The sequence below is a fragment of the Schistocerca gregaria genome, chromosome 11, assembly GCF_023897955.1.
Source record: "Schistocerca gregaria isolate iqSchGreg1 chromosome 11, iqSchGreg1.2, whole genome shotgun sequence".
Lineage (NCBI taxonomy): Eukaryota > Metazoa > Arthropoda > Insecta > Orthoptera > Acrididae > Schistocerca > Schistocerca gregaria.
In genome coordinates this window covers 38,338,224-38,410,312 of record NC_064930.1, presented here as the reverse complement: position 1 = coordinate 38,410,312, position 72,089 = coordinate 38,338,224, and the positions used below count along the sequence as shown (strand labels likewise).

Here is a 72,089-nt window from a genome sequence, read left to right as displayed (position 1 = left end):
GGAACAGAGGGGAGAACTGATAGAGGTACTCAAAGTACCCCCTGCCACACACCGTCAGGGGGCTTGCGGAGTATGGATGTAGATGTAGATTACCTCCACACAAACAGTCGAGACCCAGTGTATCAGAGGATACTGAAGACAGCATACTAGAGAATATTCATGGAGACTATCACAATCGTGGTTTCAATTCCTATAGCAAATTAATGAGGCAATAAGTGTATTAAAGGTAGGTCAGATTCTAAATTTTGTGTCTAGCAAAAAGCAAGCAGCAGTTCGTTTCAAAGGAAACAGAGTGCCGCAATTACAAATTGTAAAAGAGCCGGCCGGAGTGGCCGTGCAGTTCTAGGCGCTACAGTCTGGAACCGAGCGACCGCTACGGTCGGAGGTTGGAATCCTGCCTCGGGCATGAGTGTATGTGATCTCATTAGGTTAGATAGGTTTAAGTATTTCTGAGTTCTAGGGGACTGATGACCACAGAAATTAAGTCCCATAGTGCTCAGAGCCATTTGAACAAATTGTAAAAGAGCATCCAATATTGCAGTTTGATAGAGCAAGGTCGTATGGCTCTACAGTTCACATTGGCATCTGGAAATTTGGGCACTAACAATGTCTAAAATATGTTGACTTCGACAGTTTCAAAGCTTCGATTTCTTTGACCGACGATCTTAAGTCTAAATATGGCGTTTCATGCACGATTTTCATGCAGGCATATTACATAGAATACGATAGATACGATAAAAGTCAGAAGGCACAAAAGTTTGTGGAGGAAGCCAACATGTTTGCGGCAAAGCAGGATACGTAAAAAGGAAATGTTTTAAACAGTGATCAGCGCCAATTTCAGAATGAAATGTCTACATCATCAGCACTGTCTCACAGAGGAGAGAAAATTACAGCTAGTGTGTTGCGGTCTGTTCATATCTCAACCCACAGCTAAACAAATGACGTGTTTTTGTCAATGACAGGCAGACTAGCAAACTACTTGTACATCTCCTTTCAAGAGGCACAAGGCCCTTCCGGCCCAAATATTTTAAGGGAACTTTAAACAATCTGTCCCAAAACATTCATGTGGAGGCAAGAAAAAGTGGGTAAGTGACCAAATAACCCATGAAAGTAGCTTCAATCATTGCCAAGCATGCAACGAGTGAAAACAGGTTACTGCTGTGTGATTCCTTGTCAGGACATAGAGATCATACCCTTGTAGATGCAAGTTTTCCAAAGATGTTATGCTGAAGATGCTGCCACCAAAAACCCCTTCATGTTTACTTCTTTTAGCAATATAAGCTCTACATAAGGACTGCTGATTCTTAAGACTAAAATGTGCCAAATGACAAGTGACGGTATATGATCGTTATTTCATCATCAAACTTCAATCTGTGGTTTACAATCAATTTTCTGCACCAAATTATACGCCTACGTGAAAGGCAGGTTATGACATTGACATACTCATATCATCATTTGAAAATGTAGTTAGTGTGGTTTTTGATTGATATACAGGGTGGTCCATTGATCGTGGGCGGGCCAAACATCTCACGAAATAAGCGTCAAACGAAGACACTACAAAGAACAAAACTCGTCTAGCTTGAAGGGGGAAACCAGATGGCGCTATGGTTGGCCCGCTAGATGGCGCTGCCGCTGCCATAGGTCAAAAGGATATCAACTGCGTTTTTTAAAAATAGGTACCCCCATTTTTATTACATATTCGTGTAGTGCAAAAAGAAATATGAAAGTTTTAGTTGGACCACTGTCTTCGCTTTGTGATAGATGGCGCTGTAATAGTCACAAAGATATGGCTCACAATTTTAGACGAACATTTGGTAACAGGTAGGTTTTTTAAATTAAAATACAGGACGTAGGTACGTTTGAACATTTTATTTCGGTTGTTCCAATGTGATACATGTACCTTTGTGAACTTATAATTTCTGAGAACGCATCCTGTTACCTGTAAATACCATATTAATGCAATAAATGCTCAAAATCATATCCGTCAACCTGAATGCATTTGGCAATACGTGTAACGACATGCCTCTCAACAGCTAGTAGTTCGCCTTCCGTAATGTTCGCACATGCATTGATAATGCGCTGACTCACGTTGTCAGGCATTGTCGGTGGAACACGATAGCAAATATCGTTCAACTTTCCCCACAGAAAAAAGTCCGGGGACGTCAGATTCGGTGAAGGTGCACGGCATGGTATGGTGCTTCGATGACCAATCCACCTGTCATGAAATATGCTATTCAGCACCGCTTCAACCGCACGCGAGCTATGTGACAGACATCCATCATGTTGGAAGTACATCGCCATTCTGCCATGCAGTGAAACATCTTGTAGTAACATCGGTAGAACATTACGCAGGAAATCAGAGTACGTTGCACCATTTAGATAGCCATCGATAAAATGGGAGCCAATTATCCTTCGTCCCATAATACCGCAACATACATTAACCCACCAAGGTCGCTGATGTTCCACTTGTCGCAGCCATCGTGTATTTTCCGTTGCCCAATAGTGCATATTATGCCGGTTTACGTTACCGCTGTTGGTGAATGACGCTTCGTCGCTAAATAGAAATCTGTCATCGTCCCATAATTTCTCTTGTGCCCAGTGGCAGAACTGTACACGACGTTCAAAGTCGTCGCCATGCAATTCCTGGTGGACAAAAATATAATACCGGGGCAATCGATGTTGATGTAGCATTCTCAACACCGACGTTTTTGAGATATAGAAATATAATACAGGTGCAATCGATGTTGATGTAGCATTCTCAACACCGACGTTTTTGAGATTCCCGATTCCCGCGCAATTTATCTGTTACTGATGTGCGAATTAGCCGCGACAGCAGCTAAAACACCTACTTGGGCGTTATAATTTGTTGGAGGTCGTGGTTGACGTTTCACATGTGGCTGAACACTTCCTGTTTCCTTAAATAACGTAACTATCCGGCGAACGGTCCGGACATTTGGATGATGCCGTCCAGGATACCGAGCAGCATACATAGCTCACGCCCGTTGTTCATTTTGATCACAATAGCCATACATCAACACGATATCGACCTTTTCCGCCATTGGTGAACGGTCCATTTTAACACGGGTGATGTATCACGAAGCAAATACCGTCCGCACTGGCGGAATGTTACGTGATACCACGTACTTACGCGCTTGTGACTATTGCTGCGCCATCTATCACAAAGCGAAATAAGTGTTCCAACTAAAACATTCATATTTCTTTACGTACTACGCTAATACGTAATAAAAAATGGGGGTTCCTATTTAAAAAAAAAAAAGCGCCGTTGATATCCGTTTGACCTGTGGCAGCGCCATCTAGCGGGCCAACCATAGCGGCATCTGGTTTCCCCCTTCAATGTAGACGAGTTTCGTCCTTTGTAGTGTTTTCGTTTGACGCTTATTTCGTGAGATATTTGGCCCGGCCACGATCAGTGGACCACCCTGTATACATATATCAGCTACTGCCGCCCAGCTGTGCAGCCCACCTGCCACCGCGCCTCCCCACGTTCTCCGCCGGTCAGCTCGCTGCTGCCATCTGCGTTAAGGCCGGTTCCCACTAGAGCGCGGCGTGCGGCAGCGGCAAGTGTTTTCCGCTTTGACGCGGCGGCTCGCGGAATTGGCGTTCACATCTGGAATCGGCAGACGCTAGTGGTAGCCAATGACGGACAGCCACTGAGGTACGGGGAGGGACCCACTGAAACGCCCGATGTGTTTGAATAACTATATCTTACACCTGCATGAAGGAAAGACGAAGTTGGGTGAAGACACACCAATTTTTCATTTTCTGTACAATGTACTCTTTCACATATTTCACTATTCATGTTTTCTCATTTCAACATAAACAGATTTCATGACCACCGTTTATGATTGTTCACTATCTCCTAACACACTGAAACAATGTACGATAAAAGAGATTATTCAGATAGTTAAGCGAGACAAAAATTTAAAATGTGATACGGTAGCAGGTACACGAAAACAGCAAGAACGCAAAGGGTAGGTGGAAAGTGGAAGCCACCTGATAGAATTTCCCACAGAGCATAATGTAGTCATCGCCAGCACCTTGCTTAAGAATCACGAAAGAATAGTACATATTTGGAACAGAGTTTTCGTAACCAGGTTTTAAATTTTAAGGCATTTCCTAGTGCAGACACAAACCTGACTGAAGACTGTCAATACCAAGCAAAGCGTTCTGAAAACGAAAATTTGTTCACACCGAATATAAATTCTAATGCTTGGATACTATTTTACAAAGGTATTTGTGTGGAGTGAAGCCTTGTATGTAAGTGAAACGTGGACGATGAACAGTTGTGTCAAGAATACAATGGACGCTTTCAAAACGTGGTGATCAATAAGAATGCTGAAGATTAGATACGAGGATCGTGTGACTAAAGAAGAGGTACGGAATGAAATAGAGGAGGAAGAGGAAATTTTGGCACAACTTTGACAACAATAGGGGTCAGTTGACAGGACGTATTATGGGGCGCCAAAGAGTGAGGATAAAGGGGTTTGGTGATAGTATTCTGATAATAAACATCTGTTGAAATACTATTCTACTATTTTATCTATTAATGTAAGCAGTGAATTTACTCTTCCATGCACTCCTCCACAAAACATTTAAACCAAAACTGAAATCAGCTGAACACCAAATCTTTCAACCACTGTCTGACAACTACTGGATTCACTTAAAACTTTCTATAACTATCACTGGCTAGCCACACACACATGCAGATACAAGGAGAGCAAAAATAAACAAACATTAGTTTTCAGCATATAATTCTGCAGGTTGGCAACATGTAAATAAACAAACCAGACAGTAAGGGACAGGAGGTAAACACACTGTAGTTACGACTTCAAATCAGAGTTTTCGGTCTGTGTACCAACAGTGCATGTTCTTCTGTCCTGCAGAACCACATTCTAGCTGTCAGTCTTTTTGTATTTTATGAACTGATTATAAACTCACTGCATTATTTCCCTTCCTTTATATGAAGATTTATGAACAGGGAGGGGGTATAGTTAGCTGTTTAGTCACTGTGGACACACATTTTAACTATTTTTTTCTAGAGTTTTGCCTTTTTTCTCCATGCCCACAACCTTGTTTTACAAGCTTATGTTATGCCGATGAAGGTCTCCTGATAATGTGGAAACTGTAAACTCTTTAACTTTGCCGTTTTCGAGGAAAATATAAGGTTGTAACAATTCCTAATTTTCAATTGATAATCCATCAAGTGCTGTCTCTGGTCTTGTCCTTATGAATTTTTAGTTGTAATTTCAGTTATAGATGACAGTTTGTTTTTAATTATAGTACCATGTTTGCAGACCATAATGATTAAGTGACGCTATTTGGAAACAGTGTGTGTTTTCCTGAGCACCCGGTCTTGTACGAATACACAGTGCACTGAGGTGAGATCTTAAACTCTTGGCATATTTTCACGTTGTACTTCCTTAGATTAATGTGATTTTTTTTTCTGATAAAGAGACTTAAGAGTGGTACCATGGTTTGGATGAGTTAATGAGCAATATTCTTGCGTAAGATAATGGATATTAACGAGTTCGCATAGACCTGTTCCCTCAAGTACTTTTGCTTCATGTTCTTTTGATAGCTGTGATGAAATAAGCATATTCAGGTAGATTATTTTATTTTGTGGTTCTGGGAATTGGGTAAGCATTAAATGGTATGTGTTTTCTACAATTGATGAGTGTTAAGTCAAAACTTTATTCTGACTGGGAACCCCTGCACTAGTTGCATTCACCCTACAAATATTTGAGGTCATGCCAGATACTCATTTGGCAACTGGACGGTATTGTGTTGGATCTGGAGCACTAAATCACCAGAAATATCGATTATAGCTACTCAGTTCCGACTGAAACTACTGAGTTATTTTCAACTAGGTGCAATATTAAAAATTCCAGGCAGATTGAAACTGTGTGCCAGACAGACTCGAACTCTGGACCATTGCCTTTCGCAGGCCAGTGCTTGGGTAGCTCAGCTGGTAGAGCACTTGCCCGTGAAAGGCAAAGGTACCGAGTTCGAGTTTCGGGCTGGCACACAGTTTTAATCTGCCAGCAATGTTTCATAACAGAGCACACTCAGCTGCAGAGTGAAAATCTGATTCTAGGTGTAATATTCCACTCTCTCTTTCTCTTACTGTATGCTCTTAAGTGTGCCATAGTGCACAATGTTTTGAAGGACTGTTTCTCTACAAGACAATATATGGTATTTTAAATTGACTAGGTAAAATGTTAATACTAGGAATTCAAGGGTTTTGATGTGTAGCCTTTGCTATCCCCTGATTTGATCCATAATTTCAGTATTTTATCGGCATAAGAAAAGGTTTTGTACTTAGTATTTTAACATGACTTAATGTGGGTAAAAGTTTTCATGTGGTTTATGGAATATCATCTCTTCCACTTGCTAACTGCATTCTACATTTTACTGAAATTGCCTTAACGTGTTGTAGCCTGAGGAACTTCATATAACCATTACCATAACTAATACTCAGCGGATGTACTAAGATTTTACATTTGTTATCACTCTTTTTAAATGTACTTAATCCAGTTCTTACACACGTAAGGGGTTAACGATTGCAACGAGTTGGTTTATTATGTTTATTTATCCAAATACTGTGATTATCACAGGATTAAGTAATCTGTGAAGTTGTTGATGCATTTTATATTTTGGTATTAGTGCCACCAGGCAGCAACAAGATTAATATTTGGCAGACAATACAAACAACGCCTGTAAACCATTAAAAGATCAGTGCTGATTCAGTTTGGCCACCATCTACTTTCTATGGCAATGAGTTCAGTACTCCAACAACAGATTAATAACACATTTCTTCCCCTGAACCTAAGAGCAATCGTAATAGTTCATTCCTCTTTTGTGTTGCTTTCTAGCGTGATTTTAATTTTGTTTCGTTTAAGAACTGTCTATCTGGACGTTGGTTTCAATTATTACAGGAGCTATTGTATTTCTGCACAAAATCTGAACAATTCATATTTTAGTATTTTCTTAACTTGTGAAATCTGATAGACTTGATTATATGTAAGTCGCTTCCCATTTACAGTAAATGAAATATTGTAACAGATCCCTCCCATTGCATTAAGGCCCCTGCTCGGGCAAACCATCTTTCCCCAGAGTGCCTGACACCCTTTTGTAAACAATGTGAGTCACCACACCTCTGGAAAGGGAAGGAATGTACAGGGTGGCAGCTAGTTGAGGAATAATTTAGGGGATACAGGTTATTGGATACGGGTTACATGTGTGGATGCTGGAGTGTTCTGAAGTGCAGAACACAGTTGGTTCTCTCTCTTATTATCGAGACCTCGAGCAGAACACATGTCTTTCTTAGCAGGCAGTGCCTCTGGCTCAACACTCCTTGACTGGCCACCAGCTTAAGTTAACATGAACCACATCCCAATCCACTGCCCATTTAGTTGTTCATCCTCCTAGACTGGCCTACACCTGGTAACTTCCAACCCTGGGCGCGCCCTTTCTATTCCCTATATTGAAATATATTCTCTTTATTTTACCTAATTACCTAATCACTTAACGGCAGTCGTGGATGCTCACTCACAAGTCCTCACTGATCTATTTCCTGTGCATTGTCGTCGCAAGCGTAATCCAACCACCTTCTTCCCTCTCGCTGCCCATGTACAGCAGGAAACTGGTACCGAGCCTAAAACCTACAGTGGTTTTGCTGACTGTTTCGATCATCTGCACAGAGGCTTTAGAATAGTAAGAGGGACATTATGTCACATGGGGAGTCAATGCAGACAATACTTTTCCCTGATCCAGTATGAAAGGAATATATCAGTACTGGTATAGAAAACGCTCTGCCATTTGCTCTACATTACACAGGTCGGTTTCTGAAGATTTCTGCGTCAACCCCCATACTCTGCAGGCGACTGAAGTGCATAGCACAGGGTGCTTTCCATGGAAACACACAGTAAGCTCTCTCCCCATTCCATTAATGTATGGAGTGAGGGAAAACTGACTGCATTATTGGCTCTGTAAGTGCTGTTATTAGTCTGATATTGTTTTCGCTGTTACTTACATAGAGGGTTGTGGTATATTCCTGTATTCCTCAAGTAGTACCAGTTTTCGAAGCTTTTAACAGTTATGCAAAGGATGAGCCAGACTGTAGGGGATTTTACTTTATTATATCAGCTTTCAAACGGTAACTTCATTTTTCCATTACGGCCAAGCCACGGACGAAAGTGTTAGCTGCCTGTAAATTCCCACAGTTCAGCAACAGGAAGTCAACACTGAGGCAGGGCACCTTGATCACACATCTCTCTCATGTGCTTATAAGGTAATGTAGCCTCAGGCGTCGCTTAGCAGGCAACGCTCTGGAATGTTCTATGCCACCGTCACGGTTTGCTTGGTCCTGACCAATCAGGGAGGAGAAAGCCACGTGGTGCGTCGAATATACCCGGCCGCCCGTCGCCGGGCCCGCTCTCTGGTATTCTTGCTCACCCGCGAGTCGGACGCGCGTCCTGTGGCAGTGAACATCTCCCGCTTCTCCCGGTGCTGCGGCACTGTGGACTTAGTTTTGGCCGACAACAACTTTCGGTAGCTTCGCGAACTGCGTTTCGCCAAACTCTACGCTCTGGCTCACCCTCACCTGCCTAGGCCCATGTGACCCCTTTTTAACATGCTTTCGCCAATAAATGGCCTCTGTCTAAATTTTCTCCTATTCATTTCATAACGCCCACCATCTGCCCGTATGCCCATCCTGTACAGTTATTTCGCAGGACAGTTGGCATGTGTCTTAAGACATCTGACTCTTCAGGTTGTTCAGAATTTCTGTGAAGTTCTCTCGTGGATGAAACAAACCTGTCCTCCTTACTATACATTTAATATTTCGTTTTAGTTTGTGTTTGGTATGTAACACACTGGAGAAATGTTGAAAAAATATACAAAATAGCTGTTTCGTAAGTATTTACACGTCCAGTGAAGAGAAGTCTGCTACCTGCTTTTGCTTTAGCAACAACTGAGTCCATGTCATCAATTCTTTTCATATGTCAACAGACTGTTACATCCAGCTACTTGTGTGCGTTGAGTAATTCCAGCTGTGACTTGCTGATATGGAATTCATATGATAGTATGTTTTAGCGTTTTGTGAAGCACGCAGTATTATATTTCTGAGAATTTAAAGCAGGCTGCCATCTCGTCCCATTTTCAAACCTTATAAAGGGATGAGCAACACATTTACAAGCGTACACCTGAAGTTCATCATGCATCTGTTAATGACTCTCCACCCCACATGAGGTGATGCTTTATCCTTGTGGAACAGGCTCAGTTGTGACAATCCTGTTACCACATATGATCAGACTTCCGTTAATAAACATTGCTGTGTGCTATGGCAACGAGACACAAGAAATACCACGTCCACTTGACTGCCTTGATCCACGGATTTCACGTCTCATGGATTTCACTTGAGCGGAGTTTTCAAAATTCCCACTGGTTGGCACGGAGGAGTTCATTCGGCTAAGGATCCTCATCCAGCGGTTGCATTAAAGTATGTCAGATCTACGTTTGCTATCCTGCTTTATTTATTTGTAGGGCCTGTATGAAATAAAGCAACCAAGCCCGTAAGTGCCCAATGCCATCCTAATGACACACCAGCTCCATATTGTAGATACGAAATCCGAGTTACCTGCTCCTGAAATAAACAAGAACCAACAGACACTACTAACTCCACACAAGCCACACAATACTGCAGATATGCAATGAATAGGTAGTATCTGATGATGAATCACTATAGTCTGATTAAAATTACTTGATTGTTGACATCTGTCACTTGACGCTAGAGTGTTGCCACATTGGCTGCCAGCTGCCACCCAGCTGTAGCCTACATACTAACATCGTGTGTCTCTTCAGAAATACTATTAATTTGTAACACACAGCAATGTTGGAAGTAGCCATCGCGAGATATAACAGACATGTGAGATTCTCTTTCGACAGCTGATTTTAAGTGACCAACGACTGAACTGCAGCATATGATGGGTTTTTTAGGCCTGAATTTAAACTCTTGTCATAATCACAACCTCGTTATGTGCATTGTATCTGAGATAACGGCAATCAGCAATCTCCAGGAGACAGTTTTTCCCCGCAACAAAGACCAATACATTGATTCACGCACCATATTCCCCATATTTAGCACCCTCTGACTTCTCTCTGTTCCCAAGGATAATTAGACTTGAAAGAGAAGCGTTTCTTCCATGAAGAAGACGTAAAACACAGTGTCATGAAGGTGCTAGCTGGTATCAAAGAGGACGAATTTAGAGAATACTTCCAACATTGGAATTAACATTTGGACAAGTGTATTAAAGTCAACGCAGAATACTTTGAAGCAGATTAAATCCATATTTGAAAAGTAATAAAGCAAATGCTTTCTGCAAAGAAATTCCAATCATTTTTGGGATCCTCCTCATATTACACCATCTGTACCGCAAAGATAAAAGTCAGTTCAGCCTGGGATCAGAACTGAAGATGAATTATACCGTTTACACGGCATAATCTAGATATGGGTGTAGTTTACAGGACTTGAACATAGCATCATACTTGTTTGTACAAAGTACTTTAAAGTAACAAAGTAACGTAGAGGTTGACTAAAACAGTTTACAAGGACCAAAGACAAGCGTTGTCTTCGACAACCACTAATATTTCTCTGTTTGTACCTTGAAAATGATCAGGAGTTCACCTGTTGAAGTATTTGTGGTTGTTGAAGGCGCCACCCGGCTGCTTTCCCTTACGTTATTCGAAATTTTTTTACGCTGAGAAAATCTCACTTTCAGACAGAACTGTTGTGTAATGGCGACGAAGGAAGTATTTTTCAACTGTTGTTGATTTTTAACCCTCAAGCGGCTGCCTTGGTTTACTAAGTCAACCTGAATTTACTGTTTTGCTGTAAATTCTAATTACTCATTGCTGAACTGCTGGCAGTTCCACGTATCTTCGAGCTGATCCTCATTTAGTCATCTACATTATTGCTGGAGTTGTAATTGCAGATTATTTTTGTCCATGCTGTGTTTGGTGTGCAGTGAACCACATAATGGGTAATGTAAGGAACATTTTTATATTAATTATTTGTACCATCGCTTTAATAAGTTAAAATATTTCATTATCAAATAAGTTTCATTTCTGTTTGTATCTTTAGGGCTCGTTTCAAACAAGGGTTGTCAGAAGAAAATTTGAAAAGCTTTCAATTCAAATTCAGAGTCATGAATAAGATGCTGGTGATGACAATATTGATTTTATTTGTGAGTCTTTTGTTGGTAAAAATGATAAAACCACGTGGTCTAAGCAAAGCTTTGCAGTCAAAACAGCAAAGACGCCCTCAAAAAACATAATAAAACGTTTCCTGTTCCAGACAGGCCTACTAAAGGTATTACAGATTACTGGATGACTGGTGAGGAAATGACTGAGTCACTGGTGCAAATACACCAACTTAAATATTATAAACCCGATGTCACAAAACAACTATTCTAGAGTGAGAGTGTAAAGAAGACTTCAAGGTAAGAGTTCTGTGCTCTTACTGGAACACTTATTTTGATCAGCTTCAAGGGCAGAAATAAAAGTTGAGGAACTTTCAAGTAATGATGGCACTGGTATCACACACTGAACCGCCAAAGGGACTTGTATGGGGAGGGAGGGGGCATATTCAAATAATGAGACATGTAAACAGACAGAATACACCACTGCAGTTGGCAACGCCTATATAAGTATATTTCATAGTTGTTAGATCGGTTATTGTTGCTACAATGGCAGGTTATCAAGATTTAAGTGAGTTTGAATTTGGCGTTGTAAACAGCCCACGAGCAATTGGATGCAGCATCCCCGAGGCACCAATGAAGTGGCGATTTTCCTGTAGGATCATTTCCTGAGTGTACTGTGAATGTCAGGAATATGATAAAGCATCAAATGTCCGACATCGCTTTGACCAGAAAAATATGCTGCAAGAACAGGACCATAAATGACTGAAGAGAATCGTTGAACGTGGCAGAGATGCAATTCTTCCGCAAATTGCTGCAGATTTCAGTGCTGGGGCATCAACAAGTGTCAGTGAGCGAAAACTTCAACGAAACATCATTGATATGGGTTTTTGGAATGAAAATCCCACTCATGTGCCCTTGACACTGCACTACGAAAAGCTTTACGCCTCACCAGGGCCCAATAACACCGACATAAAAATGTTTATGACTGGAAAGAAGTTGCCTGGTCAAACGAGCCTCGCTTCAAATTGTATCAAGTGGATGGATGTGTACAGGTATGGAAACAATCTCATGAATCCATGGATCCTGAATGTCAGCAGGGAACCGTTCAAGCTGGTGGAGGCCTGTAATGGTGTGGGGCATGTGCAGTTGGAGTGATATGGGTCCCTTGGTGCATCTACATACTACTCTGACAGGTGATATGTACGTAAATATCCTACCTAAGCACTTGCATCCATACATGTCCTTTGCCCATTCCGACAGACTTGGGAAATTCGAGCAGGGCAATGCGACATCCCACACGTCCAGAATTGTTACACAGTGGTTCCAGGAACACTCTTCTGAGTTTAAATACTTCTGGTGGCCACCCAACTCCCTAGAGATAAACATTATTGAGCAAATCTGGGGTGTATGTCTTGCAACATGCTGTTCAGATGAGATCTCCACCCCCCCCCCCCCCAATAGTCTTACGGATTTATGGACAGACCTAGAGGATTCTTGGTGTCAGTTCCCTCCAGCACTACTTCAGACATTAGTCGAGTCCATGCCACGTCATGTTGCGGCACTTCTGTGTGCTTGCAGGGTCTCTGCACGATATTAGGCAGGTGTACGAGTTTCTTTGGCTCTTCAGTGTAGTTCTCAGAGCATGTAGATCATACAGATGGTTCTCATTTCTCCGCAGAAGAATGAGGTTTGATTATGAAGTGACAAGAACACAAAGGCATGAGAAAGATAAAGCAGCAGTGATCAGGTCATATTAGGATAAATTTGTTACAAACTGTAAGGAAAGCAACAATTTTGGTGAGTGTGCAATCATATACGAGATGCTGACAGCTTTTAGAGAGAGATTACACAGGCCAATGATGGAAAAACATTTTTGCTGTAAATACCTTATTCTTATGTCTTTTAGAGGGGAAATTCAAATATGAGAATTAAAAATCTGTAACACCCACCATTTCTTCATTTTATTAAATTATGTGACTTCTTAAAGAATGTAACAGCTTTTATATAGGTCAAATTATTTTAAAAGCAGGTGTAATGAATGTAGATGATGTTGGTAGCAGTTCTGAAAAACATTTGCTGGCAAGAAAATGTCGTTTCTATTTTTGTGATAATAGATCGTGTTTTGTTTACTGTCAACCTAACCTCACTTTCCCATTTCCTGTACATGGTGCTCAGTACAATGTCTAATAGTGGTTGTAAAAACTCTGCTTACAGTTTTTGTTACATCTGTGGTGCATTGTGATTAAAAAACACCAAAGAAACATTACTGACTTTGTGAAAAAGGTTTATCTATCATACTTTGGATCTAAACTTGGTTATCAACATTAATCTTGGGCGCTGCATAAGGTATGTTATTTGAGTTAACGATCTGAGAAAATGGTCCTAATGATATGGAGGGAGACAAGAAATCATTCCAATGATTGCTACTTTTGTAGTGTTGATATTACTTACTAAATTACGTGACTTCTTAAAGAATGTAACAGCTTTTATATAGGTCAAATTATTTTAAAAGCAGGTGTAATGAACGTAGATGATGTTGGTAGCAGTTCTGAAAAACATTTGCTGGCAAGAAAATGTCGTTTCTATTTTTGTGATAATAGATCGTGTTTTGTTTACTGTCAACCTAACCTCACTTTCCCATTTCCTGTACATGGTGCTCAGTACAATGTCTAATAGTGGTTGTAAAAACTCTGCTTACAGTTTTTGTTACATCTGTGGTGCATTGTGATTAAAAAACACCAAAGAAACATTACTGACTTTGTGAAAAAGGTTTATCTATCATACTTTGGATCTAAACTTGGTTATCAACATTAATCTTGGGCGCTGCATAAGGTATGTTATTTGAGTTAACGATCTGAGAAAATGGTCCTAATGATATGGAGGGAGACAAGAAATCATTCCAATGATTGCTACTTTTGTAGTGTTGATATTACTGGTCATAATTAGAAAAACAAGAAGGTAATAAGCTACCCTAACCTTCTGTCCACCATCCGACTTGTAGGGCATGGTGTAGAATTGCTGGCTCCTGAACTACCAGATGATTTAAATTCTATCCAACAGAAATATTTTCTGATGTGCAATCTGATTTACATGAACCAAATATTGATGAATTCCATTGTAGTACAGAAAGTCTAGAGCCCAAATTGTTTACTCAGATTGAACTTAACAATTTCGTTATGGATCTGGGCTTAACGAAAGAAAAAGCTAAATTGTTTGGCTCTAGATTAAAATAAAACTTATTAGCAGTTGGAACCAGCATATATATGTATAGAAAGAGAGAGGAGCAATTTTCCAAGCTTTTTCAACAAGAAGGTGATTTAGTGTACTGCTCAGACATTCCCAATCTTATGAATGAGTTTGGTACTGAATACAAAAAGGACGACTGGAGGCTGTTTATTGATTCATCCAAAACTAGTTTAAAGGCTGTTTTATTACAAAATGGTAACATGTATGAATCTATACCTGTTGGACATTCTGTACAAATGAAAGAAATCTATGAAAACCTGGAAATAGTGTTAAATGAAATAGGCTATTCTGCTCATGGTTAGATGTTATGTGGCGATCTAAAAGTAACATGAATGGTGCTTGGTCGGCAAGGTGGCTGTACCAAATTTCCATGATTCTTACATGAATGGGACAGTAGTGCTAGGGATCAACACTGGTGCAGAAAGAGCTGCCCTGTGAGGAAGTCTTTAAAACCTGATGAGAACATTCTATGCAGAAACCTTGTAGATCCAATAAAACATACTCCTACCACCTCTACATATAAAGTTAGGCCTAATGAAACAGTTTGTAAAGACTTTGCCTAAACATGGACCATGTTTTAAGTATCTCTGCCAAAAGTTTCCATACCTTTCAGAAGCTAAACTAAAAGAAAGCATCTTTGTCAGACCTGAATCCACAATGACCTTAAATGAGAAAGAATGATGGTTACCATTCAAGCAACTCATTAGAAAGTTCTTAGGACATGAAAAAGACCCAGAATATGTTTCTATTAAAGCTACAGTGTTAAAGAAGTTTAAAACTTTAGGATGTTTAATGAGCCTGAAAGTTCACTTTTTGAACAAGCGCCTTGATTACTTCCCTCACAATATGGGAGATGTTAGTGGGGAGCATGGAGAATGATTTCACCAGGACATTAAAGTGATGGAAAAACGCTACCAAGGCCGCTGGTACACCAACATGATGGGAGACCACTGTTGGTCACTTTACCAATAAGTTGAGCAAGAAACTCATCATAGAAAAAGCTACTCAAGAAGCTTGAAGGAAAAAGAGAAAGAAAATAAAAACCTATTCCAGCTGAAAAGTGAAAATTCTATTAAGTAAAAACAACTGTAAATACAAACCATGCTTATTTTGTAACAAAGCATTTCATTAATATCTCCATTTATCATATAGCATAGGATTTTTATACTGTATAATTTTTATACTGTAAGCATAATGCTCGAAAACCATGGACAATAGAAAAAAACTTGGGCTAGATTTGGATTCAGCTCATAAAAATATATAAATATCAGCTATCAAAGTAAAAAATGTTTTTTTCAAAAAACATTTTTCGTTGGCCTGTGTTATTGTTCATTCAGTACATAACAAACAAACCAGCCAAGTATGGCTTGAAATTTTTTGCTATTTGCAAGGCCACATCATTCTACACATCATCAGTTGGTGGAACAGAATCAGATGCCCTTACAAGGTGCCAAATAAAGTATATAACATTATGCTTTGACTGGTAGAAAATGTGGATGGATCCAAATGAAATAATACTTTTGGTAATTGGTGTACTAGTTTTGAAATAGGAGTTTCACTTTTGCAGAAACACATCACTTACATTGGCACTTTGAAAATAAAAAGGCTCAAACATTGTTGCAGTCCAATGTAGGAAACCCAAGAAAACCAACAAGGATATGTTTGAAACAGTTGTCTCAACAACTTACAGGAAGCTCATTAGTTACAGCATTCCACATTTTTACCCTTACAAATGATCCCAAAATGTTTTTCGCACCTTATAAATAGGAATAACCTTGACAACTGGAAGAGCCTGCAAACACAGTGAAGAGTCGCTGCTTTATGTATGCAGGAAAAAGGAATGTTATTACCAAAATGTGTTGTAGTCAGTCTAAGATGTTTATGTGCAAAAATCATTCTTCCATTGTCTGTGGAAACTGTACACGTGGCACTTTGGATGAAGTGGTGGAACAGGAAGAGTATATTTTTGTGTATAAGTAACAACACGATTAATAGATAACCTGAGTATGATACAATTAGTGGTATAGAAGTAATATACACTGTAAAATACATGTCGACCAAATGTGATGTGAGATTAGTCTGTGCGTTAGAAATTTGTGGTTAAATCAAAGAGTGGGGTACTTCTGAGATTTTGCAACTACCTATGAAGATTAAATAAAATTCAAACACTGAAATATATGTTTATTTATGTAAAAAGCAAAGTAAAGTTTTCTATCAATACCAAACATATTGAGGCACTATTTTTCGTGCCCCTAAAGAACATGAAGGCTGGTTGGCGACTACAGATGTTACAAAACTGACATGACCGCTCGAGAATTAAAATGGTTGCTCAACTAACGTTTTTCAGATCTTTTCCTAATGAGAAAGAATAGTTATATTACTTATGTTACTATCCATGTTGTACCTATTGCTGAGTTGTTACTGGAGTAGAACATGCACTACACAGTGAAGGGTGCAAACATTGGACACAGGATTAATACTTTATTTAAAGATAATGTTAAGTCATGACGTGATGCTTTGTTTGTTTTCCTCCTGATTTTTGTTGCCTTGTAAACTTCACGTTAGAATCCTTACGACTGGCTGGTGATTGTTATTTCTAGCAAGGCCCAGTGGTGTGGCCCCTCTGTCACTCCTTGCGCCCCTGTCAGATCCCGCCTCCAGCAGCGCAGCTACCACTTCTGTGTGACCATAGCATGCCGCAAAGTGCAGTGGCGTCCACCCACAGTCACCCTTGGAGTTGGGGTCCGCAGAATAAGCCAACAGCAGCCGCACGACAGCTGCGTCGCCTTTCCATGCAGCTAAGTGCAGAGGTGTGCTCTGCTTCCTGTTCCTGTCTTCCAGGCTTGCACCACACTCCACCAGATACTTCACTGCATCCACGTGTGCCTCCCTCGCTGCACAATGTAGGGCGGTCCCCATGTACTTGTCCCTCATTCCTAAGTTAGCACCTGCGGCAAGCAGAGTCCGTATCTCCTCCACTGCCCCCTCCTCAGCTGCCTGGATCAGCCTCCTGCCTTTCTCCTCGCCCGAAAGACTCCTGTAGAGAAAATTGAAGTTCTTACACTCTACTATAAACACATAAATCAAATGAAGGTAATTCTCATAGCAATGAAACTGCGCGAATATGCATCTGTCCAGTGAAAAATTAAAAAAGTAGCAGCATCCAATCTGCAATGTGGAATAGTCTGAAAGTCAATGTAAAAGATATGTATGTATATCAGCATGCTCTCATCAAAGTTGTCATTCATGTACCATTACAACTTACTACAATTCAACTCATGAGTGAGTCATTACATTTTACAATAATTCATTCTAGACACAAAGTTCCCTTGAAATCAGGATGTTACTGTTAACCACTTTTTGACCTCTGTAGAAACATATACTTACTACAGCTAACACTGGATCTCTGGACAGCAATATATTCTGATACTTTAAGGGGAAAACACAAAACTAATCACATCTCTAGGAATTGGATCTCTGAACAGCAATATCTTCTGACACTTTAAAGAGAAAACACAAAACTAATCACATCTCTAGGAATTTGATGGCAATGTCTTCAAATGGCAGCATAAAATATCACTCCAGTTAGCCAAATTCTGTCCATGCCATCACCAATTAGAGAAAATTACAGCTTTGCAGAAAACAGTTTGTTGACATATTACAGATATGTAATTCTTTTATGCTTTCCTGGCGATCTGTTGACATCTTGGATGTTCGGGAATCCAGCCGGATGTTCGCATCGTTCTCGGACAATATTTCAACAGCGTGCCTCGCTGTCTTCTTCAGGGAGGGCGGGCTATTCTCGTGCTTGCATTGCACTTTTTAGCCATAGGCGTGATTTACAATTTTATTTTCTTTTAATTACAACTGAAGTGCTTGCAGAAAGGTGCTTTACAGGTTTTTTTTGCACTTTGTTGTGGTCATTATGAGTATACATTTTGAATAACAATACATCATTAACAAGTATATATATTTAACAAGGTTATATTTCAGTTTAACAAAGTATATAGTGCTAGGTTTTAACAATGAGACATAATTAAGAGTTATATTTTAGTTTCTCAATGTATATTTTACTAGAGTTAACAATGTTTATAATAATAGAATAGTAATAGAATTTAGAAGGGGAGATGGTAAGGGAGAGGTTTGGGGGGATGGCAGTAGATAAAGATGTAAGTATTGTCATAAGGTAATATAAGACTATGATTGTTCACATTGTTGTGTATTGTGTTGCTGTGCGGAATTTACATGGGATATGTCTTATTTTATTGATATATGTACAGTAGAGTGTGTGGATGTATAGTGTTTCTGCGTGTGATTTGTGTGTAATATTTCTTGATTTAAGTCTGTGTTCGGTTATGGAGCAGAGCAAATGAGAAGAGGTTTTTGAAGTTAGTCTATGGGTAACGTATAATGATGTTACTATTGTTACTAGTTTTTGTTGTACGATTGTGGCTATTTTCTATTTTCATATTTGTCGTATTTGTCAGTGGCAGATCAGGAAGTTAGTCTATGGGTAATGTATAATGATGTTACTATTGTTACTAGTTTTTGTTGTACGATTATGGCTATTTTCTATTTTCACATTTGTCATATTTGTCAGTGGCAGATCAGGATTGAGTAGTTGAAGAGTGTGCCAGCTTGTTTAAATGTGCGAGTGTAGTCGTCTTGTTGTTTTGTGTGTGTGTGTGTGTATGTGTGTTGTGTGTGGGAATGTGTGAGTGTGTGTGTGTGTGTGTGTGTCTGTGTGTGTGTGAGAGAGAGAGAGAGAGAGAGAGAGAGAGAGAGAGAGAGAGTGATGTGATGTGATTGGTGGTTGGGTATTGGTTTCCGTGTTATGTGTCTGTCCATGTTTTATTGTCTGACGTCTAGGTGGGGAGGGGTAGTGGTATGAGTTACCAGCGGTTTCATAGTAGGGGCTAAATCTGGGAAGTGGGTTGATATGATTTGTGCTACTGTACGCGCTGGGCAGATATATTTGTGTTTGGGGAGTCGTTGAGTATGAGGTCTTCTTGTAATTACGTTTTCCATGTCAGGTCTTTGCGTTAGTATTCGTTGTCCGTAGTTCACGCGCAGTTTTGTCAGTCATGTCTGGAGTGGTTCCATATTAACTATTTCGTATACGTCATTGCTGGGCGTCCTTGCCGGGAGTCTCGCGAGGTTGCGGAGCAGTCGTCGTTCTGTGCTGTATAGTCTGTCTGCTACCGTGTGTGGGATGGCGTATTCAAGGACAGGTCTGATACAGGTTTTGTATGTGTGTACAGCTGTTTCCATGCTGCAGTCACGGAGGCGTCCTTGTACTTGTCGTATCAGTCTTTGGCGTTTTCTGGTCTTGTCGAGGAGGTAGTTCAGGTGAGTCAGCCAGTTCATGTGTTTGTCTAGGAACACGCCAAGGTACCTGGCCGTGTTGACAAGTCTGAGTGGCGTGTTCCAGAGTGTTAATTGTATGTCGTTGTCGTTTTGTTGTCTCTTTTTGGTCAAGTTTCTGTGTCGAAAGAGTACAGTTTGTGTCTTTGCTGGGTTTGGTCTGATTCTCCACTTTTTCATCCAGTCTTCGAGTCGTTTTAGGTATACGTCCGTCTTTCTTTGTATAGTTGACGTCCTGAGTGATGCACACCAATAAGCTGTGTCGTCTGCGTTAAGGGCTAACGTTTCATCTGGGGCTTGGGTGGTCGGTATATCTGCTGTGTACAGCAGTGGGGACAGGATGCCGCCCTGTGGCACTCCTGCTTGTGGGGTGAAAGGTTGGGAGGAGGCGTTGTATACAAGTATGTTGCATACTCGGTCGGTGAGGTATGCTTCTACGAGCCGGACCATTTTGATAGAGATCCCTATCTCGCACAGCTTGTACAGGAGTCCGTCATGCCATAGCTTGTCAAACGCCCTCTCAATATGCACGAATACTGCGAGGGTGTACCGTCCATTGTTAAAGCCCTGTGTGATTCCGTTCACAAGTTTGAACAGTGGATCATTCGTGGAGTGGCTACTGCGGAAGCCAGCTTGGATCATGGGAAGGAGTTCTTTCTGTTCTACGTATGTCTTGAGTCTGTCTGTGATGATTCTTTCATAGGTTTTTCCCAGTACGTCTAAAAGAGAGATGGTTCTGTAGGATCGTGGGTCTGTTCTTAGATTGTCTGGTTTAGGGATCATGATTGTCTTGCTTGTTTTCCAGGCAGTTGGGATGGTCTCTGTGCTGATGCAATAGTTGAATATGAGAGAGAGGATAGGGATGAGTGTAAGGAGGGGGGCCTTTTGTAGGTGAATTCGTCGTATGTCGTTTAGGCCCGGCGCTGAGTTCCATCCCGTCAGTATTGCGTCCATTATTTCCTTGTCAGTTATAGGTTTAGTTAGGGAGTTTTCGTTTTCTGTCTCTACTGTGTGTGTGTTAAGTAGTCGTGAGAGTTGGAGCTCTACTGTTCGTCTGAAGACTTCGTCGAAGTTGTTGTCATGTGGCAAGGAGTATACTTCTAACACGTCTTTATAGATGTCGGCTTGTTGTTGTGGGTCTGTCGTGGGCTCGTTGTTTGTAATTAGTGTGTTCGTAGTTGTTGCTCTTTGTCCAGTCAGTGTTTTAAATCGTTTCCAAAATTGTCTTCCGTTTCTGTAGTTAAGTCTCTCGCATGTTTCTTCCCATTGCCTTTGTCGATGTGTCGAGATGATTTGTTTGACGCGATTGTTCAGTCTGTACCAGGTTTGTCGTAAGTTCGGGTTGTTGGTTCGTCTGATCTCTCTTTGTAGTCGTTTTATCCTTTGTATTAGGTCGAGAGCCTCTCGGGGGATAGTAGGTTTCCAGTTGTCTATGGTAATTTGCCGTATGGCTTCCTCTATTGCGCGTTTAAAGGCTGATTCTATTTTCGCCGTAGCGAGTTCAAGGTCGTGGGGGTGTGTCACGGTCATGGGGGTGGATAGTTTTTGTCCGAGTATGTCTTTGTACTTGTTCCAGTCGACGTTTGAGTGCTGCCGTTTAGTTCGTCTGATTGGTGGAGGATTCGGTGGGGCTATGGCGTTTGTGGAGAAGAGGATGGGAAGGTGGTCACTCGTTATGGAGTTGCCGACTTCCGCATTGGCTATTGTGTCGCTCATGGTAGGGCTGTACAGGATGTGATCGGGCGCTGATGTTCCTCGGTGGCCTATAAAAGTGGGTTGGTAGATGGGGAGACGGTCTACAGGTTCGGTCGTCAGAAGATCGAAGAGGATTTGTCCGTTGAGATTTGTGCTGTGGTCACTAAGTCTCTCGTGTCGCGCATTTAGGTCAGCTAGTAATATGAATCTCTCTTTCGTCATAAGGTGTCGTATCGTGTGGATCGGGAGAGGGTTATTTGGAGGATTGTATAAACACGCAATTGTCACAGTCCTTGCGTTGTGGCCCTTTAGTTTGACCATGACGATTTCTACGTCCCCAAGCTGTGTGGGGGCAGGGATTTCCATTGCCGCAATTGTATTGCGCACGTATAGCGCGACGCCGCCTCTGCCGTCTCTGACCTTGCGGAAGTAGTTGAACTTCGGTATATTACACTGCTTCCCGTCACACAGCCACGTTTCGGCGATGCCGGTCACGTGTATGTTGTTGCGCAATAGTGTATGCATAAGCAAGGTCCTCCTGTCTGTAACTCCTCTCGCATTGGCGAAGAGGAGATTTAGCTGATGGTGGTCGGCCATGTTCGTACCGCGACTTGGGTTTTTAATAGGTCTTGTTTCTTAGGTCGATCGAGTCCAGTATTTATGTATGGGAGGAGCTGGGCGCTCCTTAATCGGTCCGCGCCGAGTCGAGTGTTCCATCTGTGGTCCGCGCCCGCCAGACGCGGCTACATTGTCCGTCTCTGGTCGCCGGTGTTCCCTCCGCCGTCCGCGCCCGGCCTGGCCGTCTTCTGAAGTCGAGTACATGATCTGGGGTGTGTCAGATCTGGTCTTTAATGTCCAACACCTTGTCTCGCGGCTGTTCTCTCGGTCCCCACTTCTATTGCTTGTAGAATCCCGGAAAGCGCTGGATTCCAGGCAGTGCTGATTTGGTATCCTGAGTCACGGTTGATTAGATTGTCTGTGACCTATGCCACATGCCATATGCCATATGCCGGACCTATCTCTGCCAAGATCAGCAGGATTCTCCAGAAATATGACATCAAGGGCATATTTTGTCCACCCACCAAAATTGGGGCTATGCTGGGGAATGTAAAAGATGACCTGGGGCTACGCAAGCCAGGTATTTACAATATACCATGCCAGTGTGGGATGTCATACATTGGCCAGACCACCAGAACTGTGGACATCAGGTGTAAAGAACACCAGAGACATACCAGACTCAGGCAGGCAACTAAATCAGCCATAGCAGAGCATTGTCTGGAACTTGGTCATTGAATGGATTAGAATGACACCAAGATTTTGACACAGACCTCAAGATTTTGGGACAGTGTCATTAAAGAAGCCATTGAGATTAAGGTCACAGACAATCTAATCAACCGTGACTCAGGATACCAAATCAGCACTACCTCGAATCCAGCGCTTGAGCTTGTGAAAACTCAACGCAAGACACTCCAGGATTCTACAAGAAATAGATGTGGAGACCGAGACAGCAGCCGCGAGACAAGGTGTCGGACATTAGAGACCAGATCTGACACACCCCAGATCATGTACTCGACTTCAGAAGACGGCCAGGCCGGGCGCGGACGGTGGAGGGAACACCAGCGACCAGACTCACTCACTCACTGTTCTACCTTACAGGTCTGCCCTGACCCGTGCAGGAGCAGGCTAAGCAGTCGACTGCTATTCCTGTGTAAGCCTTACATTTCGGAGGGACTACCTCTCTTCGTGGATTGGCCTCTGGTTTGTTTCTTTCTGGATGAGGATGTCCTGTCTCTATTGCGGAAGTTTTCACTCCCGCAGCAGGTCAGGCCAGCGTGTTGTTGGCCTGTGGTGTGCAGGATGGCCCAGATCCCTGATGAGCCGGTTGTCGGACCGTTCGGCCCGCTCATAGAAGGCTGCGCCGATTGCTTGAAGCGGTCGCGGAAGAGGGGTATTCCGGTCTGCTCGTGTAGCCGAGCGGTCGAGTATAGCCTCGGCAGGCGCAGAGCGAGCTTGAGCGCCCTGTTCTGCACCCTCTGCAGCTTGCTGATGTGTGTTTCGGCCGCGTTGCCCCACACCACAGCCGCGTATTCCAGCACTGGACGTACCAGCGCCAGTTAGAGCGTGATGCCGTGGTGAGGCGGCAGCGCAGACGAGGGATTGAGCAGAGGGTACAGGACGCGTAGGCGCCCTGTTGCTCTGCCCCTGACGTCCTCGATGTGCGGCTTCCATGTCAGTTTGTGGTCCAATGTGACACCCAGGTAGCGGCCAGTCTTGCTCCATGGGACGGGGCTGCCCATGACGCTGACTGGCGGAAGATCGGGCGGCAGTGGTCGTCGCCGGCGACCAGAGACGGACAATGTAGCCGCGTCTGGCGGGCGCGGACCACAGATGGAACACTCGACGCGGCGCGGACCGATTAGGGAACGCCCAGCTCCTCCCAGGCATAAATACTGGACTCGATCGACGCAAGGACCAGTCTCAGGTAGCACCTGAAGAAGACAGCGAGGCACGCTGATGAAATACCGTGCGAGAACGACGCGAACATCCGGCTGGATTCCCGAATATCCAAGATATTACAGATATGACAATGATATTAAGTCCATTACACACACACTCACACACAACCATGTGCACATGCACTCACACTATTTGAAATAGATTATTGTGGGGGCCATGTCTAAATATTACATAAGAAAGACCTATAGCCTCACAGTAAATTAACAATTCAAGCACTTGTGTACATATTACATGTATTCATATAACCGAAATGTGTGGCCCACACAAAGTTGCTGTGTTACTGTTGTGCGGGCTGTTCTGATGTCTTATGTGTACACAAGGAATAAACTGCTACACCCTACTGCCTCTGTGCTTGCAGCACCTTCTGTACTAGATGGCTTGCACACACAACCAGACTGGGAACCATACCATTTTCCTTAGTGCCTGATCTATTTCATTTGATGTGCATTAAAAGTTATATTGCTGGCAGTTAATACAATAATTTGCTACCAAAACTGTTGGCATATTGCGTACATGTACTAAGGAAGTGGAAGCGAATAACGCAACACACACACCTATGGTATTGCCCTCTACTGTGGCAGACACATGCCGTGGTAGTGTGAGAGGAGCACCAGTGTAAGAACTACTCCATCATCACCACCAGGGAGGACTGTGGTGGAGAATACAATCGTAAGTTTGAGTTTTATTCGAATCTGATGTGGCAACCGAGAACTTTTCATGCAAAGACTGTCATGAAAAACTTCATAGCCAATGCCAGCCGTTGATTACACTGACTGGTATGTAACACTATTTAGTCTACTTGTCAGCTCTAAGGTGTCGTCTTCGTCGCTGAATGCATTGTGAGAGACGTTTATTTAGGACTGAGGTAACAGTGGTATACTTCCCTGCACCAAAAAGCTTCGACAGGTAAGCGCTTACAGCATGGTAACACAAGAAATGCAAACTGTCAATATGTTACTGCCCTCGTTGATTCAAGTTCAACATACTAACATGTTCTTGGTGCTGGTATAGATTGACTTACTTTCTATCTTCAACTTCCCTTTATCCAGCAGTATGTCATTTATAGCGATCTTATTGCCTCTATCACCAGCAGCTACAGTTACACGAAACACCTGAAGTATTCTCACTGTAAACAGGTTATGGTGACCTGTAGGTCATGCAAAACAAATTCCAAACACGCTCCTGCCTAACACAGTCATGTCTGTTACTGTAGTGAGCAGCACATCCTTGTGACCACAGCAAGAATGTCACCTGTTGGGTGCAAGGTTAACATAATCTTTGTTTGGAAACCAGATGCCACCATCTAACAAACTATGTGTTGTACATACACAATGTAACAAAATAAGTACTGCAAAAAATGGAACATGTTAAAGATGGAAACAATTTTTGAAGCTATCAAAAATTTGGCTCATCCCTGATTTTTGGTAGCTAACTTATCTACTAATAAACACAGTTCCATCCAGAGATCCGGTGAACCAGTCATGAGAATACAATGAATGCTTTGTGAGCTATCAGCCAGTGGCTTTTGTAGCTGTCAACAGAGATGTATTTCACAGTGTGGACACATGTAAGGAAATTCAATGGCAAACATTGTAAACTTGAAAACACACACACACACACACACACACACAGAGAGAGAGAGAGAGAGAGAGAGAGAGAGAGAGAGAGAGAGAGAGAGAGAGAGCACTGGGCAACACAGATAAGCACATATTCTCATATTTACCTGATTTCTTCTGGTGGGTCAGCAAGCAGGCGACTCACTTCAATCAAATCGTCAGTGTAGCTACGCATCATGTCTGCCCAGCCCTGTGTAGCCATTACCCGGAAGTTGTGGTCTTTTATGAAGGCGACTGAAGCCGGAGTCAGGCTTGGGCAGCAATGCCTCACTGCCAGGACAGCTGTGGCTGCCGCGTTCTCCACAGTCAGCTGAGTGGCCAGCTGCTGCTCACACGCAGCCTTCAGGGCCGACAAGCCGTACTTATCAGCAGCTGCCAGCATTTGTGGGGCCATGCTGGACACCTGGGGGGCCTGGAGGGTGTACATGTATGACAGCAGATGGCGCAAAACTGGGCCCTCCATATCCGTGATGCTGACTTCAGCTGTTCTGGCCTCCAGTGTGTCGTGCTGGAACATGGCCGCGAACACGGGGCTCCTGGCGGCCAGGACTGCCCTGTGTGCCACCAGACGCGTCTGCCCTGCCACCAGACTCACTATGGCGCCGTCACTCTCATCGAGAAGAGCACCCAGATCCACAGCTGCGGTCTCCTGAACTTTCTTGGTGGCCAACATGGTGGTTGGTTCTGAAACACGTCGCCACTGAACAGCTCTTTGTCCTTACAACAGAACCCTCAGCACATGTATAGGGTACAGAGGCCTGTGTCAAGAAACAGTTCGTAAAAGCTACCCATAACAGATGAATTACAGCACCGAGTTAACATTGGTATGTCAAACTACACAGGTGAACAGCTGCAAATATTCACACCAATTTAGAAGATTTTCCACAATGTGTTCTCAGATAGACTGGAGATGTAGCTTCATAAATTTGTAGCTACCGCATAGTCACCAAAATCGATGTCTAGCAAACTACTAAGAACGTCATAAATAGCTACAGTAAACGATGTATCTTACTAATCGCTCCTCGTATTAAGGAATCTGTTTACACTGCTCTTACGTTCTCTTGCATGACTTGGATCACACAGTCACTTAACCAGTCCGACTGTGACTCATCAACGCACTTGACACATTCCAAGAGGACGACACCCAACCACGAATAGGAAAAGATGTTGAGCCAGAAATATAGAACACATCAGCGATCCAACTATCGTATGTGTTATCGTTTTGGAATTGATCTCTCCTTATCACAGCACTGGAGATAGTACTGATAAAAGGATAGTTTTCATTGACGTTACTCCTCCATTATGAATTTATTTTGTTTCAAACATCCAAAGCTTTTCTTTGCTCATGCTCACGTTCAATGCAATTAGTGTCAGCATAAACTTTGTGGTGAACTACCCAGTGAGTGATATACCAACATTTAATCTATATGACCCACTACTAATTGATCTGGACAGTCACTGGCGATTGCTGAGAACTGATTCATGCTCCCCCACTCCAAACAAACGACCAAATACACGGAATTCTTAAACAAAAATTTCTATCACAATCATGTCATAGAAAATGAATATAAGGTCAAGCATAACAGATTAACAGATCTAATATTCAGTTGCAACTCCGCAGCTGTATATGAGAAACGCTAAACATAATCTCTTGATCTCTCTGAATTTTATTTTAAAACAAACTTTTGGGAATTAGGATCTTCAGTTCTTACCTATCAGACGACAGAAGGCGTGTTTAATTGGGATCTGTGAACTATCTCATTTTCCGAATAATCATCACAACTTTTCTGGTAAACTTGTTTGCATTCAATATAGGATCCTCTTAGTGAGAACGCATTGATTCCATTATTCGAGTTTTCTTAAACACTACCCTTTTCTCGCGAACATAGAGGTAATGAAAACACACATACGCAAGTGTAGAGTTATCCCCTTCCCTATATCTTGTCGTTACCCTGAAGACGCAGATATATTCCGATTACTCCCTCGTTACAAAGCATTCTCCAGCGCGCGCGCGCGCGCGCGTGTGTGTGTGTGTGTGTGTGTGTGTGTGTGTGTGTGTGTGTGTGTGTGTGTGTGATGCTCCTCCCATATAGAGGATGTCCATGATTAAATTTCTAGAATGGCGTCAGATTTGAACATCATATTACTGACACAGGGGAACACATGATGGAACAAAAAAAAAGGCTAAAGAACATTTTGCCAATAGATGATGGTGTAAAGCTCTTAAATTAAAATGGGTTCGGTTTCAAAACACAGGTCAACTGCAATACGAAGGCTGCGGTTTAGGTTGCACATTACACCAGCTGTACTGTTCAATGTGCGCAACTGCATAAGTTTGGCAGTCTTAACAGATGTGGCAGTGTTACTTAGGCAAGCCCATCCACCGCGCCGAGATCATAGCACATTGGAGGGGAAAAATCGGTTTTTAATTGTGGTGGGGCCGAAACCCACATAAAACGCAACGTGACATCTGTTTCTAACTGTCGTGAGACTGCCGCGAGGCCACAAGTTGAAACTGAGAAACAGAGTGTTCCATGACAGATGGAAGTGTCTCGGGGGTCACGCTGACATTACGTCGTGCATGTGTGCCTGTAGAGTAACTGAAGCACTGAGCGTGTCATCTTTCAGATAACCTCACAGCCAGAAGTCACACGGATCAAGATCACGTGATCTGGATGACCAGGATGATAATTCAGCCATTTCCGAACTGGCTCTGAGCAACTGCTTCACTCGCTGTGCTATGTGTGAAAGAATGCCATCTTGCACAAAAATGATCCTATCCACAGACACGTGCTATTGAAGGGTTGGAATGGCGTTGGTGCGCGAAAGACTCTCACATCATCAACCTCGGGAATATACGGCCTTGTGATAAACGATGCCGTCTACCGATTCCACACAGTCACCTTTGCAGAATGAAGAGATATCGTTTGACGGCCGTCCAGATTTTCTGTTGCCCATATTCTGCGTATTCATATGTTCTTGGAGATGGAAATGGGCTTCGTCTGTCCACAGACTGTTCCATAGCCACTCATTTTCCACATCCATGTGAGCAAGAAATTCCAGAGCGAAAATTAGTCTTGCTGGCAAGTCAGCAAGAAGCAGCTGCTGAACATAGGTAATTTTGTACGACTAGCAGTGCAGGATGTTTCGCAGGATTTTGAGCATTGCGTCGCAGGCGTGGCCAACGTTGGGGCAACTCCCCGTATACTGCATTTTTGTGCACCACTCATCGACCGCTCGTGCAATGCTGTGTTCTCATCTGACAGAGATCGAATCAACTGCATCAGATTGGATGCAGGATGTACATACGAGTTATGTCTGCACTAGTGACCAGAAATGTTTCCACCCAGTGTTGGTCTGGGGATGTTGGGAGCAGAAGCCGAGAGCGAGAAACCGCGATGCACGAAAATAGCAAAAGAGAGCTCTGTATATGTGTTTATAACAGTATTAACTCAGTTCCTCGAACATTATTTCCATATGTTGCTTACATACGTACACCCATCTCGGATCTAAGCTGTGACAGCTGCAGTTGATCAGAATTTCGAAGACTATTTCCATCTTGTATCATTAGAGTGTATATTATTTTAAATTCTGTCAGTCCTAGTTGGATTGTATTTGGAGTTATTAACTTACAAGAAAATATAAACAAATGTTATCGTTATGTGGTCATGGAGTAATACACTACTGGCCATTAAAATTGCTACACCACGAATATGACATGCTACAGACGCGAAATTTAACCGACAGGAAGAAGATGCTGTGATATGCAAATGATTAGCTTTTTAGAGAATTCACACGAGGGTGGCGCCGGTGGTCACACCTACAACGTGCTGATATGAGTAAATTTTCCAATCGATTTCTCATACACAAACAGCAGTTGACCGGCGTTGCCAGTGAAACGATGTTGTGATGCCTCGTGTAAGGAGGACAAATGCGTACCATCAAGTTTCCGACTTTGATAAAGATCGGATTGTAGCCTATCGCGACTGCGATTTATCGTATGCCGACATTGCTGCTCCCGTTGGTCGAGATCCAATGACTGTTAGCAAAATATGGAATCGGTGGGTTCAGGGGGAGGGGGGGGGGGGGAATACGCAACGCCGTGCTGGATCTCAATGGCCTCGTATCACTAGCAGCCAAGATGACAGCCGGCCGTGGTGGCCGAGCGGTTCTAGGCGCTACAGTCTGGAGCCGAGCGACTGCTACGGTCTCAGGTTCGAATTCCGCCTCGGGCATGGATGTGTGCGATGTCCTCAGGTTAGTTAGGTTTAATTAGTTCTAAGTTCTAGGCGACTGATGACCTCAGAAGTTAAGTCGCATAGTGCTCAGAGCCATTTGAACCATTTTTCGAGATGACAGACGTCTTATCCACATGGCTGTAACAGATCGTGCATCCACGTCTCGACCCCTGAGTCAACAGATGGGGACGTTTGCAAGACAACAACCATCTGCACGATCAGTTCGACGACGTTCGCAGCAGCATGGACTATCACCTCGGAGACCATGGCTGCGGTTACCCTTGACGCTGCATCACAGACAGGAGTGCCTGCGATGGTGTACTCAACGACGAACCTGGGTGCACGAATAGCAAACGTCATTTTTCCGAATGAATCCAGGTTTTGTTTACAGCATCATGATGGTCGCATCCGTGTTTGGCGACATCGCGGTGAACGCACATTGGAAGCTTCTATTCGTCATCGCCATACTGGCGTATTATCCGGCGTGATGGTATGGGGCTCCATTGGTTACACGTCTCGCTCACCTCTTGTTCGCGTTGATGGCACTTTGAACAGTGAACGTTACATTTCAGATGTGTTACGACCTGTGGCTCTACCCTTCGTTCGATCCCTGCGAAATCCGACATTTCAGCAGGATAATGCACGAGCGCGTGTTGCAGGTCCTGTACGGACCTTTCTGTACATAGAAAATGTCGACTGCTGCCCTGGCCAGATCTCGCACCAATTGAAAACGTCTGTTCAATGGTGGCCGAGCAACTGGCTCGTCACAATATGACAGTCACTAATCTTGATGAACTATGGTATTGTGTTGAAGCTGCATGGGCAGCTGCACCGGTACACGCCATGCAAGCTCTGTTTGACTCAATGCCCAGGCGTATCGCCGTTATAACGGCCAGAGGTGGTTGTTCTGGGTACTGATTTACCAGGATCTATGAACCCAAATTGTGTGAAAATGTATTCACATGTCAGTTCTAGTATAATATATTTGTCCAATGAATACCCATTTATCATCTGCATTTCTTCTTGCTGTAGCAATTTTAGTGGCCAGTAGTGTATTTTGTAATAATCTGTGGACAGATAGCTGTACTCAAGATAAGGCTAAACTCTGCACTCAAGCACCCACTCTGGCTGGGTTTGGAAACCTAGGGAGGTAAGCAATAAGAACATACACTGATCAGCCAGAACATTATGACCATCGACCTACTATCGATATAAACCGGTCCAGGATATACCAGCGTCACCTGGCGAGAAACGATTGATAGTCAGATACACACATGGTGCATGTAGTATGAGTGAATGCGTTGTCTATGTATAGAATGAAGAATGTGCACCATCTATCTGAGTTAGACCAAGGGTTCACTGCGATGGCTTGGTGGCTCAATGCGAGTATTTCGAAAACTGCACGACTTGTATTCTACGAGTGCTGTGATGAGTGTCTTCAGCACATGGCGAAACCAAGGCGAAACCAAGTCCAGACGTCGTGCGTTGGTTGGCCATTCCTCATTCGATGTGTTGTACGTCGTAGGCTTTGCAGACTGGTAAAATAGATCAGTCAGCGAACTGTGGCAGAACTAACACCAGACTTTACCCCTGGGCAGAGTACAAAGTGTGTCAGAGAACACAGTGCACTGAACACTCCTAACGATTGTCCTCCGCAGCCGATGACCGATGCACGTGCCAATGTTAACACCAACGACTTCAGCACCTACAACTGAAATGGGCATGTAACCACTGGCACTGGACATGGCACAGTGGCAGAGCACAGCACAGTCTGATGAATTCCTACACCTTCTTCATCATGCTGACGGGAGGGTGCGAATCTGTCATCTTCCAGGGGAACCACTCCTCGACACCTGTACTGCGGGACAGAGACAAGCTGGGGGCGGATCCATTATGCTCTGCAGAAAATTCACATGGGCATCCGTGTATCCAGTGGAGCCTGTGCAAAGCACCCCGACTGCCGAAGAGTATCATACACTGGTTGCAGACCACATACACCCCATCATAACAATCATGTTTCTGTCGGATGAGACATTTTTCAACAAGATAATGTGACACATCACAAGGCCGAGAGTGCTATGGAGTGGTTCGAGGAACACAGTGGCGAGTGCTAATTGATGTGACGGCCTCCAGCTCGCCAGATCTGAAGCTGATCGAACACATCTGGGATGTTGTTCTATGTAACGTCCCCGGAATTCACAGGAATTGGGTGACTTGTGTACAGATGTGGTGCCAACTCCCTCCAGAGACCTACCAAGACCTCATTACTTCCATGCCATGACACATCATGACTGTTATCTGTGGTAATGTTGGACATACCAGCTGTTAGGTAGGTGGTCGTAATGTTCTGGCTGATAAGTATATACATTTTCATACGTTTACATAGACTGGAGAAATACTTAAAAGACTAAAAATTTGGAAAATATAGAAAAATTCAGACCCTAAATGGTAATACAGGATACCTTTATTCATACAGAGGGAGTATTCGACATTCGAGGCATAAGCACTATATGCTAATAACAGAGGCATTACGTCACACATAAACTTAGGAAGAAAGACTGCATTCTAGAGAGATATTGTGTCAACTACCACATCCCACTAGTTCTGCGTCCGCGAGGAAGCGGTATGTTATTCCCAGTTCACATTATAAGTCTAAAACAGAATGAGATGTTTAGGCAATACATAAATTTGCCCACGTATCACTTCAGATCCATGAACACAGAAATAAGAAAAGTTTATGCTTTAACTAATACACATACAACTACAAGACAAGCTATGATTTCTCATATAACGTTGCTCCGTTTTAGCGTGTCTTGCCCTTTACGATATATCAAACACAAATGTGTCAGCAAAAGTTTAAATAATGGTATAAATGACTGGTCTTCGGGCTCCGTAAGTTTTCGAAATGGTTGCTTCTCAAACCCTAGTTTTGAATGAGAATCAAACGCTTCGAAATTTTACAAATTCATCACACGTTCTCACATATAACATAATCCATCTTGCGTGAAAGGAAACATACTTTGAAAGTAACGCTTCTCAAACCACCATTCACAATATTTTCCCGCAATCTGTTACAAACGTGAAGAGTTGTGACGTCACGCTCGTCGAAGGCGAAAGCAGTTTGTTGTTACGAAATAATGCAGTCTTCGCACTAAATCTTCGACACGTTTTGCTGTAGGCAGATGCTTGTGTGTGTACTTTGTTTTGTTGTTGTAAACGGCGCATTTTGTTTGCAAATTGAGAGTTATTTGGGTCTTCCTGTGTTGTTTATGGTTTATTGCTACAGTATTATTCTGTGCTAGCGGTATAAAGCCAATTTACAAAAATTTAATTGAAAACTGCAACATCAAAAATTACAAAAATTTAATTGAAAACTGCAACATCCTAAATTATGATAATTTTAAAAATTCCCGCGTTTCCCAGTTGTCCTGGATGCAACACTGTGCTCTGTAGGCGCATTATTTAACATAGAAATGAGCGTACGGCATTGTGGGCCGGGAGTACCCCATTCGGGGAAGTTCGGCCGCCGAGCACAAGTACTACATTGGGCGACTTGTGCGTCGGAGAAGGGGATGACAACACAACACCCAGTCCGTGAGCGGAGAAAAATCTCCTGACGCAGCCGGGAATCGAACCCGGGCAACTTGGTGTGGCATTCAGTCACGCTGAGCACTCAGATAACGGGAGTGGATAGATATTTAACATGAAAATCAGTCACACAAAGTACCAAACAACGATACCGACTGTTGTATTCCAGACTGTATCTTGGTGAAATTCTATGTTGCTAGGCTACGTACATCTCGCGAAGAGACCATGAGGATAAAATCAGAGAGATTAGAGACCACACAGAAGCATACCGACAATCCTTTTCACGAACAATACGAGACTGGAATAGAAGGGAGAACCGATAGAGGTACTCAGTGTACCCTCCGCCACACACCGTCAGGTGGCTTGCGGAGTATAGATGTAGATGTAGATGTAGATGGATGGCTGTCTAGTCTTCGTAAGAAAATTACATTTAAAATGCAGTACGGAATGCATCTGCTGTAGTTTCAACGGAACATTTGTCGATGGTAGGACGGAATGGGTGACTGGCTATTTGCTACACGGAAATCTATTCGTCAGCGAAGTTACTTAGGTCTGACAATTGCTATGGAACAAAGTTGATGATAATGATACTAGGGAATATGTTATCGTTTGAAGTTACGCACTCGCAAGTATGGCGAGCAAAAGCACCACCGTCCCAGAGGATTTTGCTAGTGTTAAGAACATTAAAAACTCTGTGAGACTCATTGTCTCAATGAGGCTAAATCTGAAAATGCAAAGAACAGCTACACGTCTCTTCTAAGCAAGGAGTTACCTGACCGTCTTGCTGGCATAAATGTAGATACCTAAAGGATTCAATCTGTCAGTGACACTTAAGCCATTACTTGTTAAATTATACACTGCAGCGACAAAGTAACTGGTACAGGCATGTGTATTCAAATACAGAGATACGTAAACTGACAGAATATGGCGCAGCAGTCGGCAACGCCTGTATAAGACAACAAGTGTCTGGCGCTTTTGTTCGATCGGCTACTGCTGCTACAACAACAGGTTATCAAGATTTAAGCGAGTTTGAACGTGGAGTTATAGACGGCGCACGAGTCATCGGCCACAGCGTCTCCGAGGTAGCGATGAAGTGGGGATTTGCCCGGACGACCATTTCACGAGGGTACCGTGAGTAATAGGAATCCGGCAAAACATCAGATCTCCAACATCGCTGCGGCCGGAAAAAGACCTGCAAGATCGGGACCAACGACGACTGAAGAGAATCGTCCAACGTGACGGAAGTGCAACTCTGCCGGAGATTGCTGCAGATTTCAATGCTGGGCCATGAACAAGTGTCAGCGTACGAACTGTTCAGCGAAACGTTACCGATACGGGCTTTCGGAATCGAGGGCCCACTACTGTACCCTTGATGACTGCACGACACAATGCTTTACACCTCGCCTGGGCCCGTCGACACCGGCATTGGCATGTTGATGGTTGGGAATATGTTGTCTGGGTGCACGGGTCTCGTCTGAAATTGTATCGAGCGAATTGACGTGCACGGGTGTGGAGACAACGTCATGATTCCATGGGCCCTGCATGTCAGCAGGGGAGTGTTCAAGGTGGTGGAGGATGTTTAATGGTGTTTTGCGTGTGCAGTTGGAGTGATATGGGAACCCTGATGCGTCTAGATACGACTCTGACAGGTGACATATACGTAAGTATCCTGAGTGATCAGGTGCATCCATTCAAGCCCATTGTGCATTCCTACGGACTTGGGCAATTCCAGCAGGACAATGCAACACCACCCACGCCCAGAATTGCTACAGAGTGGCTCCAGGAACACTCCTCTGAGACTAAACACTTCCGCCGGCTGAACGCTATTGTACGTATCGGGGATGCTTTGGAACGTGCCGTTGAGAAGAGGTCTTCAGCGTCTCGTACTCTTACGGATTTATGGACAGCCCTGCAGGATTCACCTTGTCAGTTCCCTCCAGCATTACTTCAGACATTAGCCGAGTCCATGCCACATCGTCCTGCGGCACTTCTGCGTGCTCGCGGGGGCCCTACACGATATTAGGCAGATGTACCAGTAACTTTGCCTCTTCAATGTCAATATGCAGTTCCGCCGGTTGTCTACTGCGAAGATATAAGACTCTTTAAGTTCTTCACGTGATCATGAGTTCCAAAATTAGAATAAATGTTGGCACTACTGTGACTAGTCGGTTAGTAATTTTCTCGATTTGTGTTAGGTGTCCTAACAGTACAACACAAAACATTTGAAGTGGCCATGTGTTACAGTTTCATCACGATATCCTGAAGAGGGGCAGCAGCCTTTTCAGTAGTTGCAAGGGCAAGAGCCTGGATGACTGACTGATTTGGCCTTGTAACAATAATCAAAACGGCCTTGCTATGCTGTGCTGGTAGTGCGAACGGCTGAAAGCAAGGGGAAACTACGTCCGTACTTTTTCCCGAGAGCATGCAGCTTTACTGTATGATTAAATGATGATCTCACTAGGGGTAAGATAGATACCGCCTACAGGAAAATTAAAGAGGCCTTTGGAGATAAGAGAACCACTTGTATGAACGCTCCGATGGAAATCCAGTTCCAAGCAAAGAAGGGAAAGCAGAAAGGTGGAAGGAGTACATGGAGGGTCTATACAAGGGCGATGTACTTGAGGACAATATTATGGAAATGGAAGAGGATGTAGATGAAGATGAAATGGGAGATACGATACTGGGTGAAGAGTTTGACAGAGCACTGAAAGACCTGAGTCGAAACAAGGCCCCCAGAGTAGACAAAATTCCATTGGAACTACTGACGGCCTTGGGAGAGCCAGTCCTGACAAAACTCTACCATCTGGTGAGCAAGTTGTATGAAACAGGCGAAATACCGACTTCAAGAAGAATATAATAATTCCAATCCCAAAGAAAGCAGGTGTTGACAGATGTGAAAATTACCGAACTATCAGTTTAATAAGCCACATCTGCAAAATACTAACACGAATTCATTACAGACGAATGGAAAAAATAGTAGAAGCCAACCGCAGGAAAGATCAGTTTGGATTCTGTAGAAATACTGGAACACGTGAGGTAATACTGACCTTACGAATTATCTTAGAACAAAGATTAAGGAAAGGCAAACCTACGTTTCTAGCATTTGTAGACTTAGAGAAAGCTTTTGACAATGTTGACTAGAATACTCTCAAATTCTAAAGGTGGCAGGGATAAAATACAGGGAGCGAAAGGCTATTTACGATTTGTACAGAAACCAGATGGCAGTTATAAGAGTCGACGGACATGAAAGGGAAACAGTGGTTGGGAAGGGAGTAAGACAGGGTTGTAGCCACTCACCGATGTTATTCAATCTGTATATTGAGTAAGCAGTAAAGGAAACAAAAGAAAAATTCTAAGTAGGTATTAAAATCCATGGAGAAGAAATAAAAACTTCGAGGTTTGCTGATGACATTGTAAATCTGTCAGAGACAGCAAAGGCCTTGGGAAGAGCAGTTGAACAGACAGGGCAGTGTCTTGAAAGGAGGATATAAGATGAACATCAACAAAAGCAAAACGAGGATAATGGAATGTAGTCGAATTAAGTCGGGTGATGCTGAGGAAATTACATTAGGAAATGGGACACTTGAAGCAGTGAAGGAGTTTTGCTATTTGAGGAGCAAAATAACTGATGATGGTCGAAGTAGAGAGGATATAAAATGTAGACGGGCAATGGCAAGGAAAGCGTTTCTGAAGAAGAGAAATTTGTTAACATCGAGTATAGATTTAAGTGTCAGGAAGTCATTTCTGAAAGTATTTGTATGGAGTGCAGTCATGTATGTATGTGAAACATGGACGATAAAATCGTGGAGGGTAAAAATCGTAGAGGGAGACCAAGAGATGAATACACCAAACAGATTCAAAAGGATGTAGGTTGCAGTAGGTACTGGGAGATGAAGAAGCTTGCACAGGATAGAGTAGCATGGGGAGCTGCATCAAACCAGTCTCAGGACTGAAGACCACAGCAACAACAACAACAACAGCAACATCCTAATATCAATATGCAGTCGTAAAATACTCACAACACACGTCATGATAGGTCTGATCTATAATTATTTATTATTTGCATTACATGTTTCTGGAAATGATTTCGATTTTTCTTAGTGTGTTACCTGAAAGAGTGAAAGGTCTCTGTCGGATTCCTTTCATGTTAATTTCTTAAATCTGTTGCCATTTACGGCATAAATTCCTCTTCTAAATTTACTGTGTTGTTTCTGACTATCTGGGAGGAGATTGAGCAGTGGAACGTGTAACTTTTACACATAAACAAGAACGATCTGTCACACTACCACACTTTAAAACACAGTTTATATGTAATTCATCTCACACAGTCTCATACGGAACCTACATCCGCTTTCTTTTATATACTGTATATGATAAGATACTGTCATCCGCCTTTCCTTCTGTGTGAGAGGATGAATGAGCAAATGTATTTCTAGTTGCAGGCTGGATGGTAGCAGACAAGCCTGTCTGCTAGAGAACAGTAGGACCAACGTCGGAACCGGTAGCTACGCTTTCTAAAAGCAAACAGGTTTCTATCCTTAGTATGGTTCTGTCCGTACCTTGTCATGTTGGTATAGGAAGCTGCCCCTCTGGTCACTTCCGTATTGTAAACGGAAGCACCCACTGTAGTAGCGCAGGTCAGTCTGTCCGTGGCGAGCGTCTGAAGTGGTAAGATCTCTGGCTAAGCGCGTGTCTGCTAAGTTCGTAGAACAACGGATTTCTTAAGTTCAGCCTAACTGAAAATTTAATCACCTTTATTTAAGGTTTAGCTCTACAATATCTAATGTTATTTTAAATTGCAACGCAGTGTATTTCGAGTGTGAACTTCAGAATATTTTCCAGTAGTTGCTTTGTCACTACTTTGTGAGTAAAGTGGAACCACGTGTTGATCAGTAACTCTAACTAAGATCATCAATCTTAAATGCGAATATGCGTGAGATTATAACGTCTCGCCTTAACAATATTTTTCAATATAGCAGCTTTTCTTTATGTATATGTATTTATGCTTATACAGTTGTTTGATCCATCAGGTTAATAGTAAGACGATAGTAAACAGTTCGAGGTTTTTCTTTTGTAAATTGCTTTTCGATCTAATTTATTTTAATTATCAAAATTATTGTGGAGTTACACTATTTGTGTAAACCAAGTTGACCACGTGAAACATGCGGTGTAATCATCAAAGTAGCCCAGAGCTATACTTTTCGGGAAGATTTCACAGAGAGTTAGTATGAATTTAGTATACCAGTGTGTGGTAATTACATGACGGACAGGATTGCGCTACGAACGTAACTTCTTTGGGTGAAAATTGAATCGGTTGGTTGTGGTTAATTTCCTCTCGCATACGTTTCAACGTTCTTCGTGTGTTAATTTATGAATGCAGTGTTGTATGCAGTCTCCCAATCTTGGCTCCATATTTGATGTGTTCCGTAAGATTACAAACTCACATTTTCACAATCCTAAATAAGGCAACAGCTTAGTTATGACTCAAGTTTAATATGCTGAAATTTCAATGATCAATGTTAAAATAAATTTCCAAATATAAACTGATTTATTTCTTTTTATTTAAATTCTCTTTTTTATATATATCACCGGTTCTCTTATGACTAGTAAAAGATTATAATTAATGTCAGTCTGGTTGCGAATTTGGTAAGCTAGACAGGGTACCTGGTGAGACAGTTGCGCAGTAATGCAAGGTTAACTTCCTCAGATAGCTCGCAGCTTTTAAACCGCTCTTATTGTATATCAGCACAGCATTCAGACTAAATTAATGCCACAATATTACAAGAGACATCACGATATGATACTTGTTCATCAGTATTATCAGGTTGTGTTAACAGATGTTAGGTATAACTTTTCGTGAGAAATTTCTTGCGACTATCACGGAAGTCTATTTTACTGCAGAGATGGGAAACCTGATCAGGGCTTACATATGCATATGTGCGAAGAACAATCACACTGAACCGAGGAGCAGACAAATGTTTGCTAATCCTGAACACGTCTTCGTGTTCCTTTTAATGCTGGTCCGAGCCCTGGGTCGCTGTATCGTTATTGATCCTGATCATTACGACTCTTCTAACCTTCTAGAACACATCTACTCCATAGGGCACTTTGTGCTGCATAGTAGATGGTATGTCATGACACTCAGAAATTGAGGGTCTATGTTGTATGTCACTTATGAGCCCTAGATTTTCTCTTGTCTTTATGGGACTTACACATAATTTACATCATCGACCTCTATATTGTCTCCAATGAAACGTCGCCTTCTCTCCAGGAATTCTAAGGAATCTTTATAATACGAGCAAGTTGATCTATTCTCCTGGTAAAAAAATGTCTGACGCAACGTTGTGTGGTTTCAAATCAAATGGTTGAAATGGCTCTGAGCACTATGGAACTTAACATCTGAGGTCACCAGTCCCCTAGAACTTAAAACTAATTAAACCTAACTAACCTAAGAACATCACACATATACATGCCCCAGGCAGGATTCAAACCTGCGACTGTAGCAGTCGCGCTGTGCCGGACTGAAGCGCCTAGAACCGCTCTGCCAGATGTGTGGCTTCATCTAGAGTACACCGTCTATAAAGTTAGCCATCAGTGCCCAATTTCACATTTTTGCAAGCGACACAGGATTTACTCCTACCAAAATGCATGTTACAGAGGGATGTCAGGAAGCTTACGGACCACAAATCAATTAAGTGTAAAGGGAGCTGGTGTCATGAGCGCCCAGAAAATTGATTTTTTATTTAATAAAATTATGCAATTCTTTCTTATTCTACAAAATTTATGCTTTGCGTATATTACTTCATTATTGAGGTCTTTAAATGTCATTGTAAAGCATATGTAGCTCGTGAATGCCTGTCACACTACCGTCAAACACAATATCTTGCCTAAAGTGTCTTGTTACTTAATTTTGGCGCCGCTATTTCCATAGCAAGTCCTTTGTCTAATATCATTAAAGAACATATCGACAGTAATATGAACAGGGATTTATTGCAATCGATCTTTCTGTTAATGCAAGTAGATTACTTGACTTACTTACGTTTTTCTTGTGCGTTCGTGTTGTAGTTGTGACAGCATATTTCAACGATTAGACATCATAAAGAACCAAAAACGAATACGTTTAATTACAGACGTAAGTTTTACTGTAATCAGTACAAACATTTTGATGGACACTGTAAAAATGAAGGAACTGTTACGCTACGGCAAAGTGAGTTTAGGCCTAAAAGTTCGGCAGGCGGTACTTCAAGAAACAAGTTGAAACATCTTATAGAGAATAAACAAGATGTTGATGTTTTCAAAAGTGAAAGCAACGGTTACTATTATATTAGTAAGTGCATGCATTCACAGTTGCATTTGTCTGTTGCTAATCAAAATACTGTACCAGTGAAAAATTCCTCACATTTAATGAAGACGTAAGTAAGCACGAGGTCTACCCAGCAGAACTGTAGTGGGATTTACAATGCGCGGAGGAGCGCCATCTTGCATAAAAATGATCCCATCCACACATCCAGGCTGTTGGAGTGTTGGAATGACGTTGTTGCGCCAAAGATACTCGTAGCGCTTACCAAGTATGGGCAACAGGGCCGAAAGCACATGTGTCTTCGAAAAAATTATGGCCCTACGATAAATGATGACAAAAACCCGACAGATGTGAAAATTACCGAACTATCAGTTTAATAAGCCACAGCTGCGAAATACTAACACGAATTCTTTACTGACGAATGGAAAAACTAGTAGAAGCCGACCTCGGGGAAGATCAGTTTGGATTCCGTAGAAATACTGGAACACGTGAGGCAATACTGACCTTACAAATTATCTTAGAAGAAAGATTAAGGAAAGGCAAACCTGCATTTCTAGAATTTGTAGACTTAGAGAAAGCTTTTGACAATGCTGATTGGAATACTCTCTTTCAAAGTCTAAAGGCGGCAGGGGTAAAATACAGGGAGCGAAAGGCTATTTACGATTTGTACAGAAACCAGATGGCAGTTATAAGAGTCGACGGACATGAAAGGGAAACAGTGGTTGGGAAGGGAGTAAGACAGGGTTGTAGCCACTCACCGATGTTATTCAATCTGTATATTGAGCAAGCAGTAAAGGAAACAAAAGAAAAATTCGGAGTAGGTATTAAAATTCATGGAGAAGAAATAAAAACTTTGAGGTTCGCCGATGACATTGTAATTCTGTCAGAGACAGCAAAGCACTTGGAAGAGTAGTTGAATGGAATGGACAGTGTCCTGAGAGGAGTATATAACACGAACATCAACAAAAGCAAAACGAGGATAATGGAATGTAGTCAAATTAAGTCGGGTGATGCTGAGGGAATTAGATTAGGAAATGAGACACTTAAAGTAGCAAAGGAGTTTTGCTATTTGGGGAGCAAAATAACTGATGATGGTCGAAGTAGAGAAGATATAAAATGTAGACTGGCAATGGCAAGGAAAGCGTATCTGAAGAAAAGATATTTGATAACATCGAGTATAGATTTAAGTGTCAGGAAGTATTTTCTGAAAGTATTTGTATGGAGTGTAGCCATGTATGGAAGTGAAACATGGACGATAAATAGTTTGTACAAGAAGAGAATAGAAGCTTTTGAAATGTGGTGCTACAGAAGAATGCTGAAGATTAGATGGGTAGATCGCATAACTAATGAGGAAGTATTGAATAGGATTGGGGAGAAGAGAAGTTTGTGGCACAACTTGACCAGAAGAAGGGATTGGTTGGTAGGACATGTTCTGAGGCATCAAGGGTTCACCAATTTAGTATTGGAGGGCAGCGTGGAGAGTAAAAATCGTAGAGGGAGACCAAGAGATGAATACACTAAGCAGATTCAGAAGGATGTAGGTTGCAGTAAGTACTGGGAGATGAAGAAGCTTGCACAGGATAGAGTAGCATGGAGAGCTGCATCAAACCAGTCTCAGGACTGAAAACCACAACAACAACCACAACCCGCACCAGACAGTGACCTTTTCAGCATGAATGGTACTGGTTAATTTGCGTGTGGAAACAACTACTGCTCATGGATAATTTTGAAGGGCTAGTAAAGAAGGATGTTTGGTAGGATTTTACCCGCCGTGATCACGGGCATGTCCAGTGTTCGGGCAATTCTCCGTGCACTACACGATTGCACACCACCACTCGTCGTCTCCTGCACTTCTGTGGCCACTGCTTGCACTGACGTCGAACCAATTCGTTTCCTCCCTCTACCGGGTTGAACACCAAAAGAACCCGACTTTTCGAAATTCAAAATTATTTTCTCCAGACCCACGGCAGTCATCGCACCAACGCCATTTTTCAAACCCTTAAGTGTCCGGAACTCCTGCAGAGCGACGTGTGCACAGTCATCATTCTTGTAATACAGGTTTACAAGCAGAGCGCGATTCTGCTTTGAGACAGTCATGGCGAACGTCGCAGACGCGAAAGGAGGAAAAGCCGTGTAACCGGCATGTTTATACCAACTTCAGTGGGTCGTGCACCATCTGTTTTTTTTTTTTTTATTCTGCCATACGTTTCCCCTCTCCCCGTTAATATTCCGGTGCAATTTGACGTCATTCTGACCAGTGGTGTTACTTCTACGGCGTTTTGAAAGTTTAAGTTTATAATTAAAGTTAACTTTAATTATAATCACCCTGTAGAATGGCATCTCCTGTAGCACGCATTAAATGTAGTGAAGTAAATATTAGTAAATATTCGCTTTGCACGTGACATGAGGTATATTCGGAAGGAAAGAAAGCAGCACAGATATTGTGTGCTATGATGGATCTCCCACTGCGACCTGTCAGGTCCGAGAGGTATTACAAGTGTTTGTACAATAGCCTAACAAAGTGAAGTTTCTGTGTGAGGACAGCGAAATAAACTGCTGGTATTAGTCAGTATACTGGACGGTTCCTGGCAGAAGTGATGGTTCAAATGCCTCTGAGCACTATGGGACTCAATTCCTGTGGTCATCAGACCCCTAGAACTTAGAACTACTTAAACCTAACTAACCTAAGGACATCACACACATCCATGCCCGAGGCAGGATTCGAACTTGCTACCGTAGCAGTAGCACGGTTCCGGACTGCGCGCCTAGAACCGCGAGACCGCCGCGGCCGGCGGCAGAAGTGACGCCACACATTGCTGACTGAAGTTATCACACTTATCTCTGTAGATATGAGCAACGTGCTGAACTACGAATGTCTGACAAAACATTGCCAAGATTCAGTCAGTAAGGCTAACTAACACAAATGTGACAGAAACTTTGAAGGTTTCAGTGATGGTATGAAATGTAGGGAGGTAGTCTCTATTTTTCGTAAGTCAGTTGCTAGATGCATTGTGCAATACATTCACTACTGTGGAAACTGTGACTTTGTTGTGACTGCTAACTCATATGCCGAAACTGAAATTTAAAAAATGGAATGTGTAGTGTATGTGCAAAAGAGAAGAACATGATAGAAAAAACTTTTCTATTGGCACAGCTGTTGGTGGACTAGGCTGACTCAACAAATCGGAGATAGAAAACCTTACACAATATTATGGCCTGTTCATCAGGAGAAACAGCGATAATGTCAGTGAGATGAGAAAAGCAACTTGAACAACTCCGTATCATGGAATATCCACTGATGAGCATCCAAAGCACGTCCTCTGCCCAAATGGAAACGCGTCATAGTGCAAGTACAACAGGTCGGAAGAAAATGAACAAAAACAGGCACATGCAAACCTCATGCCAGAAACTGTTACTGTGGAACTAATGCCAAAATACAGAGATCTTTCAGATTCTAAACTCCTGGAAAAATGTTTACATGGCAAAACACAGAAACTGAATGAAAGCTTCAATAGCTGCAATTTGGGAATGCTTTCCTATTTATTTTTTTTTTTTTTGGTTAGTCTGCTCTTCATGATAGTCTGATGTATGTTATAATTTTTTTTTTTAATAATGAGCTAACAAGCGGATTAAATAGCATGAATGGACTAGGCATCAAATAGTGAGTCGACTCAATGAACGGACAGGCAATTTGTCGCTGAAGCTGAAAAAACTCCCGAAACAATAACAAAGAAGGCCAGAATAATAAAGAAAAGGAACTAAGGAAGATGACTGCAGGACAAAAAGCTTTGCGACTCGCCTGGGCCCGTCAACACTGACATTGGTCTGTTGACGACTGGAAACATGTTGTTGCCAGCTTGGACGAGTCTCGTTTCAAATTGTATCCAGCGGATGGAAGTGTACGGGTATGCAGACAATGATCCATAGCTCCTGCATGTCAGCAGGGGACTGTTCAACCTGGTGGAGGCTCTGTGATGGTGTGAGGCATGTGGAGTTGGGAGTGATATGCGACCCCTGATACGTCTAGATACGACTGTGACATGTGTGCATAAGCATCCTGTCGGATCAACTGCATCCATTTACATCCTTTGAGCATTCCGACGGACTTGGGCAATTTCAGCACGACAATGCGACAAGCCACACGTCCAGAACTGCTACGAAGTGAATCCGGGAACACTCTTCTGAGTTTAAACACTTCCGCTGCCCACCAAATTCCCTAGACATGAACATTATTGAGCATATCTGGGATGTCTTGCAACGCTGTTCTCCACACCCTCCTCCTCTTACGGATTTATGGACAGCCCTGCAGGATTCATGGTGTCATTTGCCTCCACCACTACTTCAGACATTAGTCGGAGTCCATGCCACGTTGTGTTGCGGCACATTGCGTGCTCGTGGGGGCCCTATAGTATATTGGACAGGTGTACCAGTTTCTTTAGCTCTTCAAGAAAGAGTTCGTAGAGGTTATCAATAATTTTATGTGGAACGCGATGGAATAGTAACGATATAACATCGCAACTGATGTTACCTAGAAGTTATGCTTTTTCTTTACTGAAGGGTATGTTAAATTGGAAGTTACTTCGTTCATAAATGTGTAAGATTATGCATCCACGTAAACTGGACTGTGGGTAGGAGAGAGATTAAAGTGTGGTCAAGAATTAGCGCGGAACTTACTGAAAAACGTTGTACTATTTTTTTTCTATACGCCTTTGTCAACCCCGAAAATGAGAAGACTTACGGATTTACGAGCAAAAGAAAGTTGAAGCCGCCCCGCACTGAATCCATTAATGTGTGTATTCGACAGTGTTCACTAAAGAGTCTCAACAAAATATACTTATTTTAAAAAATTCTGAGAACTAGTGTCAAGAGTTGGTCTGGAGTCATACAGGGCGGGCAGCCATTCCAGCAGGCGAGAAAAAGCGACAGCTCATGTACCTGACGACCAGTGAGCAAACGTTGTCTCCAAACAATAAGACACTGAGGATGTCTCGAAAACGGTCGATAGAGGTAAAATTTATTGCAATAAAATGATGAAAAGCCTAATACTGAAGGTTAAAGATGTTCTTTAATTGAAGACGTCTGTTTCGGGGAAAAGTGATCCAAATTAACTAGCCCGTAAATTGTCTTTAATACACTTTACGTTTCTATAATTTTTTAAATTCAATGGTAATTTGGCTTACCAGAGGATTAACGAGTGAATATTTATTCGCATTTGCAATAAGTTTCAGGAGCAATTTGTAAAGTATTGACGACTCACACCTGAAACAGAAAGAGAGCGAGAGAGAGAGAGAACATTTATAGACGTACACAACATCGAACATTACAGAATGTACTTCTATCAGTCTAATGAAGAAGTCCCAGAATCTTTTCACAAAGGTGGGGACGAGTACAAAATTTTGGACATGGCAGGTCGCGAATCATTTCCACATTTACCCTCTGCTCTTTAACCCAACGCTTATAACCCCTACATCACAATGAACTACTGCAAGCGCAGCCTGTGTACCGTAACTTAAATGTAATGAAGACTTTACCTGCCCACACGTCATTACAACTCGTTTATTTATAACAAATCGTACCAAAAATGACTTTTTTTTTTACAAATCTTTGATGTGCTGTTGCCTTGAAACGGCATACTTTCATCATACGCAGGCGAGACTAACTTCCCACCACCATCTGTTGAGATTTCGCCCCTCCCCTTTCCCCCGCCGCCAACAGAGCTGACTGTCCATGACTTTTACTGGAAGTATACACGGACAAGAATTCACAAAATTATCTAGTCAAACTATTTCAAAATATAAGCAACCGTTTGTCAAAGATGAGGAAAACATTATTCTACCTGATAATTGCATGTAGCATACATCCTTACTACCCATGCCACAGTATTTTCCTACGAGGGACGGTCCGAAGAGTTTCTAGCCCGAGAAGGTTACCGTAATGTCTCGCACAAACAACATGACCTTCTTTTATGGTGACCTTTTGTGGATGTGCAAGTCAAATTTCGCGGCTCCGGCTTCGTTAGTTTTGCCGCTAGGATACGCTGTATACCGTATCGTAAGCTAAGTGGCAGATTACGAGACACTCAAGAAACGTGCTGTGTTTGAATATCTTCATTTGAAGCGAATGACGCACAAGAAAATTGAGCAGGGCATGCGGAATACACTTAAGGAGAGAGCTCTGTTTTATGCGACAGTGAAAAACTGGGTGTCCGACTTCAGACGTGGATGAACGAGTGTGGAAGACGCGCCGAGGAGCGGGAGGCGTGTTAGCGTCGCCACTGATGAAACAGTGGCTGCAGTTCACGATGCGATGTTGTAGGATCGTCGAGCAGCATCGCAGCACCCTGAAACCACATCTGGAACCTCCCACGGGCGTGCCCATGACATTGTTGCGAATGTTTTGGGAATGCGGGAAGCTCCAACTCGGTGGGTCCCGAAAGACGAATGCAAATCAGAAACAGGAGCGTGTGCAGTGTTGTGAAGAAATCGTCCGCCAATTTGAAGCGGATGAAGAGAGGTTTCTTGCATGGCATGTGTCAACGGACGAAACGTGGGTACATCACTTTGATCCTGAGACAAAACAACACTCACAACACTGGAAACAGACTTCGTCCCTCTACCCTCAAAAAAATTTCTGGCGCAAATACCAGACGTTAAGGTGAAGGTATTGCTCTTCTGGGATGCAGAAGGGGTTAAATATGGAGGATTGCTTGCAAAAGGGCGTTAACTATCAATGAATCATACTATCGCACCCTCCTGCGCCGTTTGAGAGAAGAGATAAAGATAAAAAAAAGGCGCGGAAAATTGGCGAGCGGAGTCATTTTGCATCAGGACAACGGACAAGCGCACAAAGCCCTCGCAACACTGGACACTCTACGTAACTGCCAGCTCGAACTGCTACGTCATCCACCGTATTCTCCAGATTTGGCTCCATGACATTTTTTTCTTTTCCCAAACATGATAAATGATCTCAAAGGGCGACGATTTCACAATAATGATGCAGTGATTGATATTATGAACGCTTGGTTAGACTCTAAATCGAAGACCTTTTATTTTAATGCTTTCCAGAAGTTATCTGAGCATGGTTGCCAAGTGTATTAGTGTACACAGGTATTATATTGAAAAATAAATTGGTATTATGAAATTTCTGTCGTTTATTTGTTCGGGTAAACTTTTCTTGACCCCCTCTTAATTATTGTGAAACATGATTTTCAAACAATACGACTCATATGAAATGCACTCTAATAAGCATATTTTCGCATTTCGATCCAAAAAATCGCAATTCAAGTGAGTGAATCAAAGTCTTGCTGATCATCTATATTGTGTGAAAATGAAACCGAAAGATGTAGTAGCACAAAATTATTGTTGACCTGAAACGTGTTGCAAAAATTAAAAAAAAAATAGAAACAGCTAATACCAGCTACGCTACAGTGTGTGACGGAGGGTACTTGTGACACCAAGGCCATCGTTTGCTCCGCGTCGTGTCAGCCTCGCTGCTGCTATTTCCCACCCTTCTGCCCTCAGTACTTTTCCTCCAGTGTGGCCACACTGCGTCACCTGCTCGGGGAAGCCCCGGACTCCAGTGACCCTGTGTTGCTTGCAATGGATGCAGTTACCTTCACTGCCTGCTGCCGATAAAGCGCTGCTTCGCAACGGCAACGTATTTCCCCACAGCTTCCACAGCAAGTGCTTCCTATAGCGTCCACCAAAGGAACTTCGGGCTTATCAGATGTCTGTGTCCTGAACGAGGCTTCAACGCTGACCCTCTGTTTTCACCACCTGAGCTATTTGTGGAAAGGCTTATGACACAGCCCGAAACACATATAGACGTCGAGAGTTCACGTATCGTATGCTTCAAAAATGTATAGTGTCTGGAAGATTTACAATTGCATAAACTACACTGTCAAGTTCAAGATTAATCCCCATTACGGTGAAAAGTATGGACTTGAGCTTCACACCAAATATACTTATGTGAAAGTGAAAGAGTCACAACTTATGTTGAAACAACTATTCCCAGTAAAGAAACTGTTAGGTGCGCGACAAATGTTATAGACATCCCCACAATAAAAACGTAACATTCACGCTGCAGGTTCACCGAAATCGGAAGCGGTTTCCTACACGGTGCCTCAGGGGGGAAGGTACGTGGTTCGAGGAGTGATAGTATTGCTTATGCTGAACAAGGAACTTCATATCGTCATACACCCTATTGTGAATGGTTCCTGAGATAGAAACGTTTAATGGTCATTGTTGGTTACCTCGTGTGTTATTCAGTGCATTGCGAGTGTTCTGAAAGAACCAAAATAGTGCAGAGGAATTCGAGACACCCAGTTGGACATGGAGAACATTTCTATTAAGCAGGAAATAGTCGAAACTGACCTACAAGAAGTACCTAAACTACAGCGCATGGACTTCACGTGAGATTGTCAATATTCTATCTGTCTCACTGAGCCAACTATTACAAGAGAAAATTAATAGGAACTTTCACATAGTAAAATTTATTTGTACTGCGACAAGTTTTGGCTAGAGGCCATGGTTTTCTGGTTATTCAAGAAAACTGTGCAAAACATTTACCGTTTTCTATCTTGAAAAATACTGGGAATACCAACTAAACAACTTGCACGTTAACGCCAAATTTACAATGCAAACAGAACAAAAACAATCATAAAACTTTTTAGATCTAAAAATGAGAAATAACTGTCACCACCAGTTTCAAATATATAGTGAAGCTAACCTACTACGATTGACACTATCATAAACGAAAACTCCCAACACCCAAATTCGCATAAATACCCAACTTTCAAAACAATGATTAAAGTTCTGTTAAAGTTAGCTCTCGATGATAACTAGATACAAAAGAAAAACCTCTGCAATACTTGAAACAACGAGATGACTTCAATCCCAAAATAGTTCTAAAGCTACATGAACCGCATGCAAAACCATAAAGCAGATGGCAAGAGTAAAGAAATAACATTAAAATGAGAAGAAAGAAAATCACAAACTGACGCTACCTGTGTTACAACATCATATGTAGGGCAAATATCAGAAAAGGAAACAAAGCAAAATCAGCATTTCTTACTAATAACTTCAAGGCTAAAAGACGATAAGAATTAGTACCTCGATATTCTACTTGTATTTAAAAAGCGAAGAATATAAGCCAGAAAATATGTCCCCTTAAAATTCTGCACAAAGTAGTTTAATGACAACCTATGAACATTTTGGAGAAAATGTAAATTTACACTCATACACAAAAATATCCAGAGTACATCCCCAACTATCACAGAATGAAAATATAAAAAAATATTTCTAAAATTTTATTTCTACTATAAAGGAAAAAGGGTAAATTATCGCGGTAAAGACAAAATAACAATACTTGTAGGTGCAAATACCTCATAATAGTATCTCTGAAAAATAAAACGTGATCACAGGCTTTTCGAGAAATATAAATTCGTTTTCAAACAAATAGCATCGCTGGAGGATGAAGTAAATGAAAAGAAAACATATAAATGATATGATCAGATCATAAAAAGTCAACCGACATTTACGCTGCAAGAAGCCGTAAGAGCCACGTGATACCAGCTAAGACGTCACCATAAGGTGGCATATGTAGACGTTGACTAAAACAGACGTAAGGTACAATTTTATACGTATTAAACGATCTTCACAGGTACAGTTCATAATGGAAAGACGCCGAAACGAGGTCGCTGTGGAACTTTATCATTGCGAGTAAATAAATAAATCCTACATCGAAAATGTTTAACCTAAAATAAGTCATTGTTTCATTTCCATTGCGTCTCTTGTCTTCTGAAAAAAACTGGGTGACAAGAGCTAAGAAACTGCAATGATAAGATTCCTATGAAATCAGCGGAGTAGTACTTTTGTTTCGGAGGAAGGTTCGTTACCATTATTGTTCGCCAAACGTTTGCGACACGAAGACAATACTAGGCTCGTTTCCCTACCTGCTGTTTCCGCACACACTCTCGTCCTTCCTACTGTAGGAAACGAACTAAACGCCGCTCGCTGCCACGCTTCGCGAGAGAGTGTTCCAGAGCTGGTGGGGCAGCTGGTCTGACGTCATCTGCCCCCCCCCCCCCCCCAAACACCCACACACATACCGCGGAGAGTGCTGCCGCAGAAGGTCGAACGCCCGAGGCGCGACCTTCGCTTAGGCTTGTACTACACTTTGAAAACGAAATATTTTCACGTATTCGCCAAATTGCTTTGACAAAAATCTTTGACAACGCGCGGAAAAAGGATATTGCACTCTCCTCATATTTTTCATCAAATTTCAAGATAACGCTTAGCAACAATTTATTATTAGGCGCTGCAGTTGCTAGTACCGCAATTTCACTGTGTGCGTATTAGGAAGAAAAGCGGCGGAAGAAAAAGGATGAAGTCATAGGTATTCCGTAGTGACAGTAAAACCATTCAGCAAAATCTGTTACGAGAGCTGCTAGTGGAGGATGTCAACTCTGCTACTATATAAATTACTTACGAATGGATGAGAGTGTGTTTCAGTATTTGTTCAGCACATTGGCTTCTCATATTACAAAACAGAATAATCTCTTGAGAAAAGCTGTATGTGCAGAAGACAGGCAAACTCTGACACTGGAATTTCTCGATAAAGGACAGAGCTACTCTAGTTTACAACAACGCACTGGAATATCAAGTTGCACATTAAACAAAATAGTTCCAGAAACGTATGAAGCGATTTATAAAGGACTGGTGGGAGAATATGTGAAGGCAAATAAATGTTTAATACACTATATGGGCAATACGAGCTATTTTTATTTTTTAATAATTTAATTACTGGAATTAGTGTTCGAACAAGTACGAAATCACTACGCGAAAATCAAGATTTTTCAATAACAGACCCGTGGTCATATTGGTCTAGTACGGTTTTTGGTGAGTAACGCCTGGCCGCACACGAAGGAGAGAAGCTCTGCGATTGTCGGCAGATGGCTCTGCAGTGTGCCACCATCCACCTACAAAGCATTGTCGGCAGAGGGCTCTGCAGTGTGCCACCATCCACCTACAAAGCATTGTCGGCAGAGGGCTCTGCAGTGTGGCACCATCCACCTACAAAGCATTGTCGGCAGAGGGCTCTGCAGTGTGGCACCATCCACCTACAAAGCATTGTCGGCAGAGGGCTCTGCAGTGTGCCACCATCCACCTACAAAGCATTGTCGGCAGAGGGCTCTGCAGTGTGGCACCATCCACCTACAAAGCATTGTCGGCAGAGGGCTCTGCAGTGTGCCACCATCCACCTACAAAGCATTGTCGGCAGAGGGCTCTGCAGTGTGCCACCATCCACCTACAAAGCATTGTCAGCAGAGGGCTCTGCAGTGTGCCACCATCCACCTACAAAGCATTGTCGGCAGAGGGCTCTGCAGTGTGGCACCATCCACCTACAAAGCATTGTCGGCAGAGGGCTCTGCAGTGTGGCACCATCCACCTACAAAGCATTGTCGGCAGAGGGCTCTGCAGTGTGGCACCATCCACCTACAAAGCATTGTCGGCAGAGGGCTCTGCAGTGTGGCACCATCCACCTACAAAGCATTGTCGGCAGAGGGCTCTGCAGTGTGGCACCATCCACCTACAAAGCATTGTCGGCAGAGGGCTCTGCAGTGTGGCACCATCCACCTACAAAGCATTGTCGGCAGAGGGCTCTGCAGTGTGGCACCATCCACCTACAAAGCATTGTCGGCAGAGGGCTCTGCAGTGTGGCACCATCCACCTACAAAGCATTGTCGGCAGAGGGCTGTGCAGTGTGCCACCATCCACCTACAAAGCATTGCGCGCGCGTGATTTCCGCGCCTGCGCATTCTTCGCGCGCGTGTTCTAGAAACGGGGCGCCGACGTCCGTATACCGCCAATCGTACCATGCCACCAGCAAGGTTAAACAGTTGCTTCGAGGAAATACTGTGGAATTTGCACAACGTGATCAGGCGGCAAACCCAGGAAGACTATTCACTACATATCCACCAGAAAACCTTAAAATAATCACAACTACAAAATTAATAAAACGTACTAAATAGATGAAGCGTTTTTTAACTTGTGGTATCCGGAGTCCAAAGTAGAAACGCAAAACTAAGAAAGATTTTTTTTTATTTTATAGTGTGACCACATCCTCTATGCCGGCTTGATGAAAAGCGGCCTGGATGTTTCCAGATGTAGTCGTGGATGGCTCTAGCTATGATTGTGGACATGGAGTCGCGTGCAGCATATTCCAGCTGCCCATCAACACACAATTAATAGCATGCACTGTGCCCCTTTCTCAAACCCCCACCATAGTCTAAGCAAGTTTATAATTAAGAGTCGAAGCATAACGCTAACTGTGAAGCCATGTTTACAGACACTCTGCAGATACGTCAAATAGCTGCAGCGACGACAGCGCCCCATGCGGTTACATTTCACATTGCAGTGAACAGAAGGCAAATAACTTGTGTGATCAAATCTACAGCGAGACACTAGATTTGATCATATTTGTTTGACGGCAGGCGAGATTTGAGAGTATTTCCTGTTACACCATTAAATTTCTTTGACATAAGTATTTCACGTATCAACTTTTGCAAAGAAATATGATAGTGCAATTCTGACATCAGAGCACTTTCTTTTCCCGCAAGTCCGGACTCATCCTGCGACTGAATGCTGCACGTCGAGTGAATCATTGCGTCCTGCATTATCTTCGACGACGCAAAAATGATGTCTCGTAAAATCGCCCTCCCGCTTTTATTATATACAGAATTTACCCATCCAACATCACACACAGAGAGGCAGAATGGCTGTCGTCCATCTTAGGTAATATCGCGGTTTTACAATGTGTCAAGGATTTCACGTTCAGTTCCTGCATTACAAGTACTTTTAAATCGAAGGGCACACCCTCTTATATTTTTGCGGTGTTATTTTGATTTAAAGCTTACAGAGAAACAGATACGTTGTAAGTATGTGATGCGATTACACTGGCATGACGAAGGTGACGGGACAGCGGTTTGCGCGTGGTAGTAACGCGTATACAAGCTAAAAAGGACAGTGCGTTCTGAGAGCTGTGACTTGTACTCAAGTGATTCGAGTGAAAAGCGTCCAGGAGTGATTATGTCAGCACGACGGGAATTGATAATTTTCAACGTGGAATGGTAGTCGGAAGTACACGCGTGAGACATTCCGTTTCGGAAACCACTTGGCAGTTCAGCACTGCGAGATCCACAGTCTGAAGAGTGTACCCAGAACACGACATGTCAGCCGTTACCTCTCACTGCGGAGACAACGCAGCGGCCGGCGGCAGAAGTTTCACTTTGACAGAAGTTAAGTTGTTATTTCGCTTTGTAAAAAAACAGTCAAGTCTTGTCTTTCGTTAAAATGGAAATTAAATATATGAAGATTCATACAAAACTGTTCTCTTAATGATGTGGGAATTTAGAAGAAGTATATGTGAATTTACAAGAAGTTTAATAAAAATGTGGATTGTGAACACCAAGTCAATAATTATTTGTACCATACCATTGTTCTGATCTGGGATTGTTTGATCATTAAGAATTTCCTGAAAAACGCAGTTGTTAGGTCTTCAAATATTGCTAAAATACAGATCTGGACCTTCTAGCAGTCAAAGTGGAATCACCATAGAATCAACATGTTGAGCCATAATAACTTCGACGAAGTCTACGTGGGAATACATTCAAGATAAGTGCCAAAATTAATGACTTTTATACAGTGACTTCATTATTTCCATTCTGACGATACCATCCACAATCAATAACTTTGTTGTTGCCCGATAAAGCGAACTTATGCTGCATGAGCAACATTATTAATCTGATTTCTAACCTACTTGGCAAGTGGTGGTATTGTTAGAAGGGCTAACAGACGAACAGCATTGCGTGGAATGATTAACCGCAGATATCAATTTGGCACGTACGAACAACGTCTCCACTACTACAGGGTGGCGAAATGTCGCGCCAGTGGGCTATGGCAGCAGAGGACCGGCACGAATGCCTTTGCTGACAGCACGCAATCGCCCTCAGCGTCTCTTCTGGGCTCGTGGCCTTATTTGCTGGAAAACCGCGGCCTGGTCAGATGAGTCGCGATTTAAGCCGCTAATAGCTGACACCAATGTTCCAGTGTGGTGCAGGCCCCACAAAGCAACGGACCAAACTTGGCAACAAGGCACTAAGCATGCTGGTGGTGGCTCCACAATGGTGTGGGCTGTGTTTACATGGAATGGAATCTGTCCTCTGGTGCCACAGAACCGATCATTGACTGGGAATGTTTATGTTCGCCTACTTGCATACCATGTGCAGCCATTCATGGACTTCGTGTCCCCAAACAATGATGGAATTCCTATGGGTGAAAATGTTACTCCGCCCAAAATGTTTGTGACTAGTTTCATCAACATTCTGGGCAATTTGAGCGAATGATTTGGCCGCATGGATCGCCTGATACGACTCCCATTGAACATTTATGGTACATAATCGAGCAGTCAGTTTGTACACAGAACACTGCATCGGCAACGCCTTAGCAGTTATGGACGGCTACATACAGGACGATTCAAGAAAGTAAGCAGATATTTTAGTATGTTATTCTACAAGTAAGACTAAAGAAAAAAGTTCATATAAACAAAGGTGCGCAAATGTTTAGTTACGGAGTTACGGCTAATAAAAGATTTTATCTGACATTTAGCAAATTCGGTGATACGAAGCCATCGCAAAACTGTACGAGGTTAAAGTAAGGAACGATTTCCATTTACTTTGTTGTTATTGGTCTGGCGTATCTAATAAAACATGTCCCAGATGTGTATCTGCAGTAATTTTTCAGAACACCCACAGAAGCAAAGACTATTATACAATTAAATATGTTTATTTTCCATTAAGAATTTAGTAACGTTTATGTCATTGTTGGCAAGCGTGAGTGACTTGTTTCATTCGTTTCCGAACCTTGAAACGAGTTAGTTTTCTGTGTTTTTCAATGAAAGAACATAATGTAAACAGTGTTTTTAGGCGCTTTTTTCCGGCTTAACATGAATTCACGTGTGCTATGGTATTAATAAAAGCGGATTATCTGATATTTATACAGTTTCGGCTAAAGTTATTATCATCATTTTTCTAAAATTAAATTCTCTGCAACTTCTGTTGAAAAGTCTGTGCAATTGTCTGGAATTTGAAAAACAAATAGGGCCAAGTAGCTAAGAAATTAAAAAATATATTTCGATCGAGAAAAGCTATTGTTAAATACAGTAACAAAGTTTGGTAAGAAGTTATAAAAAGTGCACGATTCCGTTTCTTAGATGTCGTGTATTACATTTAATAGTGTGAGAACAAGTACTGGTAAACACATTGCATGTTTTCAAGGCCTCCAGAGTGTTCTCCGCAGATGCTGAGGCAGTATTTGGTCGTAGCGTCGGTCACTTGGATCGTCATTCGAGTCAGCTGACGTAAGATGTGGACTCTCCCCTTTACAAGTAATGCGTGGCGTTGCGTGCCGTTTGGCCGAATATTGTCGCAAGTAAAACAGCTTCTTGAGTATCTTTTGGAGCACTGCCGACACAATTTACTCCTCTGTCTGAAAGTTCAGCCTGGCTCACTTACTCTGCGTGTGAAGTAGTGTGGCGATGTTAATACTGGGTGTACCAGGAGGATGGCCAGTATTCAGGCACATGACAAACAGTGACTCCGAGCAAAAAAAAGTCGAGTAATCATGTGCTCTAAAATACACACCACAACAGCTATGTGCACTGCTTCGTCTGCCATACTGCGAAACATCTCATATCTCTTGAGGCCGGTATTACACTATCAAATGTCTTTGTCAAAGATTTGATCAAAGATATGATCAAATATTCGTCAAATTTATTTGCCAAAGATCTTTGACGTGGCGCTAAAAAGGGGTATTACATTGTAATCATAGTTTTCGTCAAAGTTGAAGATGGCTGACAATAACAACCTGTTATTAACCGCAGCAATTGCATGTACCACAACTGCATTGTGTGCACATGTGGGAGAGCAGCGGGGGAAAAAAGGAAACGTACCTGGGTGAAGCTGTGAGTTTTACGACGAGACGATTAAGTATTCAACAAAAAAAAAAAAAAAAAAATCAAATGGCTCGGAGCACTATGGGACTTAACTTCTGAGGTCATCAGTCCCCTAGAACTTAGAACTATTGAAACCTAACTAACCTAAGGACATCACGCACATCGATGCCCGAGGTAGGATTCGAACCTGCTACCGTGGCGGTCGCGCAGTTCCAGACTGTAGCGCCTAGAACCGATCGGTCACCCCGGCCGGCCATTCAACAAAACTTCTTACGTGAGCTTGTAGTGGAGGGCGCCAAGTCGTGCATAAATTACTTAAGAATGGATGAGCATACATTTCAGTATGTGCTCAGTGAAGTGTATCCTCATATCACAGAGCACAATACTCACTTACGAAATGCTGTATCTGCAGATGACAGGCTCACTTTTAACACTCCAATTCCTTGTTACTGGAGAGAGTTACTCTAGGTTACATTGTTGTTGTTGTTGTTGTTGTGGTCTTCAGTCCTGAGACTGGTTTGATGCAGCTCTCCATGCTACTCTATCCTGTGCAAGCTTCTTCATCTCCCAGTACCTACTGCAACCTACATCCTTCTGAATCTGCTTAGTGTAGTCATCTCTTGGTCTCCCTCCACGATTTTTACTCTTCACGCTGCCCTCCAATACTAAATTGGTGATCCCTTGATGCCTCATAACATGTCTTACCAACCGATCCCTTCTTCTGGTCAAGTTGTGCCACAAACTTCTCTTCTCCCCAATCCGATTCAATACTTCCTCATTAGTTATGTGATCTGCCCATCTAATTTTCAGCATTCTTCTGTAGCACCACATTTCGAAAGCTTCTATTCTCTTCTTGTACAAACTATTTATCGTCCACGATTCACTTCCTTACATGGCTACACTCCATACAAATACTTTCAGAAATGACTTCCTGACACGTAAATCTATACTCGATGTTAACAAATTTCTCTTCTAGCTTACATTAACGGAAATAATACCAGAAACGTTTGCAGCAATATATAAAGCACTAAAGGACCAATGTCTGAAGGTAAATAAATGTTCAACACACTTAATGTGCATTAAGAACTATTTTCTTTATAGACAAATCAATTACATTCTGTGTCCGAAAACTACGAAATTAATAGAAATGTATGAAGCTAATGAGGGGTTTTACAACGTGAGGCATCCTGAGGCAACTTTACTTGCATAAATAAAAAGAAATATATATATATGTTGATACGTACTTTTGCTTTCTCGTGGGAGTAGCTTGTGCAGGGGACATTAATTTTCTTCTTAATGTCTGCTGCTGTGCAACCAGTCCGTATCTCGCAATATTTTTATAGCTCTACAATCCTCTTAATCTATTTTTGTATTCCCGGTGCCTCACGTTGTAAAGCGCCTCATCAGCTTCATACATCTCTATTTATTTTGTAGTTGACGGTACACACCAATTGTATTTACCGGTGTTGTTTATGAACACACTGCAGTGATGCTAGCGCCCCACGTGCTAACATATCACATTGCACTGAACAGAAGACAAGCGACTTTTATGTTCAAATCTACAGAGAGGCGCAAGATTTGATCAAATTTATTTGACGACAGACTTGATTCGACAAAGTGCCCTGTTACACCACCAAACTTCTTTGACATAAATATTTGACATATCAGCTTTGACAAAGAAATTTGATAGTATAATACCAGCCTAAGATGTGCATTTTAGAGCCCATGTATTTTGGACTTTTGCTTCGAATAATCGTTCCTCTCATTTTCCTGAACACTAAGCAGTCCTCCTATCAGCTACATACAAATCTAGGTTTTGCAGGAAACTTGTTTCTGCGTTTCACAACCGACCATGGAAAAAAAAATAAAACGACCTTTGAAAAGACATATTAAATATGTTGCACCCAAGGGTGGGAACCACAGTGGTAGAGCGCTTCAGAAAAAACTAGTAGAGCATCGCACGTACGTTTCTTGGCCAAACTAAGCTGCGGAGGGTTTCAGTTTGCCAGGTACAGAACGGAGAGTCATGCCGTTGAAGCTGTTGTTAGAGATAGGTATACGTATGAGATCTGAAAGTCTTATTCGAAAAATATTCTGAGCAGATGGTAAAAGAACCGACTTGTGAGCATCAGTGGCCATAAAGGCCGTCATAGCCTCGATTCCCATAAATGTTGGTCCTAAAATCGCGACAAAATCTACAGAAATCCAGTTATAGATGACAGTGAGGAGAGATTTCATAAGCCTAGAAAAAGTAACGTACGTGTCAACACTGACCATAATACTTGTATGCATATATCTGCTGCATATATTTGAAAAGAACAAAGTATAACATGAGCTACGTACACAACTTTTACACGGGTTATTTTATGGACCACTCGTACTTCTCGGATATTCTGACAGCCTTTAGTTGTAAGTACACTGCCAGGTGCTCTCAGTTGATACACCCAGACTATTCCGGTCCTCAGTCCATTGAGCTCCATTAATGAAAAATTTCTCTCAATGTTATAAATATGTGCTAGAATTGAAAACATATACTGAAGAGACAAAGAAACTGGTACACCTGCCTAATACCTGCCTAACATCGTGTAGGACCCTCACGGGCATGTAGAAGTGCCGCAACAGGACGTGGCATGGACTGGAGTAATGTCTGAAATATTTCTGGAGGGAATTGATATCATGGCTCCTGCGGGGCTGTATATATGAGTAAAAGGGGGTGCAGATCTCGTCTGAACAGCATGTTGCAAGGTATCCCAGATATGGTCAATAATGTTCATGTCTGGGGAGTTTGGTGGCCAGTGGAAGTGTACAAACTCAGAAGAGTGTTCCCGGATTCACTCTGTAGCAATTCTGGACGTGTGGGTTGTCGCATTGCCCTTCTGGATTTGCCCACGTCTGTCGGAATGCACAGTGGAGATGAATGGATGCAGGTGATCAAACAGGATGCTTACGTACGTGTCGCCTGTCAGGGTCAATGGATCCATGAGGCTGTCACCATACCCGTACATGTCCATCCGCTCGATATAATTTGAAATGAGACTCTGAAACGTCCCCTTTGAAAAATTATGAATGACGGCACTGGTAAACTTCTACGTTATTTGCTTTTCAAACCGCTGAGCTAACCTCAACGTACTCAAACAGTTTTCTCTTTACCTATTCTGATCATTACTAAACTGACACACAATATTTTTTGGCACAACGCAATCTGACTTTCAATAATCCCTACAAAAGAATGGCTATGACTAAGAAAAACCTATACCATTCATGAATCACTTACCTCACAAAAATCTTCGTTACTCCAACTACTACAATGTAGCGAGCGCCTATACTGCCAGCTAAATAAAAGATTTTAACTACTGAAGTCACTAACTACTGATAGGCATAGTTAGCAAATGAAAGATTTTGATAGAGAACAAACAATGTATTTACCTTAATAGTGTTCAAATTATCATGACATCCATCTTTACAAATTTCCTTTTTCTGGTGGACACTCGTCCAGATCGTTTGCTTATAGTAACTTCTCAGAACTCTGGCATCTCTCTCTCCACATCCACAACTGCTGGAGGCTCACTTCCAACTGCGCAATGCTACATGCTGTTCCCATCCAACTGCCCAACACTCCAGGAGCGAATATTCCAACAATGCCAACCAGCCACAGAGTGCACACAGCACAGCCAGTGATTTTCATACAGAGTGCTACGTGGCGTTACCAACATAAAAACCTAAACAGCCTACTTACAACTCGTCCGACCAGGCAACATGTTTCAGTCAACAGTCGATAGTCGGTGTTGAAGGGCCGTATTCTGTCTGTTTGCATATCTCTGTATTTCTTTTGCACTTCAGTGTATAAGTGTAATTTTGCAGCCTCCGACACGTTGCTTGGTTCCCCTCTCATGCCTCACCAACTGAATCTCCCTGAACCGGCGTTTTAGCCGGAAGCTTTCCCTGAATACTGAACCAGGAACTTCTGTGGGCATCTCGTATTCGCGACGTGTTCTTCGCTTCTACATGTACCTGCTACGCCGTAGAGACCGCTCAGTTTTCTTTTTATCCACTTCACAAGAAAAGGGAGTTTCTGAGTTCCAGTCGGACAAGTAATGTGAACCTAACGGCATGCAGGTGTTTGCGGTGGACGCTGCTCTCTCCCCCCTCCCTCCCTCTCCCTCCCCTCCACGGCGCCAGAGCCCGGCCTCCGCTGGCCCTGAGCTCAGCTGCAGCCGAACCACGTCATCCTGCCTTGGCAGACGGCCACAGCGTCGTAATCTCTCCGCGTGCTTAATCGCGGCGTATTATCGACTGCGAAGGTCATGGCTCGCCGTGGGTAATCACGTTCTGAACGAATACTGCGCAGAGAAACCATCAAGAAACAAACTGTACGCTTACCACGTTTTTTGGGCAGGTTCATATAACACGGAGTTGAGCAATGTTTCTCAAGAATGGTCTTTTGGTGAACTCGATGAGTCTTTCCCTTCTCTCACTCCTAGAAGCAAGGCCATATTGTCCTGTACCCCTTTTTTTCTACTCCTTTCCATACAACCGCATTCGAATCCCTATTAGATTTTCATCTTCCTTTATGTACTGAATTCCTTGTACAATATCCTCTGTCTCTTGGTCTTTAACTTGCGGCGTCGGCATGTATATCTGAACTATTGTTGTCGATTTCGTGTGCTTCCGATTCTGGTAAGAACCCTATCATGGAACTCTTCACATTACCTCACCCACTGCCCTACCTTCCTACTCATAACAAATCCTACTCCCATTATACCCTCCCCCTGTCGGAGGTCCGAATCCTCCCTCGGGCATGGGTGTGTGTGTGTTGTCCATAGCGTAAGTTAAACTTAGTTTAACTAGTGTGTAGGCTTAGGTACCGATGACCTCAGTAGTCTGGTCCCATAAGACCTTACCAAAAATTTCCAATTTTCCCATTATACCACTTTCTGCTGTTGTTGATATTATCCTGTACTCATCTGACTAGAAATCCTTGTCCTACTTATATCCAGATTGAGCCTGTTAGTTCCCTTTTCGTATTTTGTAGTTTCCGTACCAGGATCAAACTTCTGACATTCCACTTCCCGACACGTAGAATGCTATGCTTTCGTTGGTTATTGAAACTATTTCTCATGTTACCTCGCCATTGGTAGCCACCTCCCAGGGATCCGAATGGGAACTAGTTCAGAATCTTTCACCAATGATCATCATGACACTTTTCCTCAAATACGTAATACCAGACTAAACAAATAATACAGGGTGTGATGTTCTGCCTTCTGCGGACACACAGGCCCTCTACCCCAGACGTCAGCCAAGGAGAGAACGGCCGACAGTCGGTCTCTCCGGCGTCTGGACAGCAGCTCCGGTCGCCACGGCCTGGAGGCCATTCCAGAACACGGTGAGCACGCTTGAGGAAGTCAGGTTTCGCACGCCCCCTGCTGTAGGGGTGGGGACGCATTTTCCAGTCGGTCAGCTCGGTGAACCCCGTTTATAACCAAGCCAGCAGATACCAAGGTCAGAAAAGGAGAACTAAGTATTCTAGTTACACGGGGGAAATATGGTAGCGGCAATTTATCTTAAGTACGTTTCGAACAAAAGCAGTGAATCGAAGTTACAGGTTGTGCACAGTGTGAACAGTCCATCATGCCAGGTTTTACAGATATACCAGAAATATTCACGGAAATACAGCACTCCAAACGTGACCAAAATTTTGAGGCGTCACCGCTACTTTCTATCACGCTTCACTTACTAGTATCCCTGTGTGAGCTACAAATTAGTACATCTTGCTTTGATTGCTCAGAGAACCGGCCCATGAAATTTGGACAAAATGTGGCATTACCGACTGGCAGCCGGCAGACCATTCACCATGCGATCATCATTGTAAGAATGCCATACGACAACGCTGTTCATTCAGTCACAACTTTTGAGAGATGGAATTTTCCTCTTTGCGATCTCCTGCCACATATTGATTGCGACAGCAACGTCCAAAACGTCTCACCAAATTTAAATGTGGTCTTCTCTGGTTTCCGAAGGCGATCCTCGCGGTAGTTGTTTGTCGGCCATTGTGACCGAGCGGTTCTAGGCACTACAGTCTGGAACCGCGCGACCGCTACGGTCGCAGGTTCGAATCCTGTCTCGGGCATGGATGTGTGTGGTGTCCTTAGGTTAGTTGGGTTTAAGTAGTTCCAAGTTCTAGATGACTGATGACCTCAGCAGTTAAGTCCCATAGTGCTCAGAGCCATTTGAACCATTTGTTAAAACTTTCGTCCGTCAACATATTGTTTACCATTGTGTTGATCACGCTGGATGAACTGATGAAATATGTGTTTAGTATATGGGTTTGCAGTTTCCGTTCTGCTGTCCTTGTTGCTTCCGGTTGTTCTGGCCAGTTGTTTACAATTTACACACAGAACCGCAACCATCGAGCCATCTATGGTCCTCAGTTGCTGAAAATGCAAACAACTCGACAGAACAACCGGGAGCACACCACTAATCAGTCGCTCCGAGAAAAGCCGAGAGATCGTGTTAGAGAAGTATGTTATCAGCCAATTCATCCCAGTCTTTTTAGTATTTCTTGTGTAACCAACAAACCGTTGGTTCTCTAAGGCAGTGTTTCTCAACCTGCGGGTCACGACCCCCTTGGGGGTAGCAAAGCCTTCTTCCTCAGGGGGCCGCGGTCGCAGGAGGAAAGGAACTTGTCCATTTTGTGCCCCCTCAGAGCGAAGTGCGAAGACAGGAACCATGTCCGTACTTGCTGGCGTACCCGGACAATTCATTCTAGTGACCGAAAACGCGCGCGACTATGCCTTCTCACCCCCACGCCGCCTCTACCGGGAAAAGAATTTTATTATATCTCTGCGGGCAGAGATTTATCGATCAGTATAGCATCAACAGAAAGAAAACTGAATACGTTGCCTTTGAAATCGCTGACATACTTTTATTGTGGTTCTGGGGGCACCAGAATATTTTTACTTGGAAAGGGGTTGCGCATTCAAAACGGTTGAAAAACACTGCTTTAAGGAATGCAATTCCCATGTGTAAAACAGTTTCAAACTCCTGATTATAAGTGAATTAATACGTTAAATATTCTGCGTTAAGAATGTAAGCGACAAAATGTTCCGAAAAGATATGAAATTATGCTCCCATGTGTACAACAGTTTCAAACTCTTGATTACGTTACAAGTGAATTCATACGTTAAATATTCAGAGTTAAAGATATAAACAACAAAAAGTTTAGAAAAGATATGAAATTAAGCTCGAAGTTTGTCAGAGGTCATTGCGTTCTGTCATTACGAAACACCGGGTGATACATCCAAGGGAATTTGAGCTCTACTTTAAGGGGAAGCGGGTTTTTCACGCATCTCAATGTTTCTGACATCGCATCTCCTGATCAATAAGGGTACAGTGATGTAATTTCGCAGCTACGTCCAGTAGTGTATCTGGATGCTGCCTGCAAACTGCGTTGCGAACAGCGTCAGTAGTAAACAAGTAATAAATTAATTATATTATGCCTTCTGCTGAAGTTTTACTGATCGAACAGCAAAAAGGTTTTGTTCCTTCACAGTGTCTGTGTGTGTGGGGAGGAGGGAGGGGGTTCAGCGAGAAAAAGTTTCGTGAAGGTTTGAAGGAAGAACGTGTGTAAAGTTACTGGGTGTTGCTTAGTGCCTTCATTGTCGGACAGCGTAAATCCGGCAGAGGCACCGCACGCGGTACGGACTGCGCAACCCTCGCAGTTTCGGCAAACGCCGGCAGTGTGGTGTGCATCGGCATTTCAGCTGCTCAGTGCATCCCAGGCTATAATAGAAGTGTTTACGTTTCGTTAGAGGTAGTTTTACACAAACTCTCTGGAGAATGGCTGAGATAACTCTATAAATATTACTTCCAAACATTTTTCAGTGTCACGATTAGTTCTTGGTTACACAAAATGATCAAATATTTGCTAATCTTTCAGTAATTGTATAGCAGTACGTTCTATTAGGCATGTTTTGATTCTAGTGTGGCCATCTTGGCTATCAAGGTCCTGAATTTGTACAGAATGGCGTCTCTACCCTATAGACAGGGAGGGATACACACTACAACAAACCCGGTACACATGCTCCACACTTTTTTGCTAGGGATACCTCGCACACAGTTAAAATAACAGTTTTTAATAACTGCTAACATTTCTGTTTTGTTTGTATTTTTATTCAAATAGCTTACCATGCACAACATATCAGATTCATACGATACGGATAATGACAAAAAAATCAAGAAAAGTACTCCTAGGTACGTGTAAGAAGTGTGGAGAATTATATCTGCAAAATAATTGGTTATATTGCGCAAATTGTAACTTTTGATTATATGAAGATTATACACTTTTTCATTCGTTTTGTGTCGACTGTGGACGAGAAAATAGAAAGAAATCACATTAACTAAGTTTATAAATCTTTACTTTGTTTTTGATTTAATATTTCACCATGGGTTATAGAGTGTATTAACTAAAGTTAAATGCGTAATATGTATTAATTGTAATGTTTTCAACTTTTAGCAAGTAGATTAGTTACATAGACTGGTGAACTTCTTAGATACGTAAATGATGTATTAAAAAACTATTGTTAAAACTTCATAGATTTTCCTTCACCCCACAACACATTTATAGCCAAAAATGTGTTTATGAATGTGCATATACAGATTTTGACCTAAGAACAGAGTGGTTTTGCGGTTTTTAGCATCCAGCATATCACCCATAGAATAAGGGTAGACGCCATAGTGTAAAGATGTTTTCATGGTCAAATATGTGTAAACGTTACGTAGAAGAAATAAAAAAAATATCTAAAGAGAACTGGTGTGCTTATTTGTACAAAAAAAAGTTTTAGTAAAAGTAGTAATCGTGACAAACTTAACTACATTTCTCTTGTGATGCATAAATATACTAGCCGCGTAGATACGTCATGAACTCACAGAGCAACAATGTGAGAGTTAACTTTTGCCTTCTACTAACCAGTCTTGACGGCCCATATAATGTCTTCCTCCATTGTTTTTGTCTTCACAGCAAGACAGCGGACCAAGCGTCCTGAATCGTCTTTCCAGCTCCAGGTACTGGAAACGTTATCGACTGCTCCTACTGCGTGCCTGGACTGCATGGATACGAGGCTGATTTCGTTCTTCAGTATCTATGTACAATAAAATTTACCACGAACTTAACAGTGTCGTAGTTTGCAATTTAATAAACAATCACTCCAAAATGTGCCACTTTCGCGAAAACTGAGCCTCTGCTCCGAGTGTTGCTTTCAACCAATCACAGCAGAAGGCAACTGTTGCCATGAGAAACGTCACTGACGTCACGTCATTTGTTAATTATGGGAAAATTCTGGGTCCACCTTCCTGTGCATTATGTAGTTAAAAATGAAATTCCCGCCCTGACGGCAAATATGCTACTGTCTTCATTTTTATGTTTTCCGTTTTTCGTTGCTTTAAAATTCGTGGACGTATGTTCCGTCTATGCAACTAATTGAATGAAGTTTTGTTTATTACCATACCCGTTTCGCTTCTTTTATTTGTAAAGCATCTTCAGTGGCGATTTCCAGCGGTGTTTACTCATGTACTGGAGATGTATTCGTTAATTTCCATACTCCAGCTGGCCGATTTCCGGTGTTCTTTCACGCACATTTGATTCAACACATTGCATATATCACTTGCACTTTCCTGCCTTCAATTGGTTGCATCGGTGGAACATATCTCCACGAATTGTTACTGTCCGTTCATTTGCATACTGGTGACTGAAGGCTGTCATTTGAATTCTTGGCTCCATATAACACTTGACAGATCTGCATCAGAAGATCATATAGTCAGAAAGATTTGAGGGGTGTCCAGTAAAGATCTTGTTTCCCGACCTTGAAGCAAAAATGCACATATAGCCACACATGACGATTCTTGCTGTACCGATTTTGTGAATGAAAATACAAACCAGCGCCCTTCATGATGTTCCCACACTACCAGTTCGAAAATGCGGCACCTGTTGACACTACTACACATCTCCTTTGACCGCTGACGAAAATGCCGGATAAATCACTCATCAAAATGAAATGTACGTAAAATACCTTTAGCAGAAAGAACTATTTAATTTATTCCCATTACTATATATTCGTACGCTTCGCCAAATCACAAACTCACTTTTCAATCTAAGCTACATAAAAGTATCACCACACCGTGCCGTGCAAGCAAATAATGTAGAAGGAAAATAAATGTCAGTGTTGTGTTCTGTCCATGCACTCGGGATGTTCTGTCAAATTACGACACAGGTGAAAGCCCCTGTCTGCCATCGGTAAAACACTCGTGGGACACTTGTTTTGTCGTACTTCAGAAGGTGTAATGTATATATGCGTTAAACATAGTGAAAATGTGGACATCAGACTATGCTACATACGAATCCGCTGCCCCACCCTTCCTTTCACATTCACACTCATTGGCTTACCCATCTCACACCGATTACCACCTTACTTCAACCTAACTTAGAACTCGTGCTATGCTACAGATAAGTCTGTCTGCATAAACAGGGTTTCAGGGAGGTGGGCAGGACGCTATCGTATCAACCCTTCTTCTGGAAAGTTCGTCTTCAACCATGAGCATTCCTATTTTTCCGTTTACTTCAACAAAAAGCGCTGAATTTACTTTTTGCGTACTAATATCAAGATATCCGCTTGCTGTGATATAAACTATGTATGCTTTTTCTGTATACAACAGCAACACACTTTATGCTGTGGGAAAGTACAGCTGTAAGAGTGCTTTCTTGTTAAGCAAAACCACAGCAGTAGTTGATTAATCCTTTGTTTATCCTGATAAAGTGTTACTCAAAATCTTATGTGGTTTTGTTTAACAAAAATGTGCATGTCAATCTTCGGTTTCTGCCAACGTATCTGTTGATCGAACAGCCCAAGTGTGGAATGCCGGTTCATAGTGGACTGTTCGATCAAGAACATGTGTAGTAGTTGTGTTCTGCACTAAGATCTGTAATTGTCATTCGGTGTATTTTGACATCATTCTGAACATTGATGAAGACGTATCAGAAATTACACTGAGGACGACTGGTTTTACTGTCAAGTTCTACAGTACTGGTCCTTTATGTGCGGTACTGTTTCCCTCATTCATACACCCTTCTTATTAGAGAAAAAAACGAGTGTTTTTTGATCAGTGTAAGCTACAGTCACTGTCTGGATATATAGAGATCGTATTAACAGAAGTGATCAAAGACGAAACGTATAACGGCGAACATTTTGACATCTTCAAAAGAATGCAGTAAAATTATCAGTTTTATGTCAATGTAGCAGTTTATTAATGTCTGAATTTACAGAGGTAGAATAAAGATGAAATGCAGCACAACCTCATCTAAGTTACTGCCTACCCAACAGACTGGTCTGTCACCACAAACGTTACTGTAGAAAAGATATACTGAAATTACATGGAAAAGCGTTATGTACTACAACATATTTATGTGACGCCATGTGCTGTGGTCTGCTAATACAGTAGTGGTGGAAACAAGCTCAAGAAATTAGTTGGAATAAATCTTTTTGTAGCCAAAGTTTCGTACTCTGCAGTTTTCATAGAGCTCAGAGATTCCAAAACATGTGATTCAGTGCTCCACTAAGAAATTGCTAAGACTCGTCCCACTTGCTTTGACGTCGAGCGATAAATAACGGGGACAGACTGAGCAAGCTCTAAGCGATGTGCCAATGGAAACTTCTTTCATTCCTCAGTCATTTAATTTTTGTCTTAACATCGTGTCTCCTTAGAACAGAAGGAAAACGTTTTGTTCCACTGCAGCAGCTATTTTTCACCATTCCTCAGTAACAGTAGGTTAGTCCTTTTACAAATCACATGTATACGAAACAACACTATAATTCGACAAGGAAAAAGATTAGAGCGTGAATAAGAGAAGAAACTCGTTCTGAGCGGACCGAGCGTTTGAAATGCTTTGAAATCAGGTCTAAAATCGTTAGAACAGCAGACTTACTGGCAATTTTGGTATGACTATAATATACCAAGATCTTTAAAAAAAGCAATTTGCGAGTGAAATAATCGATAAAAAATAAATGAGACCACAGAATTACTATCACAAAAAAAAACTCAACAAAGCAGAGAAAAATGAAAATGGTCATCCTTACCTTATTAATGATATCCGTGTCGCACAAGAATTTTCGGAGCGGAAGCTGCAGCACGAAATCCAGACACAGACCCTCACACTGGAAACAGCTCACTGTAAATGCGACAGACAACTGAAGTCGCAGGTAATGGCCGCGGTGCCAGTGCTGCCAACAGCTGAGATGGCGACAGGTACCAACTGCAGTCCGCCTCGGCAGCCGCATGTAGGGGCCTCACACAGGGGGCTGTGTGTGGTCTGCTGACTCAGTACTGGCGCAGGAACTTCTGTGAGCAGGCTAACACTCCTCTTCTGTTTGCGCTGCCCTTCTGTGTACACATTCAATATTCCTTGTTAATCTGTTTGAAATGGGTCCCACCCAATCGAGCTATGTATGTGGATGGGTCACACGAGTGATTTGTAAACTGTCTCCCTTGTAGACTGACTGCATTGCTCCAATGTCTCGCCTGCGGACCAAAGTCTGCCTCTTACTTTACCTACAACTGAGTCTATGTGATATTTCCATTTCATATCCCCACATATTGCCACACCCAGATCTTTATCTGAGTTCCCTGTTTCCAAAAAGTGACTCATGATACCATAACCCTAGAACATAACGTTTCTATGCTTTTTAGGTGCACAGTTTTCTATGTAAATATTGTGCAAATAAGACTCAAGTGCGTGGCAGAGGGACACTCATCACGGCGATGGAGAGATTTGCAGTTGTATGCTGAAAGGCGAATGTGTATATTTTCTCTGTGTGTGACTGTTGTCAGTAATAACTTCTTCTCTACATATGTTGTCATTCATTGAAATCCGAATGGATTCGAACCATTATATAGTCAGATAAATTCCTGGTCCTCCAGTAAAATAGACGATTTGTTTTAGAAATCTGCAGATTTAAAGGAATTTGTTAAACTCTGCTTCACTTTGAAATCATATAAAAGTCTGAGTAAATATTTGTGCAGCTTCTTTGAAAATGGTTCAAATGGCTCAAAGCACTATGGGACAACATCTGAGGTCATCAGTCCCCTAGACTTAGAACTATATAAACGCAACTAACCTAAGGACACCACACACATCCATCTCCAAGGCAGGACTCGAACTTGCGACTATAGCAGCAGTGCGGCTCTGGACTGAAGTGGCTAGAACAGCTGGGCCACAGTGGCCGGCACAGCTTCTTTAGGACAGTGCTTAATTATAGGTAATGCTATCACCTCTTGCTGTTAACATTGCCTCCAGGGCCACTAGCCAATGGCTTGAACATCAGTCCGTCCAACACGTATCCCTGAGGCGTGTCTGAAGCTACTTCCACATTTGTTGATACATCTCCTTCCAAAATAACATGCGGTGTCCTCACTAGCAAGAAGAGAAATCCTGTGTGTGTATGTATAAAAGAGACAAATGCATGATTAGACAGATAGATAGTAGAGGGAGACAGTGGTAGAATGTGTGGGAGAAGGGGGGGGGGGGGGAGAGGAAGAAAGGGGGAGAGAGAACTACTTCATCCGCGTGTAGGGAATACCCCACGCACTTGTACTGCTATGTCCCTCGTCATCGTGAATGTTCCCACACTGTGAAACATACGCTTCCGACATTGCTTCTCATTTATACACTCCTGGCAGCAGCGCTCCAAACCGACAATAAGATAAGGTCCTGAATACAGTAAACAAGCAATGCAAGTAGCATGACTTATATTGATCTGTAACACAGTTTTTACGATAGGGAACGTCTGTAACGCCTTAAAAATCTGCATTACCTAAAAGATTACATCTCATTTTGCTTATTTACTCAACAACTTTAAATTTTGCTAACTACACTTCCAGCCAGATCAGTGAATGTGTAACTTAAAAAGCGTGTATGGAATAAAACATCTAGATTGTTTAAGGTACCAAATAAGCCATCACAACTGTAGATGAGATGAAAACCACAAAAATTGGTAATAAGACATCAAAAGCAATAACACCTTTTGTCAACACACAAGAAACCAGTGCCACAAACGGAAAGAATATTCCAGCATATTGATTATATTTACAATAGTACTAGTTTATTAGAAAATTGAGTAAAATGTAAAAACCTGGGAATCATTAGACTCCTAAAAATTGTTGATTGTCAAAGAGTGTGTCTAGCACAACAAGTACAGACAGAAAAAAACATAATTGTGTGCTTCTCATGTTTGCTCGATACATGTGTTTATTACATTCTCTTGCTTTCAGAGCAGTGAGCTGCAGTTATAGACACACTGAGAAGTACTGATCCATGAATAAATTGTAGCTTACGTCACAGAATCAGTGAGGTTCCACTGTGTTTACATTTATTACTCTATTTTCCCTGGATAATTTACTAATGCTTGGGACGCAACAATATCGTAACAATTTCGTTAGTTAAGTAGAAAATTAATGAGAAACAAACGTTTATCTTGCAACTGGTTTTCTCGCCGCTGGAGGCGCTAGTCTCGTTCAGTAGTCAGGCGCTCAACAGCAGTGACTGCCCCCAGAGCCATTGCTAACTATCAGCCATCTATATTGGTGGAAAGCAGACTGTGTCTTCATCGTTCCAATGTTAGTGTGCCATGTAGGTGTTCATAATGTAAAATAGAGGCAAATGGTTTACCGGTGTATAGTGGGAATTTCGAACTGGTGAAAGGTCACTGTTGGATTCCTTTCATGTTAATTTCTTGAATCTGTTGTCATTTACGGCATAAATTCCTCTTCTAAATTTACTGTGGCGTTTCTGACTATCTGCGAGGAGACTGAGCAGTGGAACGTGTTACTTTTACACATAAACAAGAACGATCTGTCACACTACTACACTTTAAAGCAGTTTATATCTAATTCATATATGTAATTCATGTCACACAGTCTCATACGGAACCTACATCCGCTTTCTTTTATATACTGTATATGATAAGATACTGTCATCCCCCTTCCCTTCTGTGTGAAAGAATGAATGAGCAAATGTATTTCTAGTTGCATGCTTGATGGTAGCAGACAAGCCTGTCTGATAGAGAGCAGTAGGACCAACATCGGAACAGGTAGCTACGCTTTCTAGAAGCAAACAGGTTTCTATCCTTAGTACTGTCCTGTCCGTCCCTTGTCATGTTGGTATAGGAAGCTCCCCTCTGGTCACTTCCCTTTTGTATACGGAAGCACCCTTGGTAGGAGCGCAGGTCAGTCGGTCCGTGGCGAGCGTCTG

The 72,089-nt window shown here is 42.4% G+C and overlaps 1 protein-coding gene across 1 annotated transcript; it reads right to left on the bottom strand.

Annotated features, from left to right (window-relative positions):
- Positions 1–16,629: 16,629 nt before the first annotated feature.
- Positions 16,630–50,760, bottom strand: LOC126295430 (serine/threonine-protein phosphatase 6 regulatory ankyrin repeat subunit A-like). The gene is made up of 3 exons (XM_049987914.1): positions 50,736–50,760; positions 25,765–26,341; positions 16,630–17,502 (listed from the first exon to the last, which is right to left on the bottom strand). Exons 2-3 carry the CDS (start codon positions 26,328–26,330, stop codon positions 17,022–17,024), a joined length of 1,047 nt encoding a protein of 348 aa, XP_049843871.1. The 5' UTR covers positions 26,331–26,341; positions 50,736–50,760; the 3' UTR covers positions 16,630–17,021.
- Between the last annotated feature and the right edge of the window lie 21,329 nt (positions 50,761–72,089).

Coding starts and splice junctions, on each gene's coding strand:
- LOC126295430 (XM_049987914.1), bottom strand. CDS start 26,330: ATGTTGGCCACCAAGAAAGTTCAGGAGACCGCAGCTGTGGATCTGGGT. Junction 17,503..25,764: donor GACCCACCAGAAGAAATCAG/GTAAATATGAGA, acceptor TTTTCTCTACAG/GAGTCTTTCGGGCGAGGAGA.